Source organism: Oncorhynchus masou, chromosome 16 (assembly GCF_036934945.1).
Source record: "Oncorhynchus masou masou isolate Uvic2021 chromosome 16, UVic_Omas_1.1, whole genome shotgun sequence".
NCBI classification, from domain to species: domain Eukaryota; kingdom Metazoa; phylum Chordata; class Actinopteri; order Salmoniformes; family Salmonidae; genus Oncorhynchus; species Oncorhynchus masou.
In genome coordinates, this window is record NC_088227.1 from 21,180,980 (window position 1) to 21,253,068 (window position 72,089).

General features: G+C 40.9%; 1 protein-coding gene across 1 annotated transcript; it reads right to left on the reverse strand.

The window, feature by feature from the left end:
* Positions 1-6,523: 6,523 nt before the first annotated feature.
* LOC135557656 (opsin-5-like) lies at positions 6,524-54,306 on the reverse strand. The gene is made up of 7 exons (XM_064991143.1): positions 54,070-54,306; positions 43,756-43,910; positions 15,964-16,083; positions 14,443-14,613; positions 12,168-12,502; positions 11,229-11,473; positions 6,524-10,728 (listed from the first exon to the last, which is right to left on the reverse strand). Exons 2-7 carry the CDS (start codon positions 43,886-43,888, stop codon positions 10,662-10,664), a joined length of 1,071 nt encoding a protein of 356 aa, XP_064847215.1. The 5' UTR covers positions 43,889-43,910; positions 54,070-54,306; the 3' UTR covers positions 6,524-10,661.
* Between the last annotated feature and the right edge of the window lie 17,783 nt (positions 54,307-72,089).

Genomic DNA, 72,089 nt, shown 5'->3' on the forward strand with positions numbered 1-72,089 from the left:
CAGCCCTAAGCACACAGTCAAGACAAAGCAAGAGTGCATATATATTACTCTTACAGAATTTCCACGTGGGCAAGGATATTGGAAATTTAATCAAAGCCCACTAGATAATAAATTGTTTAGAACTCGGATGGAAGAATTTATAACTGACTTTTTTCAGACATAACATAGGTACAGCAGATCCCCATATTGTATGGGACACTTTTAAGTGTGCACCAAATTCATTTTCAATCTTCAATATAGAAATGTTACCAAAAAAAAGTATTACAACTTGTTACAAATGGTGGAGTCATGCATGATTCTCCAAATGATATTTTGAAGGAGGAAGTAAAGAACTTTAAGAATATGTTTTCATTTCAGTCTCCTCTGTCTCCACTAACTCAAACTAATTGTATGGATTTTTTTCCTAATAATAATGTAAAATCAACATCTGTACAGAAAGACTAATGCGGAGGCCAAATTACAGAGGAGGAACTGCTTGATATAATTGGGGCCTTTAAGGATTGGAAAACTCCAGGGCTGGATGGCATACCAGTGGAAGTATACACATTTTTTTATATACTCAAAGGACCATTATTAGCATGTTTTAACTACTCCTATATAAATGGTAGATTATCAGACACACAACAAGAAGGTCTGATATCATTATTACTGAAACAGGACCCAGGTGGTATTTATAAAGATCCAGTCCATTTAAGAAATTGGAGACCTCTTACACTTCAGTATTGTGATGCAAAAATCCTAGCAAAATGCTTGGCGCATAGAATTAAAAAAGTATTGTCAGATATTATTCATCCTAATCAGACAGTATTTTTTTACATGGACGATACATTGGAGATAATATAAGACAAGTACTGGAAACAATAGAATACTATGAAATATCGGGGACACCAGGCCTGGTTTTCATAGCTGATTTTGAAAAGGCTTTTGATAAAGTACAACTGGAGTTTATATATAAATGCCTAGAATATTTCAATTTTGGGGAATCTCTTATAAAATAGGTTAAAGTTATGTATAGTAACCCTAGGTGTAAAATAGTAAATAATGGCTACATCTCAGAAAGTTTAAAACTATCTAGAGGAGTAAAACAAGGTTGTCCACTACCGGCATATCTATTTATTATTGCCATCGAAATGTTAGTTGTTAAGATTAGATCAAACAATAATATTAAGGGATTAGAAATCTGTGGCTTAAAAACTAAGTTGTCATGATGATTCATGTTTTCTTTTAAAACCACAATTAGAGTCTCTCCACGGCCTCATAGAGGATCTAGATACTTTTGCTATCCTCTCTGGATTAAAACCAAAAACTAAATGTACTATATTGCGTATTGGATCACTAAAAAAAATTCACATTTTACATTATCATGTAGTTTACAAATGAAATGGTCTGACGGAGATGTGGACATACTCAGTATACAAATCCCAAAAGAAAGAAATGATCTCACTCCAATACATTTTTATAGAAAGTTAGCAAGAATAGATAAGATCTTGCTACCATGGAAAGGAAAATACCTGTAATATTTGTGGAAAATTCACCCTGATTAACTCTTTCCTCATAACACAGTTTACAGATTTGCTTATGGTTTTGCCTACACCTAATGATCTGCTTTATAAATGATAAAGAACATAAAATCTTCAATTTTATTTGGAACGGCAAGCCAGATAAAATTAAAAGGGCCTATTTATATAACAAAAATGAATTTGGAGGGCAGAAAGGATTAAATATTAAAGCATTAGACCTCTCACTAAAGGCATCAGTCATACAAAAGTTATACTTAAAACCTGTTAAGGCTCGGGACAATACTGCCCCCTTTGGATGAATTGCGTGCCCATAGTAAACTGAAAAGAATCTGTCCAAAATTGCTAATATATGCATATAATAATTATTATTGGATAGAAAACACTCTAAAGCTTCTAAAACGGTTTGAATTATGTCTGTAAGTATAGCAGAACTCACAGGGCAGGCAATCTCCCAAACTTGTTTTGGCATCCAGAAAGTTGGGGCAACTTTGACGTCATCGCCCCCACCCTTCCCAACCAGCTATGGATCTGGAAACACTTTCTATGTCTTCCGCGAGATGTCCTCTATCAGTAGAGCGTTTAATTGCGCAAATCCCGCGAGCTTTGACCCTTTGGCAGGCAAAATAGTGGGTGTCGCGAGAAAATACATGCGCGTTCGAGCACGAATTGTACACAGTCATCCCTCCGTTCCATAAGGTCTTAGAAGAATTTCTTTTGTCCGGTTGAATCGCCAATTGTTTTGTACGTTTATAACATCCTAAAGCTTGATTCTGCACTTAGTTTGACCAGTTTAGTCGACGTATAATATGTAATTTTGAAGTTTTGATGCGCAACTGTTCGGGACCAGAAGTCATTTTGGATGCATTTCAGCTGACACGGGTAGCCTATGCTACTATAACTACCAACGAACTGAAACAAAACGATGTATTGGGTAAGTATGACTCCTTCCACTACATTCTGATCGAAGACCATCAAAGGTAAGGGAATATTTATGTTGTAATTTTGTATTTCTGTTGATTCCAACATAGCGGAGAAATATTGCTTACGTCTGAGCGCCGCCTCAGATTATTGAATAGTGAACGATTTCTGATTTCTGTTAAAAAGAAATGTGACAAAGCGGTTGCATTAAGAAGCAGTGTATCTTTCGAATTATATGTAGAACATGTATATTTAGTAAAATTTTATGATGTGTATTGCTGTTATCTGGCGTTATCTGGCAGAGCTATCTATAATTTCTCCGGACATTTTTGAGGATTTTCTGAACATGGCGTCAATGTAAACAGAGATTTATGGATATAAATTGCATATTATTGAAAAAAACATAAATGTACTGTGTAACAAGTCCTATTACTGTCATCTGATGAAGATTTTCAAAAGGTTAGTGAATTATTTTTCTTTTAATCCTGCGTTTGTGATTGCATCTTTTGTTTGACAAAAGGGCTACATATCGTCTGTGTCTTTGTGGTGGTTTGACATACATATGTGCTATGTTTTCGCCGTAAAACATTTTAGAAATCTGACTCGCTGGGTAGATGAACAAGGTGTTTATCTTTCATTTGAGCTATTGGACTTGTTAATGTGTGGAGGTTAAATATTTCTAAGAATATTTTTGCATTCTGTGCGCCACCTTTTGAGTTGTGCGGGGGGGGGGGGGTGCCCTTGGGGAACGTGTAGCGTGAACACGTTAAATCCAAACTGGTTCTCTAGTAAATTGGTATGAATGTCTCATCCTATGTTCAAGAAGGGCCTTTTCCCCTTTATTCAGATTACACCAACCCACTTTCGGTTGTTTGAAAAGGAAATAATCTCCAAAATATATATTTTTTAAACAAGCCTGAGAAAGTTGGTTGCAATTTCAGTTTAATCCACCTGAAAATACAGAACAAATAATACAACAAATATTGTGGTTAAATTCAAATATAAATTTTGTGAATGATATCATAAATAGGACTGGTGAAGTTATGTCACACATGCAGCTAACACAGACATATGGAAATGTCTGCTCTACCCAAAATTACAACCAATTAATTGCAGCATTACCACAAAAATGGTAGAGGCAAGTAGAAGGAGAAAAAAGTAAGGAACTTGTATGTCGGCCCTGTATTAAAGAGCATAACTGGGTAAAGAAAAGTGTGATAAATAAAAACATATAATAATTTCATTTAAGGACCAAAAAACTGACAGCTGTGCCATATAAATTGCAAAATAGTTGGGAAGAGATTTTCGATGTACCCATTCCATGGCACATGGTTTATGATACAATGATATAATTTATGATATAATTGATACGCAGAACAAAGCCGGAATCAAAACTTTGAATGTTTCAATTTAAATTATTATACAACATTCTTGCAACTAATAAATAGAATGTTATATATATGTGGGATACAATCTTCCCAGCTCTGCAGATTCTGCTGTGAGGAGGCAGAGTCATTAGATCATTTATTTTGGTATTGTCCATATGTAGCTCGTTTTTGGTCACAGGTCCAGGAATGGCTGAAGAATTGCAACATTTGCCTAAAACTAACGCTGCAGATAGCAATACTGGGTGATTTGAAAAGCCATAGTCAATCAATCAATAATATAATAATTATTTTAGCAAAAGTTCTTATTTGTTATTTACAATCTGTAGAAACTATGATAATAGAAAGGTTCAGTACTTTTGTGAAGCATCACAGCACAGTTGAAAAATATATGGCAAATAGAAATCGAAAATGGATGATGTTGAGAGATAGATGGGAAGGGTTGAATGGAGCTGAAGGGTGGGACTAATAACAAGATAAACCATGTAACACATACGGGGTCTGTAAAATGTATATAGGTTCAGAACTTTTTGTGAAATAGCATAGTTACAAATAGAAATCAAACTGGATGGACATCAGTAATAGAGGAAGGACTAAAAACAAACAAAAAATAACTATTGTAAAATAGACTGTGTCTGTAAAATGTGTATAAGATGTATAAATTGAAGGTAGAAGCCAAAGTGTTTATTAGTTTACTCCAATTGGGGGAAGGGTGGTAGGGTTTGAGGGGAATAATAATAAAGGTAAATTATTTTAAATGTATGTATATCTATGTAGGTATGTGTATGTATATATGTGTATATGTATGCATACGTGTATGTATGTGGATATATATATTTACCCAAAAAATATATGGGGGATTGGAAATGATGTAGACAATTACATTGATGGAAGCAACATTCTTTCCGCAATATTAAGCTGATCCATAAAAAGAAGCCACTGCTCCAAAACCGCCATAAAAAAAGCCAGACTATGGTTTGCAACTGCACATGGGGACAGAGATTGTAATTTTGGAGAAATGTACTCTGGTCTGATGAAACAAAAATAGAACTGTTTGGCCATAATGACCATTGTTAAGTTGGGAGCCGAAGAACGCCATCCCAACCATGAAGCACGGGGTGGCAGCATCATGTTGTGGGGATGCTTTGCTGCAGGAGTGACTGGTGCACTTCACAAAATAGATGGCTTCATGAGGGAGTAAAATTATGTGGATATATTGAAGCAAAACCTCAAGACATCAGTCAGGAAGTTAAAGCGTTGTCGCAAAATGATCTTCCAAATGGACAATGACCCCAAGCATGCTTCGAAAGTTGTGGCAAAATGGCTTAAGGACAACAAAGTCAAGGTATTGGAGTGGACATCATAACACCCTGACCTCAATCCTATAGAAAATGTGTGGGCAGAACTTTAAAAGCATGTGCGAGCAAGGAGGCCTACAAACCTGACTCAGTTACACCAGCTCTGTCAGGATGGGCCAATGGGCCAAAATTCTCCCAACTTATTGTGGGAAGCTTGTGTGAAGGCTACCTGAAACGTTTGACCCAAGTTAAACAATTGAAAGGCAATACTACCAAATACTAATTGAGTGTATGTAATCTTCTGACCCACTGGGAATGTGATGAAATAAATCATTCTCTCTACTATTATTCTGACATTTCACATTCTTAAAATAAAGTGGTGATAGTAACTGACCTAAGACAGGGAATTTTTACTAGGATTAAATGTCAGGAATTGTGAAAAACTGATTTTTAAATGTATTTGGCTAAGGTGTAAGTGTCTGAATGTCCTTGAGTGGCTCAGCCAGAGCCCAGACATGAATCCGATCGAACATCTCTGGAGATACCTGAAAGTAGCTGTGCAGTGACGCTCCCCATCCAACCTGACAGAGCTTGAGAGGATTGGCAGAGAAAAATAAGAGAAACTCACCAAATACAGGTGTGCCAAGCTTGTAGCATCATACCCAACAAGATACAAGTCTGAAAACCCTGCCAAAGGTGTTTCAACAAAGTACTGAGTAAAGGGCCTGAATACTTAAGTAAATGTGATATTTCAGTTATTTTTTAAATACTTTTGCAAAAATGTCTAAAAACATGTTTTTGCTTTGTCATTATGGGGTATTGTGTGGAGATCGATGAGGGGGAAAAAACGATTTAATCCATTTTAAAATTAGGCTGTAACGTAACAAAATGTGAAAAAAAGGCAAGGGGTCTGAATACTTACCAAATGCACTGTAAGCATGCAGTTACAATTGAGGAAAATCTGCAATCTTGGTACTGGATATACATTTCTACAGCAAGATGAGCCTTTGCCAAATTAAATAAAATGGTTTGCTGTTAAGTGCCATTGTCAGCAACTAAATACAGCAATATAATGTTTAGGCCATGCTTGCTCAAAGGCATGGAAATGTTCAGTTAAAATTCTGTAGAAAATATTAAAATATATATTTGCTTCACATGAATATTATATAGATATCTTACATTTTAGGATCAATTTATTGTCGGGTATTGTGCATGTAAGTCATGATGATTGAATCAGACTTTCGAGTAGAAGTGTTATGTGACTCTGAGTTAAGTGTTAGGTGACTAAATTAAGTGTGTATCAACATGGGAGTCAGACTATTTGTGTATCATTCTATTCTCTCCTCATGAGGGTGTTGGATGCCTCATGAGGATGCCCTGTCAAACATAAATAAAACGTATATATCATCTAAATATATGTGCATAACTGCACCTTTTATTGCACGTATCATTATTCAACACAACAGATTTGCAATGGCTATGGAATGCTGTACTTTTTCTTTACAAAATAAAGGGACAAAGACAAATTCCTCCAAAGAATGTGGAATGAAGTATAAGGTGTGACATGTGGTACTTGAAAGCAAACTACAGGTAGTATAAATGAATACAGTTACTGTATGCTTTTAGGAAATACATATTATAATAAGCAATGTGACATAATCCTCCTGGACCACAGTACTTGCTTCTTCAGATGATGTTCTTCATGATAAAACATTAAAACAAAACACTTTCAGTGATTTAGTTTGGAAAATGCAATGAATGACAAGATGTAGGATCTTAATTTGATCACACTGCTGCAGGAAATTAAAAAAGGCATCTGAAGTTTGTAATTTCCACTTTGAAATTTCAGACTTGATGTTCCCCCAAATTTAAAAAAAATAAATATAATCCACAAAATAATTTAAATGTTCTCCTGTAGAATAATTACTTTCCTGCTGCGGCAAACTGTCTCAAATTAAGATCCTACACCTGTAGAGCCGCCTTCTTTTCTGAGACACAATCAAACCCTGTTGAAGTACACTAGTGCATCATCCTTAAACCCCTTTAAGAAACCCAACAGTGGCAGATAACGTGGTGAGATTAATACTGTGATGTGGAGACATACAGACAGCCCACCAAGGAAAAAGATTAGACCTTGTCTTAACCTATACCTGAGATCAAATAAAGACACCATATTAGCTATCTCCTTCCTCTTTCATAATTTTGTACATAAGCAAGATGTGATGACAGGTAAGCATTACAGTTGGCTACTACCTATTTGACATCAATATTAACCTCTTAGTTGACATACATTTTGTACAGATGCAAATCTCAAAAATTTAGAAAAAATGCATAACATTATAGAACATTTTGATATCAATAAGCTCTCCTAATACTGTCATTCACAACTTTGCACAATAAAATAAACAAATAAAACCAAATGATTAGCAAGGCAATGAACGAGTACATACTGAAAATCATACAAACAACAAAAACACAGATCCAGTAAGACACTGAGAAAGGAGATATTGCTTAAGTGATAAGGCCCTTGAAGCCGGTGTCTGGAGAATATATTGGCATGGGTGTTGTAAGTTGATGGCCGGCAAACCGTGCCAATATATCCTCCAATCACTGGCTTCAAGGGCATTATCACTTTTATACAACGAGTAACCAACATATTCAAATAATGATTGACATATTTTCATTAAAAACATTATTTTGATGAATTTATTCATACTATTTCATCCTTCCACAAGATATAGTGCCGACACAAATCTAGAGTTGCTACCCAAGCCATCTGTTCATTCGTGCTATCGGTTCAGTTGACAGAGACGCGACCAATTCGATCAGTCTTTTTGTTCTGTATCTATGGATGCGACCCAGTCGTTTGTTTTAAATGTTCCATTGCCATACTGGCTGGCAACGTACTCATCCCTTGCTTTCTAGATATCCAACTATGGCTAACTTACAGTCATGTCAAACAGTGCAGCTAGAATAACAACAGTAGCTGCATTTGCCTTTTTTATGTTTTCTAGAGACATTTATTCGAATACATCCATAACAATGAGCTAATGAGGTGCAATTTCGCCTGGCATAGAAAATGTGCTCTCTCATCAGGAAACTGTTGTTCAGAGGAGCGAGCCAACAACACAGCTAACAGAATCACTTCAAACTGCAGCTAGAAAGACTGCAAATGTTTAGTTTGGCCTGTTTTCTATTGAAAGTTCTTTGTATATATCCATAAAAATTATGCCGACTCATGATTTCGATTGGCTGAGAAAAGTTGCCTGCCTGTCTTGTCCCAACTCCCGACATGTGCTGGAGATCGAATTTGAATATTGAAGCAATGTTGTAAATGTCGGAGAGACAGACAGCAACTAAATGTTAGTCTAAAAGAAATAGGAGATAATGTCTAGATGCTTTTTATAGTGGAGATCAAGTTTATAAATTGCCTGGCTGGGCTGATGAGACAGTGGATTGCACTGTCAGATGGAGTAAATAGGCATTTTAACGTCATAGATTTAGCCGGTGGTAACTTGTGGAATAGACGCAAACTGGAATGCGGTTTTCCAATCAGCATTCAGGATTAGACCCACCTGTTGTATGATTTTGAATAAATCCTGTCAAATAAAGATTGTTGATTGTTCTTGCCAATGTTAGGACCTTAGGCTGAGTGCAGGTGTGTTGATCCTTCTACCTTTCTATTGTTCTAAGGAGGTCAGCGAGACTAGGGCCTCTTTTGTTTTTTCAGTGTGTTGAATACAGACACCCTCAGTTAGAGTAAAGATGAAAGCTTTAAAAGACAATAATAGACAATATGACAGTTGTAATAATCAATAGGATAATTATTTGCACTGAATGTTTATGTATTTCTAAAGATTGTTTTCTTGCATATAACTCAAAGCCTGGACTCTATACACAAGCACACACAGTATAAATACTTTAAAAAAACAAACGTTACTGACTTTGAAAACTGACTTTGATCTTAATAGCAACTCAACTTACTTTAATTAATTGAATGACTTTAATTAATTTAGTAATTGAAAGGTATAAAAGCAAAAAACACATTTATGGTTGTCTTATTCCTTCTGATCATGTGGATTTTTACTAAATTGTGTTTTGTCAAATCAACATAAACTGAGTGTACACAGCATTAAGAACACCTGCTCTTTCCATGACAAAGACTGACCAGGTGAATCCAGGTGGAAGCTATGATCCCTTATAGCTGTCAACTGTTAAAACCACTTCAATCCCTGTAGATGAAGGCCAGGATCTAGGTTAAAGAAGGATTTTTAAGCCTTAAGACATGGATTGTGTATGTGTGCCATTTAGAGGGTGAAAGTGCAAGACAAAATATTGAAGTGCCTTTGAACAGGGTAGGGTAGTAGGTTCCAGGCGCACAGGTTTGTGTCAAGCATTGCATCGCTGCTTCATTTTTCACGCTCAACATTTTACGGTGCGTATCAAAAATGGTCCTCCACCCAAAGGACATCCAGCCAACTTGACTCAACGTTGGGAAGCAATGGAGTCAACGTGGGCCAGCATTCCTGTGGAACGCTTTTGACACCTTGTCGAAGCCAGCCCGGCAAATTGAGGCTGTTCTGAGGGTAAAAGGAAGGGTGCAACTCAATATTAGGAAGGTGTTCTTAATGTCTTGTATATGAGACGTAAAGGCTAACATCTGCGCATTCAGAATGGATAACGATGACAGGAGCATAGTGCTGTACCACATAGCCACTTAACAGACATTGTTGTGCTGTGACTTGATATTTGGTCCAATTAACTTGCGCTGGTGGCTACCTCGCAGTGGAGCGTGCAGTTTGTGCTGTCAATGACGTCTCTAAACATATATCCAGTGACACTAAGAATCATATGATGACTTTGACCGTTGATGAAAAGTGCTGCTATGGTCAAACCTGCCCGAAGCAGTGATTAACGCTTAACCCCAACATCAACACCACAGTCTCTCCAGCACTCTGTACAGATATGGTATCTTAATTTGATCACTTTGCTCCACAGAACATTTTTAAGAGTCCTAGTAGTAGCATAATGTCCCTGAAAACCTGCAGTTTCTCTTTCTATCACTAGATCTCACACCTAAACTGTAGCCTATCAGAACTATTTTCCTGTTAGAAATTATAACTTTTTTTGACAATAATCAAATAATCCTCCTCCTGCTGCAGGATTATTTTACTCCTGCAAAAAAACTGGTCAAATTAAGATCCAACATCTGTATATCATACCTCGTTCTTAACAACACTTTAGATCTTACAGGAGCACATAAAGGTTAAAGTTTAAATATGCATGTCACAGGTGTCACAATACACAATCTGTACAAAGTGTAAAAATACATCTTGACAACAGCCTTAAACTGCTGTAAACACAGAGGGACGTGAGGTAGGAGAGTACAGAGAGCTGTTTGAAGCAGGAACATAGATACAGCAAGGCTGGGTAGCGTACAGTAGGTTTGGGTGATGAGCGGTGGTCAATATCTTTGCAGATGATAGCAGGGTTGTGATTGGACAGGTGTCAAATCATAGGAGATTACCACTGTTTTTCTCTCACATTTCAATGTGAGCCTCATTACTGGACGGACTGACTTTAAGCGAGCCGGAAATTGTGTAAAACCTGTGGAAGATACAATGGGAGAAAAGTTTCATAAGTTAGAAATGTTGCATTGAAAACTATGCCGTTTTTAAGGTATAGCGGTGATATGACCTACATGCAGAAAGTAAACAGCATCGTGGGTCAATTTCCACAACAACTAAGAGCATTAAAGCATGAGGCTCAACTTCTCAGCTGTTTTGGTGCCCTGTCTACCAAGCTGTGAACAGCGTGAGGCGAATCCGTGCACATGAGCAGATATTATGTAAGACTGTGTGAGAGCAAAGTCTTGCATCTTGCTCATCTTAGTATCTGCGATGCTGCTCGTGGCAACGTCATTTAGCTGAGTCTACCTTCAACTCTAGATCTAGCAAGCTGTTTGGGAAAACATTGAAATATGATTGTTTTAACTCTTGCAAGCCATTAAACCAGGTAAATGTTAAACTAGGTCAGTACAGTTGGAACTGTAATCTAGGGGAATAGAAAGTAGAAGAGAAAGCCATGAAATGAATACTACTCCATACCTTGACTTTTTTAAATATGTGCGCTTCTTCAGAACTTGAAAACAGGAGGATTTAACGCAGGAGTGTTTCAGGTCGATGACCTGGTAGATGATGGGGTTGTACATAGCAGAGGACTTAGCCAGCAGAGTGGGGATCACAGAGACCGAGATAGGCACTGAGTCGGGCTCGCCAAACGCAGACACCACTGAGACCACTGCATAAGGGATCCACGCTATCAAGAAACCAGCGCAGATCAGCATCGCCACCTGGAGGACACAAGTAGAACCACATCACTGGTCAGTCTCACAATAGTTAAAGTATCTCTGAGGTGAGGTTCCGTGCACACACGCCCACACACACACACACAAGAGCTCTGCGAACCGACTCGATCCCGACGGGCCCTGACATTATACATCGGGTTAGGGCCGGGTAGGGCCTGTTTATTCCTCAATAACTAGGGTACAGGCAGGGTTTGGGTATCCATAAATTGATCACTAACATTTTGAAGCTGAGCAGTACAGTCATATCTAACTAAGATCATAACATTGTGTCAGAAGCTATTTTTCAAATATAAGACAGGAGATATTATTTCACAGAAAATATTAATGTTCCTTGAGTTTTGTCAGAGTTTAGAGTGACAAAGTTGCTAACAGCAAACTGCTCTCTCATGTCTCATAATTGAGAAGAGGAGCCCAAGTGGAGCCATTGCTATGGATACTCACAGACAGCATGCAGAGAGAGCAGCGCTCAGGAAGCGAGTGACAGACAGAGAGGAGCAGCTATTTGATTTACTAACGGATGATTTTATTTCTGATTTTGGGTTTCGGGCAGGGCCTTAAATTTGGCAGAAGCAATCGGGCCTGGGTAGGGTAGAGCCTGAACGTTGCAGGCATAGGTAGGGCTCAGGCTTAAATTTAATGTCTGTTCAGGGCTCTGACACACACACACACACACACACACCTTGGTCAGTTTCATCTCCAGATTATGGCTGTTCTTGTTCCTGGTGTCAAAGTGGGAGATTTCCTTGGCTGAGGACTTGACCTTGAAGATGATCATGACGTAGGAGAAAACGATGATGCCGGTGGGGAAGATAAGACAGAAGAAGAGGATTGCAATGACGAAGCTCTGGCCCGCCACGGAAGCCTGGGCCAGCCACCAGTCCAGAGTGCAGGAAGTGCCAAAGGGCTCGGGAGCATAGCTGCCCCAGCCCACCAGGGGCATGGTGGCCCAGAAGCCTGCATACAGCCACACAAACACCATACTCAGGAAAGCATGTTGCCTCTTTAGCCATGTTCCTGTGGGTACAATTATGGGCAGAATGATTGATAATGAATTGGTTCATCATAATAATAAAGTGTCCAGATATCACAGATCATAATTTCAATGAACTTATTAATGAAAAAGTGCTAATTATTCATTCTTATAAAGGTCTTGTGTTACTGTAAACAGGGGTGTCAAACATACGCCCCGGGTCCAATCCGGCTCCCGGGTGGTTTAAGTAAAACAAATACAACTTGTAAAGTTTTTTTATACTTTAAAATTACTAAATCAAAACTGTGTAGAAATGATAAGGGACCTACAGTACATTCAACGTTTCTTGACTGTGTCTAGCTCGCTAATAATCACTGAATTGAAAGCTAGACAGTCAGGAAGTATCTACAATTTTTTTTAAACAATTAGATGATACACTGTACCACCCAAACAGATCCACAGATGACACAATCTCTATTGCACTCCACACTGCCTTTTCCCACTATGTGAGAACGCTGTTAATTGACTACAACTCAGCGTTCAACACTATAGTGCCCTCCAAGCTAAGGACCTTGGGACTGAACACATCCCTCTGCAACTGGATCCTGGACTTTCTGACGGGATGGCCCCAGGTGGTGAGGGTAGGCAACAACACATTCGCAACGCTGACCCTTAACATGGGAGCCCTTCAGAGTTGCATGCTTAGATGCCTTCCTGTATTCCCTGTTAACTCGCTACTGCGTTGTAGAGCACAACTCCAACACCATCACTAAGACAGCCTATAAGGAGGAGGTCAGAGACCTGGCAGTGTGGTGCCAGGACAACAACCTCTCCCTCAATGTGAGCAAGACAAAGGAGTTGATTGTGGACTACAGGAAACGGAGGGCTGAGCATGCACCCATTCACATCGACAAGGCTGTAGTGGAGCAGGTCGAGAGCTTTAAGTCACGAGATCCTGAGTCACGAGATCCTGAGATCCATCGTCGTGCCATTCATCCGCCATCACGTCATATTTCAGCATGATAATGCTCAGACCCATGTCGCAAGGATCTGCACACAATTCATGGAAGCTGAAAATGTCCCAGATCTCCATGGCCTGCATACTCACCAGACATGTCCACCACTGAGCCTGTTTGGGATGCTCTGGATCGACATGCACAACATTGTGTTCCAGTTTCCGCCAATAACTAGCAACTTCGCACAGCCATTGAAGAGGAGTGGGACAACATTCCACAGGCCACAATCAACTCTATGCAATGAAGATGTGTCTCGCTGCATGAGGCAAATGGTCACACCAGATACTGACTGGTTTTCTGATCCACGACCCTAGCTATTTTTTTTAAGGTATCTGTGACCAACAGATGCATATCTGTGTTCTCAGTCATGTGAAATCCATAGATTAGGGCCTAATGAATTTAGTTCAATTGACTGATTTCCTTATATGAACTGTAACTAAATTGTTGCATGTGGCATGTTTATTTTTGTTCAGTGCAGTTAGGAAAAGAGTTAACAAATAGCTATCCAGACTATCTACATTGACCACACACATTTTGTTACCCATCACATACGCTGCTGCTACTCTTTAAGATCTGTCACTTTATTCCTAGTTTTTTTGTACATATCTACCTCAAACACCTCGTACCCCTGCACTTCGACTCGGTACTGGTACCCTGTGTACATTGCCATGTTATAATTACTCATTGTGTACTTATTATTACTTATTTTATTATATGATTTACTTTCCTATCATTCCTATATTTTCTTTCTCTCTGCATTATTGGGAAGGACCCGTAAGTCACTGTTAGTCATTTATTTGTTAGAGGATATTCTTTGCTAATTCTTTGATCGGCAAGGAAATAGAAGTGATCTTCAGTGCAGCCCTACGGACACCATTGAAGACCGAATGCGACCCGCGGGGGGGCAAAATGTAGTTTGACACCCCTGCTGTAAACCAAACACAAACTGAGAACATAGCCCACTGTACCGTATCTGAGGTGGCAGATCTTGAGGTATCTGTCTAGGCTGACTACGGTCATGGTGATGAGGCTGCCAACACCGAAGAAGAAGCCAGCCCAGCCATAGAAACGACAGCCCTCCCAGCCAAACAGCCAGCGGTGGGAGAAACTGGACGCCACAAAGAACGGCTTCCCTGTGACTTCAAAGACCAAACACACACAGTTGTTAACCACCTCAAATGATCCGTGTGTTCTGTAAAGACAAGAGAATATAGAGTATACATGTACAGTAACATAGTAATGCAGGCCTTAAAATGCATGAGAATTCCAATGAAAAACCATCCTCTTCATCCACTTCACATAACAGAAGTGCCGTTTCTTCAAAACCCACAACGATAAAAGATGCAGTAAAGTTACAATCCTGAGGCATAGCATGGGACAGAAGAGGTGATCATAAATAGTGTTTATATCGTGTGAGGAGAAAGTGGCATCCTCACCGGTCTGACGCCACAGAGTTTCAGAGAGTACAGTTATGACCCTGTCTCTATATGCATGTTGACGTACACACACTGCACTCTCCACCAACCCTCGGAGTTAATAAAAGACTCTTTCTCTCACTTTATGACTCCTACAGTATTACGGTAAAATGGCTACGAAATATTCTGGCCCTCTTTTCATTTGGACCTTCAACATCTGAGTGACATTCCCAAGATGCAGGCAAAGCTGGCAGACACAAATAGATCATGCTTGTTGTCTGCTGTGGACGTTGGCTCAAGTCCTAGAGAGCAATGCAGGCGTCTCATACAGAGAGACATAGTTGGCCCAGAGACCAAGAAATAAACAGATAAACAAGTGAGCATCTCGTGGTTGTATGAGACACAGAGAGAGCTGGCCAGAGATTGTTCTGAGACTGAGACATACTGTTGTGAATTGCGCTTCTGGCTGGGTCACAGGGACTCTTTGAGAAAGTAGAATATTCTCAGATAAAGGGGATTTTTAAAACATTTCTTAACTGAGATGACTGCTTACAGTGGAACTAAACCTCTTGTACATCAAAGGCCTGGTCTATCGATATATTGTGATCAACATGCCAGGTCGAGTCATATTTGAGGTGAGTTCATTTTACGTGATGCTGTTCCTCTGATATCCAAACGATGGCGATAAAGGACTAATTCCAGATTAAAACACAATTTAGCATATTTCAAGGTGAGTTACCAAATATGCCTAAAAAGTTATGACTTTAAAGCAACTCAGTGATTCTCTCTCTCTCTCTCTCTCTCTCTCTCTCTCTCTCTCTCTCTCTCTCTCTCTCTCTCTCTCTCTCTCTCTCGCTTTCTTGTCATTATATTCCACCACTTCATCTTCTTCCAACCATGACAACCATTGTACAGTACATGAGTAAATGTTAATGCAGCGCTACCATTGTTCATATACATGCTGTTCTGAATTGAAATACACAGACTACACAGGACTGATCCACCATACACTGTTCTGTACAGAAACACACTGTACATGGACACACTGTATGAAGAGACTGCGAAATGGTTTACCTGATATGCAAAAGTCAAATATGGCTAAGTTGACTGTCATGAGCTCAGGCGGCCTTAGCTTTGTCTTGCGTTTGATGGTCATGTATATAACATAGCCATTTCCTATGGCTGACATGATCCCTGCAGAGAAAACAGAGGACAAGAGGAAGACATGACAAGTTGTAAAATGCAACATGACAGGATGTACCTACATGTTAGTCCATTTACATACTTAGGCCTATGGCATAATTGGTTTAATTATAATGCTATAATATAATATTATTTTAAAGGGGCAATCTGCAGTTGCTACGTCCATTTTTTGACTTATAAATGAATGATATGTACATATTGATTTTTGAAGAATATAACTTATAAATGCCTCATGATCTTAGTTTAACTGTCGTACCCCATTAGAACCCAAAATATAAGCTATTTTATTTTACTCGCTAATATCCAATCTCTGGATAATAAAATTGATGAGCTCAAGGCGAGAGTTGCTTTTCAGAGAGACATCAGGGATTGTAACATACTCTGCTTCACGGAAACATGGCTCTCTTGAGATATACTGTCTGACTCTGTAAAGCCAGTTGGGATCTCTGTACATCGCGCTGACAGGAACAAACATCTCTCCGGGAAGTAGAAGGGTGGAGGTATATGTTTTATGATTAACGTCTTATGGTGTAACTATGATAACATACAGGAACTCAAGTCTTTCTGTTCAACTAACCTAGAATATCTCACAATCAAATGGCGACCGTACTATCTCCCAAGATCATTTTTGTCAATAATAGCCACAACAGGATACCACGGAGGTCCACAAAGGTCCACAAAGAACTTCACTGGACTTTATGCAAACTGAAAACTACATATCCTGAGGCTGCATTTACTGTAGCTGGGGATTTGAACAAAGCAAGGAAGAGGTTCCCGAAATTCTATCAACAATATTGATTGTTGTACTCGCGCTGCTAAAACCCTCAACCATTGCTATACTACCTTCCAGAATGCATATAAGGTCCTCCATTCGGCAAATCGGACCACAATGCCATCTTGCTCCTCCCCTCCTATAGGCAGAAACTCTAACAGGAAGCACCCGTGGTGAGGTCTATTCAACGCTGGTCTGACCAATCAGAATCCACGCATCAAGATTGTTTTGATCACGCGGACTGGAATATGTTCAGAGTAGCTTCAGAAAATAATTGACACATATACCGATACGGTGAATGAGTTTATCAGGATGTTCAACAGCATAGTGCCCTCAAAGCTCATCACTAAGCTACGGACCCTGGGACTAAACACCTCCCTCTGCAACTGGATCCTGGACTTACTGATGGGCCGCCCCCAGGTGGTAAGGGTAGGTAACTACACATTCTTGGTCCCCTTCTGTACTCCCTGTTCACTCATGACTGCATGGCCAGGCATGACTCCAACACCATCATTAAGTTTGCTGATGACACAACAGTGGTATGCCTGATCACCGACAACGATGAGACATATTACCTCAATTACCTTGACTAACTGGTGCCCCCGCACATTGACTCTGTACCGGTACCTTCTGTAAAAAGCCTTGCTATTGTTATTTTACTGCTGCTCTTGAATTATTTGTTACATTTATTTTTTACATTACACATATTTTTCTTAAAACAGCAGTGTTGGTTAAGGGCTTGTAAGTAAACATTTCACTTTAAGCTCTACACCTGTTGTGTTCGGCGCATGTGACAAATAAAAATTGATTTGATTTGATATGCATGCTTGGCAAAGTGTCACTCTTCCATAGAAACACTGTGCATGTATTGACTGCAATTCAATTAATCTGGTTTTGCTATCAATATTAACTGGTAGACAGTCATCTCCAAGAAGAATAAGGGAAGGATCTAGTGGTACAGTCATATTAGTGACCTGTGATAAGATCTGAATAATTCTTCCCAATAATTGCCTAGTTCAGGGCAGGACAAAAACATATGCAAAAGTGTGCCCACCCCCGTTTTACAAGACCCATACACATTCACAATGGTAATGGTCTCAGTATTAATAAAACGCTGAATGATCACAAACCTACCTCCTTTGTCTTTAATCTTAGATTGAAGCTGAAAGAGGCATTGCTTATTAATGAGAATGGCCAACCCTCTTGCCCGAGACGTGAAAGATGAATAGTACACTTGACCCACCCACTCTCTTTTCAGTTTATCATGCTCAGTCAGTCAGGCGTGTCTCCTGAAGAAGAGCTATATCAACCTTATGTTGCTTTAGATCATTCAGAATGCGTTTGCGCTTGACTGGGCATTTAGTACCCCTAATGTTAGTTATCATAAATGTATACATATTAGGTGTCGACATCTTTAAAGAAAATAAGAAATAGGGAAAGATATGCAAATAAAATGGTGTTGAGCATGTACAAATTTTACAAAATGAAAGTATAATATAGGCAACATCTCGTGGGCTAATACCCTGACCCTACCACAAACCCACCCATCCCCCTCCCCAACTGAGGGAGTTAAAAACCCATACCCCTAGTCACTAGTCTTTAAGCTAGATGTATCTGCTATGCATAGCATCGCCCGAATTAGGTAATTTCTAAATTATATGTACAAGTTAGCACATAAAAGTGCATTGACTATTCACTGTAATATGAAAATGTTGTCAGTCGAGTCACAAAATACAATTTCAATCAAAGCAGAAAACGTCATCAACAATAATGACAGGATTATTTAGCCCCACATGACCATGTCAACAAAAAAAACCTGGAAGAAACCCCAGAGGATTCATTCATGGTCACTAGCAACACCTACCTTCACACCCAAATGTCAACGAATCGTCATTCCCCAAGGCACACTGAAACCTGTGCCGCAAGGTGGCAAAAGTGTTGACCACAAACGCACCCAAGCACCACAGGAAAAAAGTTATCAAGCTACAATGAATAAATGAAAACCTTTACCAGATGATGACTATCATCCTTCAAATATGAAATAGAGATAATTAGTTAAACAATCACCATCATCCTGAGTCCACATTATGGCAAGAACAGCTCAAATAAGCAAAGAGAAACGACAGTCCATCATTACTTTAAGACATGAAGGTCAATTAATGTGGAAAATTTCAAGAACTTTTAAAGTTTCTTCAAGTGCAGTTGCAAAAACTATCAAGCGCTATGATGAAACTGGATCTCATGAGGATCGCCACAGTTAAGGAAGACCCAGAGCTGCTGCAGAGGATAAGTTCATTAGAGGTACCAGTCTTAGAAATCAGAAATTAACAGCACCTCAGAAATTGCAGCCCAAATAAACGCTTCACAGAGTTCAAGTGAGTTCAAGAAACAGACACATCAACTGTTCAGAGAAGACTGCGTGAATCAAGCCTTCATGGTCAAATTGCTGCAAAGAAACCACTACTAAAGGACACCAATAAGAAGAGACTTGCTTGGGCCACGAAACACGAGCAATGGACATTAGACGGTGGAAATCTGTCCTTTAGTCTGATGAGTTCAAATAAGAGATTTTTGGTTACAACCGCTGTGTCTTTGTGAGACGCAGAGTAGGTGAATGGATGATGTCTGCATGTGTGGTTCCCACCGAGAAGCATGGAGGAGGAGGTGTCATGGTGTGGGGGTGCTTTGCTGGTGACACTGTCAGTGATTCATTTAGAATTCAAGGCATACTTAACCAGCATTGCTACCACAGCATTCTGCAGTGTTACGCTATCCCATCTGGTTTGCGCTTAGTGGGACTATCATTTGTTTTTCGAACGGGACAATGACCCAAAACACACCTCCAGACTGTGTAAGGGCTATTTGACCAAGAAGGAGAGAGATGCATCAGATGAGAGAGTGCTGCATCAGATGACGTGGCCTCCACAATCACCCGACCTCAACCTAATTGAGATAGTTTGGATGAGTCGGACCGCACAGTGAAGGAAAATCAGCCAACAGCTGCTCAGCATATGTGGGAACTCCTTCAAGACAATTGGAAAAGCATTCCAGGTGAAGCTGGTTGAGAGAATGCCAAGTGTGCAAATCTGTCATCAAGGCAAAGGGTGGCTACTTTGAAGAATATAAAATCTAAAATATATTTAGATTTTTTTAACACTTGTTTGGTTACTACAAAATTCCATATGTGTTATTTTATTGTTTTGATGTCTTCACGATTCTTGTACAATGTAGAACATAGTAAAAATAAAGAAAAACCCTTGAATGAGTAGGTGTGTCCAAACCTTTGACTGTTACTGTACATATATACACATACACAATTTTAAAGCTATCATCTAGCTGGCAATTAGGCGGTCAGTCACATATTAGTGCCAGCTGGTGTGCAGCTTATCCCTGCCTCAGTATCACTAACGTTAGCATACATAAACAAACTAGCAAGCATTAGTAGCTAAAATTCCCTGAAGTAATATAAACAACATAGTTAGGCTTGAAACCCAGTCAAAAGCCACATAGCTATTTAACCCGACTGGACCTCTATGCGTAAAATAAAAGTATACAGAAAAAATGTAACAATCTGGCACAGTGTGGCTGTAGCTATAGTCACACCCTTGTACACTTAGCAAGCTGGCTTAATAACGCAGACAACATTAGCTATGATCCAACGTTACCTCGCCAGTCATTATCAAGCTAGCCATCTAGCCAGCCAACCCTGCCAGCCAGTCGATCATATGAGTAATTTCATGGTATCCTCATGTTTCACTAGAGATGGGCCACCCCCAGGTGGTAAGGGTAGATAACAACACTGTATACAAGTTCAAAAGACAGTTCCTTATGATGTAGTAGGAGTGAACAAATCAGGGAGTTCTTTCCTCATGTATGTTTCAGCTGCCTTCACAGTGTCAAATGTGCACTCATCATTCTTGGTTTCGATCCACAAAGTCACCGGGTAGCGCAGGCCATATGCCAAGCCAGCCTGCCGCAGAAGCCTCTTCAGTGGGGAGAAAGCCATCCTCCTCTTGTGTAGTATGGGAGAAATATCATAATTCTGGCATCTCTGTACTTGATCTCTCCCTTTGCTCGGACAGCAGTGAGGATGCGGACATCGCCCTGGTACCGTAGAAATATATTGACAAATGCCCTGGGTGCAACCTAGCCAGGCAGCCGCCTCCGTAGAGTGCGATGGGCCCTCTCGATTTCCAGTGGGTACGCGGAAGAGGGTAAATCCAGAATTTGGGGAATTAATTCCTGTAGAAAAGAGATGGTGTCTCTTCCCTCCACAGCCTCAAATTTGAGCGCTTTTGTACATTTTTGTAATAATCTAATTTCTCCTTGAGTTTAGAAATGGTGTCTCCTAACTTCTTGTACTTCTGGTCCACGTCCTCGCAGATGTCCAGGATGGGAGCCTGGTGACTTTCACCTTTGTGACTTCCTGGTCTTCGTGGACTTTATCGACCAGCACATCAATCATGATGTTGCGTTCAGAAAGTGTCTTCTTGGATTTTTGTTATACTCATATCCATCTCCATTCTGAACCATGCTGGTGCTTCTTCCGAGCTAGCATCCGTCGAGGCCGAAAAGGGCTGTAAGAGGGGGGCATTTTTCCATGCCTCGTCTGTGGCTTTGCAAAAATAGATGTTTTAACTTCCAACTCACGATTAATGAACAGGTAAACTGCGTCAAAATGCCTTAAAGGCTTTCTAAAGTTCGAGGACGCTAGGTTGGGCTCTTGTAGGAGCTTCGCCATTGCCGGAAGTCTGCACATACCACCTTAATAGGCTTTCCATTGATACTGATCAATAGTTAATTGTTATTCACAAGCATGTATTTATCTGTCAATACTGACGTCAGTGTGCTGCTAACAGTTTTGCTTCCTCTACGTCCTTGTCCCATAACTGGGTATTTTGGAGTAGGACGCTACAAGCTTGGCACACCTGTATTTGGGGAGTTTCTCCCATTCTTCTCTGCAGATCCTGTCAAGCGCTGTCAGGTTGGGTGGGGAGTGTCGCTGCACAGCTATTTTCAGGTCTCTCCAGAGATGTTTGATCGGGTTCCAGTCTGGGCTCTGGCTGGGCCTCTCAAGGACATTCAGAGACTTGTCCCGAAGCCACTCCTGCTTTGTCTTGGCTGTGTGCTTAGGGTCGTTGTCCTGTTGAAAGGTGACGCTTCGCCCCAGTCTGAGGTCCTGAGTGCTCTGGAACACGTTTTCATCAAGGATCTGTCTGTACTTTGCTCTATTCCTCTTTCCCTCGATCCTGACTAGTCTCCCAGTCCCTGCCGCTGAAAAACATCCCACAGCATGTTGCTGCCAAAACAATACTTCACCGTAGGGATGGTATTGGTCAGGTGATAAGCAGTGCCTAGTTTTCTCCAGACGTAACGCTTGGCATTCAGGCCAACGAGTTTAATCTTGGTTTCATCCGACCAGAGAATCGTGTTTCTCATGGTCTGAGAGTCCTTTAGGTGCCTTTTGGCAACCTCCAAGCAGGCTGTCATGTGCCTTTTACTGAGGAGTGGCTTCCGTCTGGTCACTCTACCATAAAGGCCTGATTGGTGGAGTGCTGCAGAGATGGTTGTCCTTCTGGAAAGTTCTCCCATCTCCACAGAGGAACTCTAGAGCTCTGCCAGAGTGACAATTGGGTTCTTAGTCACCTCCCTGACCAAGGCCCTTCTCCCCCGATTTCTCAATTTGGCAAGGCAGCCAGCTCTAAAAAGAGTCTTGGTGATTCCAAACTTCATCCATTTAAGAATGATGGAGGCCACTGCGTTCTTAGGAACCTTCAATGCTGCAGATATTCCTTCAATCTCATGGCTTGGTTTTTGCTTTGACATGCACTGTCAATTGTGGGACCTTATATAGACAGGCGTGTGCTTTTCCAAATCATGTCCAATCAATTGAATTTACCACAAGTGGACTCCAATGAAGTTGTAGAAACATCTCAAGGATGATCAATGGAAGCAGGATGCACCGGAGCTCAATTTTGAGTCTCATAGCAAAGGGTCTGAATACTTATGTGAATGCTGTTATGTACCTGTAGCACTAACAACTGTTTATCTTATTGTATAAAATAGATCCCACGGATTATAAACCATGATTTACTGTTGTGTGTACAAGTCCATTGAAACACCCATGAATAGAAGACAAAGAGACACGTCATGTTTGGGTAGACAGACACGATCCTCTGCTCTATTCTATGATATGTGATATGAGTGTATACACTGTAAAGCAGGGTTCCCCAAACTCCCCTGGGTGCATGTTTTGTTTTTGCCCTAGCACTACACAGCTGATTCAAATAATCACAGCTTGACGATGAGCTGGTTATTAGGGCAAAAACCACGTGTGCCTGGGGGGAGGCCCAGGACCGAGTATGGGAAACCCTGCTATAAAGTGAAGGCTCTCTAGTGCTCATTCTCTGGTGAGATTTTCCATTCACTCTGGACTTCATCAGCTGAATGACCCTGGTTTTACACACAAAGCAAGTTATTGAGAGAAATTTAGGAGGGGAAAAATGAATTATCTATTGCATTCCAATTCTATCATATGATAAACAGATTAGAGAAAAACTAAACAAATGGGTTACACAGTTTATTTTTTCAGTTATCGAGGGCACAGGATATGGACAGAACATCAGGGCGTAACCACATTTGATCTATTGAATTTAACTCTGTGTCTAGCTTAAGGGTTAAATGGAAAATTTTAGAATGGCTGCACACATTTGTTTGTGCCATGCAATATCAATGTGACCACGAGTTGTTTGACTTTTGTGATTCATTTATACCTAAGCAGAAAAGTAAAGAAAACAGGCAAAGAAACATGCAAGAGAACAGTACACTGTCCTTCTCTCAGCACATATAGAAGCTGCAGGCTGAAGTTATATCTCGACTTGGTTACTTCTATCGTAATCTCTCTTCTTTCACCCCAGCTGCCAAATTAACCCTGATTCAGATGACTATCCTACCCATGATAGTAGAGGTCGACCGATTAATCGGAATGGCCATTTAATTAGGGCCGATTTGACCGATTTTTTTGTATTTCTTATTTTTTATATTTTTTTATATACACCTTTATTTAACTAGGCAAGTCAGTTAAGAACACATTCTTATTTTCAATGACGGCCTAGGAACGGTGGGTTAACTGCCTCGTTCAGGGGCAGAACGACAAATTTTTACCTTGTCAGCTTGGGGGATTCAATCTGGCAACCTTACAGTTAACTTGTCCAACGCTCTAGCCACCTGCCTCTCATTGCACTCCACGAGGAGCCTGCCTGTTACGCGAATGCAGCAAGAAGCCCAGTAAGTTGCTAGCTAGCATTAAATTTATCTTATAAAAAACAATCAATCAATCATAATCACATAAACTAGTAATATCATCAACCATGTGTAGTTTATCTAGCATGTCCTGCATTGCATATAATCGATGCAACGCGGGGGGATGATTTAACAAAAGCGTATTCGCGAAAAAGGACTGTCGTTGCTCCAACGTATACCTAACCATAAACACCAATGCCTTTCTTAAAATCAATACACAGAAGTATATATTTTTAAACCTGCATATTTAGCAAAAAAAGATCCAGGTTAGCAGGCAATATTAACCAGGTGAAATTGTGTCACTTCTCTTGCGTTCATTGCACGCAGAGTCAGGGTATATGGGATAATAATAAACGTTTTGTTTTCGAAATGATAGTTTCTGGAATCGACCATATTAATGACTAAAGGCTCGTATTTCTATGTGTTATTATGTTATAATTAAGTCTATGATTTGATAGAGGAGTCTGACTGAGCGGTGGTAGGCAGCAGCAGGCTCGTAAGCATTCATTCAAACAGCACTTTCCTGCATTTGCCAGCAGCTCTTCGCTGTGCTTCAAGCATTGCGCTGTTTATGACTTGAAGCCTATCAACTCCCGAGATTAGGCTGGTGTAACCGATGTGAAGTGGCTAGCTAGTTAGCGGGGTGCGCACTAATAGCGTTTCAAACGTCACTCGCTCTGAGACTTGGAGTGGTTGTTCACCTTGCTCTGCATGGGTAACGCTGCTTCGAGGGTGGCTGTTGTCGCTGTGTTCCTGGTTCGAGTCCAGGTAGGAGCGAGGAGAGGGACGGAAGCTATACTGTTACACTGGCAATACTAAAGTGCCTATATGAACATCCAATAGTCAAAGGTATATGAAATACAAATCGTATAGTGAGAAATTGTCCTATAAATACTATATTAACTACAACCTTAAACCACTTATCTTGGAATATTGAAGTCTCATGTTAAAAGGAACCACCATCTTTCATATGTTCTCATGTTCTGAGCAAGGAACTTAAACGTTAACTTTTTTACATGGCACATATTGCACTTTTATATTAAGTTAAAATAAGTGTTAATTCAGTATTGTTGTAATTGTCATTAATAAAAACAAATAAAACAAATCGGCCGATTAATCGGGATCCGCTTTTTTTGGTCCTCCAATAATCGGTATCGGCATTGAAAAATCATAATCGGTCGACCTCTACATGATAGATTATGGAGACATAATTTATAGATCGGCAGGTAAGGGTGCTCTCGAGCGGCTAGGTGTTTCGGCCATCACTCCCTCCTATCTGAGATATCTACTGCAGCCCTCATACTCCACATACAACACCCGTTCTGCTCGTCACATTCTGTTCAAGGTCCCCAAAGCACACACATCCCTGGGACGTTCCTCTTTTCAGTTTGCTGCAGTTAGCGACTGAAACGAGCTACAACAAACACTCAAACTGGACAGTTTTATCTCAATCTCTTCATTCAAAGACTCAATCATGGACACTATTACTGACAGGTGTGGCTACTTTGCGTGATGTATTGTTGTCTCTACCTTCTTGCCCTTTGTGCTGTTGTCTGTGCCCAATAATGTTTGTACCATGTTTGTGCTGCTACCATGTTATGTTGCTACTATGTTGTTGTCATGTTGTGTTGCTACTATGTTGTTGTCATGTTATGTTGCTACTATGTTGTTGTCATGTTATGTTGCTGCTATGTTGTTGTCATGTTGTGTTGCTACTATGTTGTTGTCATGTTATGTTACTACTATGTTGTTGTCATGTTATGTTGCTGCTATGTTGTTGTCATGTTGTGTTGCTACCATGATGTGTTGTCATGTGTTGCTGCCTTGCCATGTTGTTGTCTTAGGTCTCTCTTTATGTAGTGTTGTGGTGTCTCTCTTGTCGTGTTTTGTCCTATAAGACCTCTTGCCTTTTGGTACGCCGTCATTGTAAATAAGAATTTGTTCTTAACTGACTTGCCCAGTTAAATAAAGGTTAAATGTAAAAAATTAAATAAATAATTAAATGAAGAACCAATACAACTTCACACGATACCATTTGGAGAACCTTTAGCAAACAAAGGAATGGTCTGAATGACCTGAACCTGTTTGGTGGGACTGAGGTCACCAAGAAATGCCAAACAGACCTGAAGTTTTATGTAATTTATATCCTGAATGTCCTTGAACACAGTAACTCATCACTTTAATGTCAAAGCATCTCCTGTCTCTCTGTAAGACACAATAGCGTGAATTGGATGTCCCTGTTCACTGCTGCCTGCCTCTGTCTCTTTTCCCATCACCACCTTCCAGACTCTGCTCAGTACACCTAAATACACACATCTGTGGAGGTTAGCAAGGGGCCTCAATGTGGAAGTTACCGCTGCCTGTTGTTTATTGTGTGCCAATTTCGGGTCAGAGACTTTAGGGGGCCTACCATCCTACCTTGCATCCATGCCATGGTGAGCAGGGGGCCTACCATTCTACCTTGCATCCATGCCATGGTGGGCAGGGGCCTACCATCCTACCTTACCTCCATGCCATGGTGAGCAGGGGGCCTACCATCCTACCTTGCATCCATGCCATGGTGAGCAGGGGGCCTACCATCCTACCTTACATCCATGCCATGGTGAGCAGGGGGCCTACCATCCTACCTTACATCCATGCCATGGTGAGCAGGGGGCCTACCATCCTACCTTACATCCATGCCATGGTGAGCAGGGGTCTACCATCCTACCTTACATCCATGCCATGGTGAGCAGGGGGCCTTCCATCCTACCTTGCATCCATGCCATGGTGAGCAGGGGGCCTACCATCCTACCTTGCATCCATGCCATGGTGAGCAGGGGGCCTACCATCCTACCTTGCATCCATGCCATGGTGAGCAGGGGGCCTACCATCCTACCTTGCATCCATGCCATGGTGAGCAGGGGGCCTACCATCCTACCTTGCATCCATGCCATGGTGAGCAGGGGGCCTACCATCCTACCTTACATCCATGCCATGGTGAGCAGGGGGCCTACCATCCTACCTTACATCCATGCCATGGTGAGCAGGGGGCCTACCATCCTACCTTACATCCATGCCATGGTGAGCAGGGGGCCTACCATCCTACCTTACATCCATGCCATGGTGAGCAGGGGGCCTACCATCCTACCTTAGTAATAAAGTTCTTATTGATTCAGGTGTTTGTCATGTTCCTGTGGACTGTGTTTGTATAGTCTTACAGTAAAATAAACCAACATGGAGTATTACCATATCAACAGAAACACACATTTGGGATCTCAATGGGGGAATTAAAGCAGATTTTGAAGTTGTGAAAACAACAGATTCCAGCTAAACCGAACCCATGAAAGCATTGTTTATAAACTCAGCGAAAAAGAAACATCCCTTTTTCAGGGCCCTGTCTTTCAAATATAATTCGTAAAAATCCAAATAACTTCACAGATCTTCATTGTAAAGGGTTTAAACACTGTTTCCCATGCTTGTTCAATGAACGATAGACAATCAATGAACATGCACCTGTGGAACACTAACAGCTTACAGATGGTGGGGAATTGAGGTCACAGTTATGAAAACATAGGACACTAAAGAAGCCTTTCTACTGACTTTGAAAAACACTAAAAGAAAGATGCCCAGGATCCCTGCTCATCTGCGTGAACGTGCCTTTGGCATGCTGCAAGGAAGCATGAGGACTGCAGATGTAGCCAGGGAAATAAATTGCAATGTCCGTATTGTGAGATGCCTAAGACAGCGCTACAGGGAGACAGGACAGACAGCTGATCGTCCTCGCAGTGGCAGACCACGTGTAACAACACCTGCACAGGATCGGTACATCCGAACATCACACCTGTGGGACAGGTACAGGATGGCAACAACAACTGCCTGAGTTACACCAGGAACGCACAATCCCTCCATCAGTTCCCAGATTGTCCGCAATAGAATGAGAGAGGCTGGACTGAGGGCTTGTAGGCCTGTCCTCACCAGACATCACCGGCAACAACGTCGCCTATGGGCACAAACGCACTGTCGCTGGACCAGACAGGACTGGCAAAAAGTGCTCTTCACTGACGAGTCAAGGTTTTGTCTCACCCGGGGTGATGGTCAAATTCACATTTATCGTCGAAGGAATGAGCGTTACACCGATGCCTGTACTCTGGTGCGGGATCGATTTGGAGGTAGAGGGTCCGTCATGGTCTGGGGCGGTGTGTCACATCATCGGACTGAGCTTGTTGTCACTGCAGGCAATCTCAATGCTATGCGTTACAGGGAAGACATCCTTCTCCCTCATGTGGTACCCTTCCTGCAGGCTCATCCCTCCAGCATGACAATGCCACCAGCCATACTGCTCGTTCTGTGCATGATTTCCTGCAAGACAGGAATGTCAGTGTTCTGCCATAGCCAGCGATGAGCCCAGATCTCAATCCCATTGAGCACGTCTGGGACCTGTTGGACTAGAGGGTGAGGGCTAGGGCCATTCCCCCAGAAATGTCCGGTAACTTGCAGGTGCCTTGGTGGAAGAGTGGGGTAACATCTCACTGCAAGAACTGGCAAATCTGGTGCAGTCCATGAGGAGGAGATGCACTGCAGTACTTAATACAGCTGGTGGCCACACCAGATACTGACTGCTACTTTTGATTTTGACCCTCCCCCCCTTTGTTCAGGGACACATTATTAAATTTCTGTTAGTCACATGTCTATGGACCTTGTTCAGTTTATGTCTCAGTTGTTGAATCTTGTTATGTTCATACAAATATTTACACATTAAGTTTGCTGAAAATTAACGCATTTGACATTGAGAGGACGTTTCTTTTGTTGCTGAGTTTATATGCTGAAAACCACACCAAAGATACGCGAATCGATCAAGTTAATCCTAAATGCCTTTGATTACCTATAGAGTGTGGTCGTTGAATAGGCAGACTCCACAGTATCCAAATATCCAACAGATGCGCCATTCAGAACAAATACACAGTAAGAGGATTAGTCCTATTTTCTTATGATCTCCTATTCCATAGAGATGCCTAACACACATTAAAATCAGTCAATCGTTTGGGGTAATTTATGGCATTGCTAGTGGTAGTACTGTTTCTAGCGGGAGAGACTGAGGTGTTTATAGTATGTTCTTGTGCAACTGGGCTTATTAGCTAGCATCATTAGCATAGTCAAAGTCAACCAACACAGCTGTAAAGAGAGTGCAGACCAGGGATGGGGATGGTACAGTCCCTCGGAGCAAGTAATGGAGTAGACAGGTGTAGGACTTATGGGTGTTAGGGAGTGGAGAGATGGAGGAAGGGAGTGGGAGAGAGACATGGGATTCATGGGACTCAGGAGCTCAGAGGGATAAGCCCCAAATGCCGTTCTCACTGAATAGCCGCATCAAAATGCATGAGACCCCGGCATGAAGCATCTTCACCATCCGTCGGTTCATTAGGTCAGGGCAGCAGTTATACAGGGCATTGTAGAGTTTGCAAATGGCTCAGCAAAGTATAAACAAAAAATGAGTCGGTATGAACATTTCTGTGAACACACACAAGGCAGTTGTTGTGGCAAGAGAAACAAAAAATGACAAGAGAAGATTTGTGACAGGTGTGCAGCCAGTAAGTAATCTGACATCCAGGAAAAGAAAACCCCGTTTCCCTACTGACTGCAAGTGATGTTTAATACGACGGTGAGCACATTAAAGAGACAGCGATTGCATAACTGTATCTATTCATAAATTCATCTATTGATTCCTGTATCTATTCAATCAATTTGAGTCATGGATACAAATCTACCTACTTTTCTAATGTTGCTACGGGCACAGCCAAAAAACACAAGTAATGGATTCGACTTCTGCTTTACTTCCGTACTTCAGCGCGCCGATGACAAACTTGCTGGAGTAAATTATTTGAAGGAGTCCATTTATAGAGTAAAAGATTCAAGTAAACAAGTATAAGTGTATAAGTGTAATTTTACATTTATTTTAGTCAAGTTAGCTAACGTTACCTTCTAGTAGTTCTGTTGTGATACAAAGAGATAGATAGAGGACTCATCTTTAGATCTTTGCTATTATAGCATCCGTGACAGCATGGACAGCACCATTGAGGCTACAACCCGAAGGAATCTCTACACAGTTGACTACTATGACTAATTTAAAATGGTGGAAACATGGTGGAAACCCTCAATGGCGCTGCCCATTGGCCACTTGAAGCCTCTATCATTCTCTATGGTTGTGCCAGCATTAAGGGCCTTCCACCAAGCCAATAACTATACTATAACGATTTGAAAAAACTATAACTATAAAACGATGGTGAGCGTCCACACTAGAGGAAAGTGTATCATTCTACAGTCCGACAACTGTCAATCAACTGATCATTGCATCCTACTGCATGCTGCCTATTAATATGGTGGTAACACAAGACCATTCAGTGATTTCAGGGTGTCATTGTCACAGTGACAACTGCAAATAATACTTAAATGTTCATGTAGACATAATGAAAATAATATATTAACTCATATTTAAATGTTGCAATTCAACAACAAACCCTGTTTAGCCTGCAGATATTTTACACCATGTCATTGCCTGGTTGCTCATGTGGTTTGCAAGTGATTTCCATTTTTCAAATGGTTGTCAATTCCTATGGGTCTTCTTTTTCACTGTGCTCATCTCTCTGTCTGCCCTGTTCAACTATTTACAATGCATCAGTGCAACAATGTTATCATAATCGGCCAAAAGTGATCACACCAATGCAATTTTTCTCCTCAACATTCCCAGACAGATAATATGGCCTATGCTGTAGGCCTGTTTTAAGCCTGCTTCTTTCCCCAGGGCTGTTATGACTACTGTAGAAATATGATCAAAATAAATGTCCTATAGCTTTCGCAGCCTAAAGCTTTACCTGGGATTTCAAGAGAAGAGGAATGGCCTAATGCTGAGAGCCTTGCGCAGCCTTTAGCCTATTGTGCACAGGAACTGCTGGAAGAGAGAGGCTAATGATGTTTAGCCAACGTAAGAAGCTAAATATTAGGGCTGTACAGAGCTGTAAAGTAGCCAATAAATATACTTTGAAGTACTACTTAAATCTGTACTTTACTTTACTATTCACATTTTTTTACAACTTTTAATTTACTCCACTACATTCCTAAAGAAAATATATACTTTTTACTCCCATACCTTTTCACTGACACCCAAAAGTATTCTTTACATTTTGAATATGGTCCAATTCACGCACCTATCAATATAATGCATTGTCATCCTCAGACTCACTAAACACAAGTGAGTGTGCCCCTTGCTGCCTGTACAAAAAAAGAAAATCTTGCTGTCTGGTTTGCGTAATATAAGGACTTTGATGTGTAGAATTTACTTTGACTTTTTACTTTTACTCAAGTATGACAATTGAGTACCTTTTTCACCACTGTACTTAAGAACATTTAAAACCAGATACTTTTAGAGACTTCTACGACTTTTAAGTAGTATTTTACTGGGTGACTTTCACTTTTACTTGAGTCATTTTCTATTACCTATTATTAGGTATCTTTACTTTAACTTAAATATAACATCTGAGTACTTTTTCCAACACTGGGGCTATAGACTAAATATTTACCTGTCAAAGTGCAAGAAAACAAAGTTAACAGACGATGAAATGGCAGATCTTTGCTTTACCCTAGACTGCGCTCTCGATCCAGTCAATTCACACAGCTTAAGGAAAAAAAGTTATCAGATAAGGAAATCATAGGTAGGCCTAGTCTACATTATGTGCACTGCCAAAGCTGCGATGAGTCCCTGGGCATGCAGCTTGAAAAGCTACCCCCTGGGCATGCAGCTTGAAAAGCTACCCTATTGATTATGTTTTTTTAGGGACAATAAATGTATCCTACCTAAGCTACAACAGCCAAATGTAATGTTAATATTGTTTTCAAGAGTACGAAACTGTAGTCTAGGCTGTCAACTGCAGTAAATAGCTTATCGCTCAAAACGCCTGGTATTTTGAATAGTGTGGATGGACCACCAGATGGCAGGCTGTTCCCACAGACAGTAGCCCAGCTCGGCATGTGAGTCCGGGTGATCAGAGGCAATTAAGCACAGCTGACGGTACTAATGAGCTATTCTCTTTCCCTTACAAGAGCGAGGAGGGGAGAAAGAAAAGAGTGTTTGCTTCTGCAAAGGAGAGGACGTACCTGTCGGAAAGGAAGAGAAGGAGACACACAACCTCTAGGGAATGTTCACCACGGATCTGGACAACCACTCGAAGGGAGCTCTCCACGGACGGATCGTGAAGGCGGTGACACACCTGTGATTTATGTTATAGTTTAAAGATACTCATCTTGTGTTCCTTGTTCTTGTGGAGATATGTTTTCCTTGGGATATCATCATCATTGAGAAGGGTAAAAAATACCTCAATAGAGGACTTTGTTCAATTAAGAACTTGCTCCTGACTCGCTTATTCCACCTTTCCACTTTAGAGTAACCTCCAAGTGCTTTGTCCGCTCACAATACATATTCATTTTGAAATGACTGCATCTAGCCTGCCTGATTGGAAAACCATTTGGATCAGTTGTGTGTGTGGGGGGGGGGGGGGTTTCCTCTGCAATTTTAGCCTACAAGGTCAAGGCACACTAGTAGACCAGTAACATGGTGTATTGCAGTGGTGTGTCTTTATGGATGCCAAGGAAAACTAGCAGTCTGTTCTGAGAAATGAAGGCTATTCCATACGAGAACCTGAAGACCTCGTATAACGCTGTCGTACTCCCTTCACAGAACAGTGCAAACGGTCTCTAACCAGAATAGAAAAAGGAGTGGGAGGCCCTGGTGCACAACTGAGCAAGCGGACAAGAACATTAGTGTCTAGTTTGAGAAAGAAGCCTCGCAACAGCAAAGAGGTGACTCCGGGATGTTGGCCTTCTAGGCAGAATTCCTCTGGCCAGTGTCTGTTCTTTTTCCCCATCTTAATCTTTTCTTTTATTGGTCAGTCTGAGATGTGGCTTTTCTTTGCAACTCTGCCTAGAAGGCCAGCATCTGGAGTTGCCTCTTCACTGTTGACGTTGATATTTTGCGGGTATTATTTAATGAAGTTGCCAGTTGAGAACTTGTGAGGCGTCTGTTTCTCAAACTAGATGCTCTAATGTACTTGTCCTCTTGCTCAGTTTGATCAATTTGATGTCACTTCAATAGACATTTCTTTTGCATTTCTTTCAAAAACAAGGACATTTCTAAGTGACCCCAAGCTTTTGAACGGTAGTGTAGAAAATGTTGAAATTGTGTTTGTTAAAAGTAGAGACTCAGAGCTACAAAATGGTACATCATACACTGTAGTTGCAGAACAATTAGTCATTCTGCTTTGAAAGTTCCTTGAATGTTTTGGTACATCTACTGGAGAGCTCTTTGTCTACACCTAGTCAGCATCATTCACAACCTTTTAAGCCTTAGCCCCACCCATCTCTTTAAGGATTCACATGTGTCAACCATGTGCTAAACACAGTAAGGTACAGAAGTATAGTAAATAACCAAATAATTCAAGACTAAAAGTGGTTTAAGTAGTGACCTACTATAAGGAAAAAAAGAATATGTTATCTAGTCCTTGGCCTATATCCTAATCTGAGATACTTTAGCAAGCTAATGTTCGCTAGACTGCAAATAATGCACTTAACTTGCAATGAAAACAACTTTCTGAGAAAACAACATAGAAAAATATATCTGAAACTGTAGCTAGATCCTTACCCGTAAAGATGGATGAACGCTTCATGGCAACGTATCTTTACGTTTGTTTTGTAACTAGCTACAGCTTATTTGGGCTGTTGTCAGTCACTCCTCTTTAACTCTCTGATAGAGTTCAGTGTGTCAAATCGGAGGGTCTGCTGTCCGGACCTCTGGCAGTCTCTATGGGGGTGCCACAGGGTTCAATTCTTGGACCGACTCTCTTCTCTGTATACATCAATGAGGTCGCTATTGCTGCTGGTGAGTCTCTGATCCACCTTTACGCAGACGACACCATTCTGTATACTTCTGGCCCTTCTTTGGACACTGTGTTAACAACCCTCCAGGCAAGCTTCAATGCCATACAACTCTCCTTCCGTGGCCTCCAATTGCTCTTAAATACAAGTAAAACTAAATGCATGCTCTTCAACCGATCGCTACCTGCACCTGCCCGCCTGTCCAACATCACTACTCTGGACGGCTCTGATTTAGAATACGTGGACAACTACAAATACTTAGGTGTCTGGTTAGACTAAACTCTCCTTCCAGGCCCATATCAAATATCTCCAATCCAAAGTTAAATCTAGAATTGGCTTCCTATTTTGCAACAAAGCATCCTTCACTCATGCTGCTAAACATACCCTTGTAAAACTGACCATCCTACCAATCCTCGACTTTGGCGATGTCATTTACAAAATATCCTCCAATACCCTACTCAACAAATTGGATGCAGTCTATCACAGTGCAATCCATTTTGTCACCAAAGCCCCATATACTACCCACCATTGCGACCTGTACGCTCTCGTTGGCTGGCCCTCGCTTCATACTCGTCGCCAAACCCACTGGCTCCATGTCATCTACCAGACCCTGCTAGGTAAAGTCCCCCCTTATCTCAGCTCGCTGGTCACCATAGCATATCCCACTTGTAACACACGCTCCAGCAGGTATATCTCTCTAGTCACCTCCAAAACCAATTATTTCTTTGGCCGCCTTTCCTTCCAGTTCTCTGCTGCCAATGACTGGAAAGAACTACAAAAAGCACTGAAACTGGAAACACTTATCTCCCTCACTAGCTTTAAGCACCAACTGTCAGAGCAGTTCACAGATTACTGCACCTGTACATAGCCCACCTATATGTTAGCCCAAACAACTACCTCTTTCCCTACTGTATTTAATTAATTACTTTATTTTGCTCCTTTGCACCCCATTATTTTTATTTCTACTTTGCACATTCTTCCATTGCAAATCTACCATTCCAGTGTTTTACTTGCTATATTGTATTTACTTTGCCACCATGGCCTTTTTTTGCCTTTACCTCCCTTATCTCACCTCATTTGCTCACATCGTATATAGACTTGTTTTATACTGTATTATTGACTGTATGTTTGTTTTACTCCATGTGTAACTCTGTGTCGTTGTATGTGTCAAACTGCTTTGCTTTATCTTGGCCAGGTCGCAATTGTAAATGAGAACTTGTTCTCAACTTGCCTACCTGGTTAAATAAAGGTGAAATAAAATAAAAAATAAAAAAAACTCCGGTTCACACTGACAGTGTGCAGAAAGTAGCCCATCACAACTTTTTCCCACTGATCTTTGTTCGATAGTGCCTGAAATTCTGGCCAGCAATGATTTAGAAAGCAGCAGCAACACTTTTGCAGTTCTCCTTGGCTAACGTTAGACCTTTGAAAAAAGCTGCGGTAGCAAGGATTATCTACACATACTGAGCACCTCTGATTCAGAAGGGTTGGGTTAAATGCGGAAGACACATTTCAGTTGAAGGCATTCAGTTGTACAACTGACTAGGTATCCACCATTCCCCTTTTTCATGTTATAGACAGAAGCGTGCTATATGGCAGACCAATCCAAACCCAGCCCATTCATTATCTCAGCTAATCATGATTAGCAGGAAGGTTCCTGTCTTTTCCGTGGCTAAACAAACTAGGCTCGTAATTTAACAACTTATTTGTATTTACAGATGGCTACACATTTGTTATTAAGGCACATGAAATGTTGATATCAAATAAATGTTAATGCCTCTCCTGTGAGGTGCGACATACGCCTAGTTTCTTGAAACGGGTCATCTATCTGATGCTGTCTGGTCATAAAGAGGACATTGTTGCTGCCCTTAGCATTGAATGCAAGAGTAGCCAGCGAGCATTTGGGGTCCCTTGATAAAAATAAATAATAATCTAGTGTTGAGCTAAACTGAGTGAGCACAACTGTGAATGGTCCTGGCACGCTAAAAAAAGTGTCAAGGGACGCCAGTTTGGATTTGGCTTCATTGCTCTCACATCGCATCAAGAGAATTACATAATTGACAGAAACAACTTGAAATGCTGCATCTCATTGTGTTTTTTTTTATTCCGGGGGCGAGCTAGCTAAATTCTTTTGTAAATTAGCCATGGATGGAGATAGGGATTTGGACTTTACTTAATTCTCCGTACTGGCCAATGATTACAACGTCGATTCTGTTCATTTACATTTAAGTCATTTAGCAGACGCTCTTATCCAGAGCGACTTACAAATTGGTGAATTCACCTTCTGACATCAGTGGAACAGCCACTTTACAATAGTGCATCTAAATCATTTAAGGGGGGGGGTGAGAAGGATTGCTTTATCCTATCCTAGGTATTCCTTGAAGAGGTGGGGTTTCAGGTGTCTCCGGAAGGTGGTGATTGACTCCAACCATAAATTAGTACATTGTGCCCCTGGACGAAGAGGATGTAAGTTCAATTTGTAGCTAGATGTAGAAGGCTAATGTTAACTAGCTAACGTTGCCCATGAAAGGAAGTTAGGCTAGCGGGCATACATTTTAGCCAGGTAGCGTAGGATAACAAAAAATAGAAGTGTGTACTGTATGACAGGGTCATAGACCGTTTCGTCAACATGAAACAGAGGAGGATGGCATTTGCAATTCTCTACAAGTAGGGTGAGTCAACATGTTTTTTCTACTTGCACGAATGTGCACGCACATACACACACACACACACACACACAAGTTGGCGCCGAAGAACATGGCTGACGTTTTACATTCTCCCAACCAATTGTGCTATTTTGTTATATTTTTTGCTTTTTGTGTAACTATTTTTTTAAACTTATTGTGTACATAATGTTTCTGCTACCATCTCTTATGACCGAAACTAACTTCTGGATATCAGAACAGCTCTTACTCACCGCGGACTGGAAGAAAAATGTTCCTTTAACGAGTCCGACGACAAGGATATCCTGCTTTCACTGGAACAGGCAAAGATCCCTGCCTTTTGCGTAAAGAAAAGACTCAGGAAACGGGGGCCGCAGATCGGGCAGCCTTCTGAGAACCCATAGACGAATGAGTAAACTCCCACTGCCATCCATTCTTCTTGCTAACGTGCAATCATTGGAAAAGAAAATTGATGACCTATGATTAAGATTATCCTACCAACGGGACATTAAAAACTGTAATATCTTATGTTTCACCGAGACGTTCCTGAACAACGATACAGACAATATAGAGCTAGGGGGATTTTCCATGCACCGGCAGAACAGAGATGCTACCTCTGGTAAGACGAGGGGTGGGGGTGTGTGTCTATTTGTCAATAATAGCTGGTGCGCGATGTCTAACATTAAAGAACTCTCAAGGTATTGCTCGCCTGAGGTAGAGTACATTGTGATAAGCAACAAAGAGTTCTCATCTATATTATTCGTAGCCGTCTATTTACTACCACAGAATGAAGCTGGCACCAAGACCGCTCTGAACCAACTCTATAAGGCCATAAGCAAAAAAGAAAATGCTCACCCAGAAGTGTCGCTTCTAGTGGCCGGGGACGTTATTGCAGGCAAACTTAAATCAGGCAAACCACATTTTTACCAGCATGTCACATGTGCAACCAGAGGGGAAAAGAAATCATAGACCATCTTTAATCCACACACAGAGATGCATACAAAGCTCTCCCCCGCCCTCCATTTGGCAAATCTGACCATAATTCTATCATCCTGATTCCTGTTTACAAGCAAAAACTAAAGCAGGAAGTACCAGTGACTCGCTCAATACGGAAGAGGTCAGATGATGCGGATGCTACACTACAGGACTGTTTTTCTAGCACAGATAGGAATATTCATCCAATGGCATTCAGGAGTATACCACCTCAGTCATTGGCTTCATCAATAAGTGCATCGACGACGTCGTCCCCACAGTGACTGTACATGCATATCCCAACCAGAAGCCATGGACTACATGCAACATCTGCATCGAGTTAAAGGCTAGAGCTGCCGCTTTCAAGGAGCGGGAGACTAATCTGGACGCTTATAAGAAATCCCGCTATGCCCTCAGACGGACCATCAAAAAGCAAATCGTCAATACAGGATTAAGATTGAATCCTACTACACCGGCTCTGACGCTCGTCAGATGTGGCAGGGCTTGAAAACTATTACGGACTACAAAGGGAAACCCAGACGCGAGCTGCCCAGTGACGCGAGCCTACCAGACGAGCTAAATGCTTTTTATGCTCGCTTCAAGGCAAGCAACACTGAAGCATGCACGAGAGCACCAGCTGTTCTGGATGACTGTGTGATAACACTCGGTAGTTGATGTGAACAAAACCTTTAAACAGGTCAACATTCACAAAGCCGCTGGCCCAGACGGATTACCAGGACGTGTACTCAACGTATGCACGTACCAACTGTCAAGTGTCTTCACTGACATTTTCAACCTCTCCCTGACCGAGTCTGTAATACCTACATGTTTCAAGCAGACCACAATAGTCCCTGTGCCCAAGGAAGCTAAGCTAACCTGCCTAAATGATTACCGTTATTGGAACACCAATGTGAGAATGCTGTTCATTGACTACAGCTCAGCGTTCAACACGATATTGCCCACGAAGCTCAACACTAAGTTAAGAATTAAGAACTCTGGGACTAATCACCTCCCTCTGCAACTGGATCCTGGACTTCCTGACGGGTCGCCCCCAGGTGGTAAGAGTGGGCCACAACATGTCTGCCATGCTGATCCTTAACAGGAGTGTGTAATTAGTCCCCTCCTGTACTCCTTCTTCCTCAATGTGAGCAAGACAAAGGAGCTGATTGTGAACAACAGAAAAAGGCGGGCCGAACAGGCCCCCACTAACATTGACAGGGCTGTAGTGGAGCGGGTCGAGAGTTTCAAGTTCCTTGGTGTCCACATCACCAACCAACTATCATGGTCCAAACATACCAAGACAGTCGTGAAGAGGGCATGACGAAACCTTTCCCCTCTCAGGAGACTGAAAAGATTTGGCATGGGTTCTCAGATCCTCAAACGGTTCTACAGCTGCAGCATCAAGAGCATCTTGACTGGTTGCATCACCGCCTGGTATGGCAACTGCTCGGCATCTGACAATAAGGCACTACAGAGGGTAGTGCGAACGGCCCAGTACATCACTGGGGCCAAGATTCCTGCCATCCAGAACCTATATAATAGGCGGTGTCAGAGGAAAGCCCATAAAATTGTCAGACTCCAGTCACCCTAGTCATAGACTGTTTTTTTCTGTTACCACACGGCAAGCGGTACCGAAGCGCCAAGTCTAGGACCAAAAGGCTCCTCAGCAGCTTCTACCCCAAAGCCATAAGACTGCTGAACAATTAATAAAATCGCCTCCGGACAATTTACATTGACCCACCCTCCTCCCTTTTGTACACTGCTGCTACTCGCTATTTATTATCTATGCATTGTCACTTCACCCCCACCTACATGTACAAATTACCTCAACTAACCTGTACCCCTGCACACTGACTCTGTACCAGTGTCCTCTGTATATAGCCTCATAATTGTTATTCTTATTGTGTTACTTTTTATTATTATTTTTTACTTTAGTCTAATTGGTAAATATTTTCTTAACTATTCTTGAACTGCACTGTTGGTTAAGGGCTTGTAAGTAAGCATTTCATGGTAATGTCTACACTTGTTGTATTAGGTGCATGTGACAGTATTATTTGATTTAACACACACACACACACACACGCACACGCACACGCACACGCACACACACACACACACACGCACACACACGCGCACACACACGCACACACACGCGCACACACACACACACACGGATAAACCAGAACCATGGAATGCCACAACATATTTAGCTTACGTTAATTGGACTAAATTGTTTTTTGTATGTTTTAGTTGTCACAGTATTAGACTAAGCATAGGTCATTTGATTGTTGAAATGACAGCTCCTGTTCTCTTTGCGACTTGCGGTAACTAATTGTGGTTCTAAATCAATAGTTGTTTAGTTGTCAGAAAATGTCATAAACATTATTTTGCTTAACAATGCTGCAGGTCATGTAACCGTTATGTTACATGCAATATGCTTTCTCGACTTCACAAGACAGAGGTTGATCTCCGGTTTTGTGATGAAACGAAGGTGTGGTTGAACTTATTCTGCCACTGTGTCTTCTTATTGTCTTGGCCTTGGCCGTCATTGTAAATAAGAATTTGTTCTTAACTGACTTGCCTAGTTAAATAAAAGTTATATATGTATATGTGTGTACATGGATATTTTTTCCCCAGTGATTTTACCAATGCACCGCTACTGGTATTTTGACAGGATGTATTAGCTAACAGAATAATGCTATTGCAGGGATTTCTAGTGGCGCGCATATGAGTTATGATAATGCACAAGCAGAAAGGAAGTTGTCTCCATAGTTTCCTCATTTGGCTTCCGTGCAAAAGTAAGGTGGATGCAGCAGAAAACCCAAACAGTAAAAAGATGAATTCATATTTTTCCATCCAGTAGCTAAAGCTATGTCTACATTAAATGCATTTTCAAAGTAGGATGTATTCAGCTTTGATGTTGAGCAAACATCCCACCATATTACAGTACCTTCCTCTCCTTAATCAATCGGTTGATAATCGATCTAAGCACATCCTTCGAATACATTTTATATCATAACATTCAAATTCCTAAGGTTTCATTTAAGTGTTATGTACTTGAATGACCACAATAATGTATGTTGATTATCATTGGTTGATAGAAGAACATTCTTGATTGATGGATGGATCAAACAACCTGGTGGTCATATAGCATGATTTCCCACAATGAAAGCTCATCAGAGCTGTTGACCAATCAGGATGCCAGAACAGTATCCACAGAGAGCTTCTGAACAGCTTCTAACAGGAGTCTCCTATGCCCTGTGCAGTCTGGCTTCTGAACAGCCTCTAACAGGAGTCTCCCATGCTCCGTGCAGTCTGGTTTCTGAACAGCCTCTAACAGGAGTCTCCTATGCCCTGTGCAGTCTGGCTTCTGAACAGTCTCTAACAGGAGTCTCATATGCCCTGTGCAGTCTGGTTTCTGAACAGCCTCTAACAGGAGTCTCCTATGCCCTGTGCAGTCTGGCTTCTGAACAGCCTCTAACAGCAGTCCCCTATGCCCCGTACAGTCTGGCAGACCAAGTAGTGGCCTTTTACAACTCAGTAGCCCATAGTCAACATGTCTGGAGGCTGTCATAGATCAGTTTGTGTACAGTATGTCCTGTAACTGTGTTAATTAGCATGAACATTCAAACCTTTCTTGATGTGATCGGAAATTATAATCAATTTAACCTGTTAATAGACTAACCACTAACATCTGTCAGGATTTGGCCAGGGTTGTTCCGGGTTTTGGTCACTAGATGCCCCCATTGTGCTTTTTGACCTTATGTTTTTTCCCTTGTTCCCCATTATTATTTGCACCTGTGCCTCGTTTCCCCTGATTGTATTTAAACCCTTAGTTTCCCTCAGTTCTGTGCTCTGTGTTTGTATGTTAGCACCCAGCCCTAGTGTTCTGTGTATTCTTGTCGTTTCCGGTGGATGCTCTTGTGGAATTCTGTTTTTGTTTTGAGTATCTCTTGAGGCTTTTTTGTGCTATACCTACCACCTTTTGGATTTGCCATTTTGTATTGAAGGACTTCTCCTTTTTTTACTTTATTAAATACACCGTCTTAAGTACTGCTGTGTCTGCCTCATCTTCTGGGTTCTGCTGACTATTCGTGGCTCAGTTGGTTAAGTGACTGTTTCTCACTCCGGAGACCCAGGTTCGTAACCGGGTCCTGACAACATCACCATTTGTGTGATCCATTGCTGTCAACATTTCATTTTAATCGTTTTAGTTGGCTTCGAAGAGGGCAACCTAGCCAACCTAGACAACTTAGCCAACAAAATAACCTGTAATTACCACTGTACCCTTTAGAAGAGAAACACACAGTGGTTTCCAGTGTGGAGTCTGTCTGTATATAAGGAGACGGGCATCTCTTTCTAACTGCATATTGTTAACTGCTGATACACAGCCACCTCTTGAGTGTTCTTTTAAAGTGCCTTTCATGTCAATGTGCCACATAGCTGATAATAGCAGGTTATACAGTATATGTATGTCTACTTTGTCCACTTTCTCTGTAACCCGTTCCTGTAGGTTCATGCTCTACAACATCCGCAGAGTACGACCCTGCCTCACACAGGAAGCGGCGCAGGTCCTAATCCAGGCACTTGTCATCTCCCGTCTGGATTACTGCAACTCGCTGTTGGCTGGGCTCCCTGCCTGTGCCATTAAACCCCTACAACTCATCCAGAACGCCGCAGCCCGTCTGGTGTTCAACCTTCCCAAGTTCTCTCACGTCACCCCGCTCCTCCGCTCTCTCCACTGGCTTCCAGTTGAAGCTCGCATCCGCTACAAGACCATGGTGCTTTCCTACGGAGCTGTGAGGGGAACGGCACCGCAGTACCTCCAGGCTCTGATCAGGCCCTACACCCAAACAAGGGCACTGCGTTCATCCACCTCTGGCCTGCTCGCCTCCCTACCACTGAGGAAGTACAGTTCCCGCTCAGCCCAGTCAAAACTGTTCGCTGCTCTGGCCCCCCAATGGTGGAACAAACTCCCTCACGACGCCAGGACAGCGGAGTCAATCACCACCTTCCGGAGACACCTGAAACCCCACCTCTTCAAGGAATACCTAGGATAGGATAAAGTAATCCTTCTCACCCCCCTTAAATGATTTAGATGCACTATTGTAAAGTGGCTGTTCCACTGGATGTCGTAAGGTGAATTCACCAATTTGTAAGTCGCTCTGGATAAGAGCGTCTGCCAAATGACTTAAATGTATGTAAATGTAACGTAGGCAACAGCTACAGTACTCTTCATGTTGTCCACGTAACATCTCCCTTTGGTCCACACAAAAATTGATAGAGGAGGAGAGGTGTACGTTTATAAATTAAACTTTATATTGTCTTTGAGTGATGGAAAAGTGTGTGGAATCATTACAACCAGATTATTGCTATCAATTGAAGCAAAGCTGAAAAGCTACTGAATATAGGATCTTCTACATTAGAAAAGAAATTAACCTTTTCAAGTACATTTTGAATCTACAATGTCTTACAGACATAGACAGTGCTTGACTTGGACTGAAATAGGTGCCGGTACTCATTTTGAGTGCCGGTACTGTTTATATCTAGGTGCAGGAGCTCCAGAATATTTTATCCTATATTTTATAGGAGGAAGAGGAGCTTAAGCAGTATTCAGCTCTGGTGAGCTCCTGCCCAAGTCAAGCACTGGATGTAGGATCTTAATTTGAGCCAGTCTCTTAGCAGGAAAATTTGAATTATTATGTGGATTACAATGAATGGACATTTTTGTAGCAGTTGATACATTTTTCATAAAGGAAAATCAAGTGGAAAATGTAAAACTTTCGAACCCCTTTTAAACCTCAAATACACTACACGTTTAAAATGGAAATGTGTCCTGCAACAGGGTGATCAAATTAAGATCCTACATCGGCACACAATGGAAAACCTTGATGAATCACAATTGATTGCAAACATAATCGAATCAGAATGGCTCTCCTTGAGGTGAAGACTGGTTAGGCTATGTCTCAAGGAAGATGAGGATATCAGTGAGTCTATTGATGAGTCTACGTCCCTATGCAGTCTACATTCCTGTACTTTATTGACACTTACCTATGATGCAAATGTAGAAAGCAGCCACGATGTCGGCCTCCTTGGACAGCTTGGAGGCGAAAGGGTCGCCCGCCAGTAGGTAATGGGGGACATAATCGGGGCGAGCTGAGGTGTCATTTCCTATCAGAGCCATGATTAGGAGTGTCAGCAGCTTCCTGGGGAGCCAAAAGAAACAGCAGTAACACACCTGATTTACTAACTCGCATTCTATTACTGCATTTGTCTTGAATTATCAGTCTGTACCTCCATGATGTTCAGTGCTGTATATTGCCTCGAATGGAAGACAGCGATAAGAGAGAGAATTGACTCAAACACTTGGCCATGAAGAATAAATCCCAGATTAGTCCCCATGGGGTTCATTCTAGTTTCCTGCTTCCTGTCCTTGACTCTCTCTCCCTTCACACACTGCACCATCTCACCTAGCGTGACCACATGTCCCGCATTTGATCAACAAATTCAAACAACAACAAAAAAGGTTGATTTGTTCCATATTTCAGTCTGACATTCCAGCAAAGAGGAAAGGGCAAAATCTGTCCAAAATAAGCCCAATGCATTTTCACTGTCTTATTTTGGACTTAAGCTTGTCGACTGCCTTCCCGCCTTTGGGATAATAACTCCCATTGTTAGGGCGGAAACATGAGCATCTCGTCATCTTGTCTTTGTTTGCAGTCGCGTCACTGTCAAATCCTTTTGGTCTCAATTCCAGCTAAACTTGGAGAGAGGACAGTTAACTACCTACAAAGAGCTGCTTCTGATGATCTACAAAGTAAGTAAATAGCCATATTAGACTGAAAGATATAACAATTTTGTCAAACTTGTGAGGAGCTCCATGCTTATTAGTTGCTCATTCAACATATTTTCTGCTACTTCTCTCAATTTGATTTTCAATGTCTCCCTTCCTAACTTTTTTACATTCCTTGAGACCAACCAGAAATGTTTCCTTGGCCAACTATTCCCAAATTTTCAGTTTCTCCATGACCAAATTTTGCATGAGGTAAACGATTAACCTATAGGCACACATAAATTAGCTCCTTCAGTGAATTGGAAGGGAGATTTATGTGGGTGTGTGTTGGCGATGACTGGAAATAACTACTAGATTTATCGTGAGAAGAAGCACATAACTTTACAGAGAGACCAATGGTACCATTTCAATGTTCTTTAGTGTTTCAGTCACACAAATACTCACAAACCAGACACAAGATCACACACACATGCATGCACACAAACACACTAATTTCTGAAAACAAAGAACCCCAATTTTCTAGTGGTCATACAGGAACTCACTGCTGGGACTCGTGAGTCATCCATTAAACAATCACACACACACACACACACACACACACAATGATACACACACGCAGAGATACAGATACACACACACAATCAAACACTATAATCCTTTTGTGGAGTCCCTTTCTGCTGGCCAGTAGGTCCTTCAGCAGGGAGGCACACTGTAGCCCTTAAGGCGTCCGCATGCTCTCCATCAAAACCAGTTATGACGACATTTTGGTCGTCGTTTTGGTCTTCCATAAGGGTTTTTCAGCGGTTTGTGCGCACAAAAAGTGTTCTGGGGGCAACCCAAAGTTCGGTAGTGTAAGTCTAAGCCCCTTCGTCAGTGATTGGGCAACAGTAGGGATTCTTCAATTAAATGTTGTCATTCAATGAGAGGTGCCTCGTTTTCATGCACATTTTTTCACTTGAGAAATACTTCACCAAACATCTTAATCACCTGCAAAAACATAACTCAAGAAATCTGTAATACATTTTATCTCTGAATTTCAATCAGATTTAAGTCAGGACTGAGACTTGACCATTCAGGAATCCTCAATACCTATTGGAAAGCCATTCTGGTGTGTCTTAAAAATCTGTTTAATTGACCCGGTGAAAAATAAAACTATCACAGGGTTAGATATTTAGAAGACCGAGGCAGGGTTTCCTCAAACTTTTTATCTGAGCTTTGTTACTTCCATATTTATATCCTGACAAACTCCCCAGATCCTGACAGTGACAAACATATACCCATAACATGATGCTGCCACCACAATACAGGGTTATGTAAATCGGTAGGATTTTTATTTTATTTTAAGGCAGCAAAATATGATGAAGTGTGTAGACTTTGACTAGGCACTGTATGTGTGGACTGGGGAGTTTGTTTGTGGCCAGAATCGGTGCAGTGAATCCTATGGCAACACCTCCAACCTCTGAAGGTGTGGCTCCGCTAAGAGAACGAGCAGCTAGCCAGGCAAGTCTGAGTGTAATGAATACAATGGGAGACAGAGTTCTGCTTTCAAGCGCAGTGCGCAGCAGGTGTTTATAAGCAAAGGACCACAGGAAAAGGCAGGTAGCTGGGTCCAGGGACTGGCAGAAGGTCATGCACAGGGACTCCAAAACGGTAACAGTACAGGCAGGGAATAGGCAAAAAGGCATTGTTCGTGAGGATGGCCAAAAACTATGATACTAATACGAAAATGACCAGAGCTTTGAGAAGTACTTGTAACAAAACAAACAATACCCCACAGTGATGGGGTGCAAAGAACTGAGCTTAATAGTGTGTGTAAATGACATACAGGTGTGTGAACAAGTGATCAGAATTCAGACGATTGGGATCTGGAGAGTGAGCTGCATTCATGGGATCTATGTGTTTGAGAGCGTGAGCTGGAAAGTGTGCTGGAAAGTGAGCTGCGTTCAGGGGATCTACGTGTTTGAGAGTGTGAGTTTGAAGCAGACATAACACTGAGTGGCACTTCTACCTTCAAAATCTACTTCACCTCAGAAAGCATACCTCCATTTACAAGTCAGACAAGTCAGACATGAAAAAATGTCAACTTTTTCTTTAACTCTGAAGGCCTGGTGCAAGCCAATCTTTCCCTCGTTGTGTTGAAACTATATTACACACCCCACAATAGTTTGTTCTTTTTCAAAGCCCTTCAACAAAGTGTAAAATCTGAAACAGAATAAAAATAAGTCTGCAATTTTCTCTCAAAAAAATGAGGAGAATATATTTGTTTCTATGCTCTAGGTTTCCAGTAGCACAGTTTCGATACAGTTACAGCCTAAGCCTAGGTACCAGGCTCTCCATGTAAAACAAGACCAAATGTTCGTCCGAGTACTAAAACTAACAGACGTTTGTGACATCAGGTGCTGTAGGTGTCCGAGGAGGGCAGGCAGTGTGCAAATGCATTCCAGATTCAAGTCAGCCACAGTAGCCACAGCACCTGCCTAAAGTTATTTGCTATATTTAATTTCAGGAGCACCTTTAGGGGTTACTTCCAGTAGCAGATTGTCATGACTTTCTCCAACCACAAAAGTCTGCCTACCGTCTGCCAATCAAGAGTGAAACACTGGCAGGTCCTACAACTTGAGTATTTATGACAAGGGACACCACAAAACACCACACAATATAATGAATTACAAAGGAATGTGTACAAAGGGTGTGTAGACTTTCACTAGGAACTGTATGTGTGGACTGGGGAGTTTGATATACAGTACCACACATACAGTATATTATGTACAATATAGTACTTCTTGGAAAATGTAGGTTTATTTGAATAATTGATGAGCAGTCCATGCCAGGGCAGAAGAGTCTGACTCTGAATAGCAGAACGTCTACTATAGTTCGCAATGTTAAGGAAGAAATTCCAATGAACATATTCAAAGGAGAAAACATAAAGATAAAAAACTGTACATGACAGAATCGAACAGAATCGAGCAAAATCCCCCAAAATAGTGGCACATTCACTATGACAGCAAATGCATAATTCTCCATGGGAATAATAACGATATAAGTAAGTAAATATAGGACAGAACTTTAGGCAGGTGCTCCCACCCTGCCGGCTACTGTGGCTGACTTGAATCTGGAATGCATTTGCTTGCTTTAATAGGCTACGGTAAATTCATGAATAATTATATAAGATTAAATGCGGAGCTTACAGATTAAGACCATGTTAGTCAAATGTGCGTTGTGGATGTATTATTTTTCTCTAATTGGCTGCCTGCACTATACATCTCTTGACCTGAAATTACAGGTGATTGTTGGTATTCAACAAAATAATCAGGACTGTATGCTTGACGTTTAATCAAACCCAGTGAATTGCATGATGAAGTATTGAATTTGATGTACTTTGAGAATTCTGTCATACATCAGAATTCTCAAAGTACATCCGAGACACACCATTTAAGTAGCCATCTGTCTTATGTATGTACCCATACCAAACATGACATATCGTACTAAATGGAGTGTCTTGGTTTTACTTACAGAATAATACGAAATATTCTGAGACCAGGTAGCTGTCTATGGGGACAAACATCTATAGCCATCCACAGCATGCATAGTGTTGACAACTTTGACTGCTAAACTACTGCAGATTGGAGCTGTTATATCGAGGTCATAGATATAATGTGGGGGGGCAAGTTGCCACATGGATTATGGATTTCGATGCAAGATTTTTCAGAAGGAATGTGCACTGAGGACACCATAGCAGCAGAAACCCAATCAACTTGATATTGTGATCTAACGACGTCTCGTCTAATGATCCTCTGTGGAGATGGATTATCATCGATTATCTACAATTTGGTCTTTCGACAAGAACAACAAGAGGAGAAACGTACCTGATGGGGCTCCATTTGAATGAGGAAGACTTCAGAACATGAAGTTTCTGAATGTTTACTGTGACTGTTGCAGCAATCTGAAAGTACAATGACTACACATCCACCTTCCTTTTGGTGCTTTTGCAGGTGTAAATAAAGGGCAGAACTAAACACAGGGGATACAGAGGAGGCTGGTGAGGGGAGGATGGCTCATAATAATGGATGGAATGGAGTAAATGGAATTGTATCAAACACATGGAAAACCAGCTGTTTGATGTGTTTGATACCATTCCCTTTATTCTGTTCCAGCCATTACTATGAGCCCGTACTCTACATTTAAAGTGCCATCAGCCACAAGAGTGAGAAATGTGTGTGATATGCAAATAGGATATTTGATTCATGTTCATCGGAAATTAAATGTTGTGCAGTGACAAATGTAATTTTCTTGTGTTTTTAAATATATTTCCACACTATGAGGTAGGAATAATACTGTGACCTCATGAAAATGTTTTATTTTTATGCCCTTTCTGTGTAATAGCTGTTTGAAAAGACCATGTGAAATTTCAGCCTGTTTTGGTGGGATGGACCTTCGGCCTGCCTGGTGACATCATTGGGCGGTAAAATAAGTTAATAGACCAATAAGAAAGAGTTCCAAACCACTCTGCTAATAATAACTAGGGGTCGACCGATTATGATTTTTCAACGCCAATACCGATTATTGGAGGACCAAAAAAATCCGATAACAATTATCGGCCGTTTAAAAAATAATAATAATAATAATAATTTGTAATAATGACAATTACAACAATACTGAATGAACACTTATTTTAACTTAATATAATACATCAATAAAAATCAATTTAGCCTCAAATAAATAATGAAACATGTTCCATTTGGTTTAAATAATGCAAAAACAAAGTGTTGGAGAAGTAAAAGTGCAATATGTGCCATGTAAAAAAGCTAACGTTTGAGTTCCTTGCTCAGAACATGAGAACATATGAAAGTTGGTGGTTCATTTTAACATGAGAATTCAATATTCCAAGGTAAGAGGTTTTAGGTTGTAGTTAATATAGTATTTATAGGACTATTTCTCTCTATACCATTTGTATTTCATATACCTTTGACTATTGGATGTTCTTATAGGCACTATAGTATTGCCAGTGTAACAGTATAGCTTCCGTCCCTCTCCTCACCCCTACCTGGGCTCGAACCAGGAACACATTGTCAACTGCCACACTCGAAGCAGCGTTATCCATCGCTCCACAAAAGCCGCGGCCCTTGCAGAGCAAGGGGAATAACTACTCCAAGTCTCAGAGCGAGTGACGTTTGAAACGCTATTAGCGCACACCCAGCTAACTAACTAGCCATTTCACATCGGTTACACCAGCATTAGGCTGATAGGCTTGAAGTCATAAACAGCGCTGTGTTTGCGAAGAGCTGCTGGCAAAACGCACGAAAGTGCTGTTTGAATGAATGCTTATGAGCCTGCTGCTGCCTACCATCGCTCAGTCAGACTGCTCTATCAAATCATAGACTTAATTATAACATAATAACACACAGAAATACGAGCCTTAGGTCATTAATATGTTTGAATCCAGAAACTATCATTTCGAAAACAAAACGTTTATTATTTCAGTGAAATACAGAACCATTCTGTATTTTATCTAATGGGTGACATCCCTAAGTCTAAATATTCTCGTTACATTGCACAACCTTCAATGTTATGTTATAATTACGTAACATTCTGGCAAATTAGTTCGCAATGAGCCAGGCTGCCCAAACTGTTGCATATACCCTGACTCTGCGTGCAATGAAGGCAAGAGAAATGACACAATTTCACCTGGTTAATATTGCCTGCTAACCTGGATTTCTTTTAGCTAAGTATGCAGGTTTAAAAATATATACTTCTGTGTATTGATTTTAAGAAAGGCATTGGTGTTTATGGTTAGGTTCAGTTGTCCAACGATTGTGCTTTTTTCACAAATGAGCTTTTGTTAAATCATCCCCCAGCGTTGCATCGATTATATGCAACGCAAGACACGCTAGATAAACTAGTAATATCATCAACCAGTTATAACTAGTGATTATGATTGATTGTTTTTTTAATGCTAGCTAGCAACTTACCTTGGCTTGTACTGCATTCGCGGAACAGGCAGGCTCCTCGTGGAGTGCAATGAAAGGCAGGTGGTTAGATTGTTGGACTAGTTAACTGTAAGGTTGCAAGATTGAATCCCCCGAGCTGACAAGGTAAAAATCTGTCATTCTGCCCCTGAACAAGGCAGTTAACCCACCGTTCCTTGGCCGTCATTGAAAATAAGAATGTGTTCTTAACTGACTTGCCAAGTTAAATAAAGGTATAAAAAAAGTAATAATAAAAAAATACCGATTCCGAATGTTATGAAAACTTGAAATCGGCCCTAATTAATCGCCCATTCCGATTAATCGGTCGACCTCTAATAACAACTAGTTTTCAGTTTTACCCTCAACATTAAGACCACTCCCAGAAAGTCCTAGTGAAAATTTGTGTTTGAGAAATTTCTCTTTGCTAAGAAGTAATTTGTTTTTCTTTTTGACCATTTTATTGGAAGACAATCACGATAAGGATGTTCTTATGTAAATTAAATGTAATGTATTTAATTGTTACCCAGAAGTGATTTGATATTGAGATAAAAACAACCTTTAAAATATGTAAAGATAATATATCCACATCTCACTATTGTTACAAACAATGCAACTTCCATGGACGAGATATTTCCTGAAAATAACTGCACCTCAGATTGCAGCCTAAATAAATGCTTCAGAGTTCAAGTAAGAGACACATCCCAACATCAATTGTTTAGAGGAGACTGTGTGAATCAGGCATTCACGCTGCAAAGAAATCACTACTAAAAGGACACCAATAATAAGAAGAGACTTGCTTGGGCCAAGAAACATGAGCAATGGACATTAGACAAGTGGAAATCAGTCCTTTGGTCTGATGAGTCCAAATTTGAGATTTTTGGTTCATGTCTTTGTGAGACACAGAGTGGGTGAACGGATGATCTCTGCATTTGTGGTTCCCACCGTGAAGCATGGGGGAGGTATCATGGTGTGCTTTGCTGGTGACGCTGTCAGTTATTTATTTTGAATTCAAAGCACACTTAACCAGCATGGCTACCACAGCATTCTGCAGCGATACAACATCTCATCTGGTTTGCGCTTAGTGGGACAATAATTTGTTTTTCAACAGGAAAATGACCCAACACACCTCCAGGCTGTGTAAGGGCTATTTGACCAAGAAGGAGCGTGATGGAGTGCTGCATCAGTTGACCTGGCCTCCACAATCACCAGACCTCAACCCAATTGAGATGGTTTGGGATGAGTTGGAATGCAGAGTGAAGGAAAAGCAGCCAACAAGTGGTCAGCATATGTGGAACTCCTTCAAGACTGTTGGAAAAGCATTCCAGGTGAAGCTGGTTGAGAGAATGCCAAGAGTGTGCAAAGCTGTCATCAAGGCAAAGGGTGGCTACTTTGAAGAATATGTAACACTTTTTGGTTATTATATGATTCCATATGTTATTTCATTGCTTTGATAACTTCACTATTATTTTACAATCTAGAAAATAGTAAAAATAAAGAAAAAACCCTTGAATGAGTAGGTGTATCCAAACTTTTGACTGATCCTGTATATACAGTGCTGTTTTGATTATCTCCAAATATGATGCTGCAGTTCTTGCCTTGCACATTTGGTGTCTTGTCCGCATTTTCCATACTTGATGCACATGTGCTTCTCAAGGCTGCAGAATGGAGAAGGTTATTTTCACCGTTTCTGGGTTTCTTTCCGTGTTCGACCAAAGCACACATGGCTACCGGGACCTCCATGCTAGAAATACTGCATGGAGACATCGCCAATACGATTGGATTACATGGTCAGTTGATTGTTAAATAATTAGCTGGAAACTGGAAGCTATGTGCTGGTAATTTCTTAGCTAAACTATCTAGCAAAGTGTTTAGCTTTGTAGTTAGACAGCGAGCTAACTTGACTGTTTTATGAACTTCCGTTTGTACCACTGCACGGTAAAGCGACGCACAAATTGAAAATATTGAACGCATGCGGTACACAGAACGAACCACGGCCTAGTGCGGCATCCCCAGCACAGTTTTGTGGACTGCTCCATTGACAAGAAATGACTTCCATCTGAACACATATTTTGACACGTCTGTTGGACATGAGGCTTTCTTGTACACCAACTGTGTCAAACTATGCGTTCTGGTGGAAGTTAATTTAAATGGGAGGCAATCCGCACCGCTGCGACTCATCTGCTGGAATATGTTGTACACCACACGTGGCATGTGTTGGATTTTGCCAACTTGTGCCTTTGCCGCGTGTTATCAGAAACGGACGTAGATAGACAACCGAAGAAGGTGCTAATGTGTAGGGTGAATCTTTTTGTTGTGATGCTGCACATGGATTTTCAGGTGTACCAACTTTTCTTTCTACAAAAAGACACATCAATTAATTTGAGTGTAGAATGTCATTACACTTTTTGGAGTTTTGTAACAGATGTCTCTTTCCATTCAACAAATGGCAGGTGCACAGTGCACTGTATGGATGCTGGAGTTATTTTGGAGTGGCGGAACATGCGCAGGTAACCTACTTGTTGAAGTGATTTGTTTGACAAATCAGATAAACATAACTGGTCGTGTTCATGCCACGTTAAAAGGTAAACCTTTTTTTACCGTTAAATTACATATTTACTATTAGGTCCATAAATTGTTTTCGTGGACACATAGGAGGTCCCGTGAAAAAATAGAGACCCCTGAATGTCACTGTATAATTTGTACTCTGCTTATTTTGAATGCACTATACCCCCAGCGTGTAATGCAAAATAAGCATATGTGGACTCATAAATGCTGTTAGTTGTATAATTGATTATATTAAGTTTTGGTTGAACTTATTATAAATCCATTACAGAAAGTTCTAAATATATTAATGAGTAGTTTATGAATAGGCTATTAAACGCCATAACCCCATCGACTTTACAAGAACAATAAACTGTTATAAGTCAGTGGTATCCATTATCAGCCGTACTCCTCTATACATGCTTTCATTAACATATGCATGATTACATAAATCACAACCCACTGGGCACAGTTCAATGTCAAGTTTTGATTTGCATTTGGTTGAGTTTTCAACTAACGTGTATTCAAGTGAAATAAACAAAACATATCACCATGTCATTGAATTTAGGTTCAAAGTTGGGTAAAAAAAAAATAGACCATACGCACTTAAGATGATGACCTTTTAGTAAATCCAATCAGTTCTCCACGTTGGTCATCACATTGATTGTTTTGGTTGAAATCACGTGAAATAACATTGAGTCGAGTCGACCCGTTTTTGCCCAGTGGGGAGGGATTATACTGGTACTATAGTAGCCTATACAATGCATTGTTGGCTCTCATATGACTGATTTACCAAAAATATCTGCAGAAGTGATAATGATGTAGCCTATAATAAAGACTAAATCGACGCAACACATTCCCGCTTCTTGAAAGCGCATTGAGCGAGGTTTGTATACTGTCCAACATTTTTACGAGAAACAAACTGAATAGCCTACATTGCACATTCGTGTCAATATTTTTTCAACTTGTTTTGAAAATAAATCTAAGTCTTCCATAAAGACTCCCAATAATGATAATATAGAATAATAATAACAATGTGAGTGAGTCTTAGTAGAAATTACTTGCCTTTACAAGTCTTCAGTCATCCCTGGTAGTTCCGTTCACTTTCCGCCAAAATAATACTATCCAACTGCCTCCTTCCGCAAAATTCTAAATAAAGAACCGACAATCAACTGGAGCAAATACTTTGTAAGTGTTCTTGTGATGGTACACCCGTTGGATAGAGATTGCACTCCGTGTAACAGCCTGTTTTCTTCACAGCCTGTTTTCTTCGTCCTGGTGGGGGATTCTCAGTAGAGCGCTTTGGTGATGCGCGGCGCCTACAAACTACCGCTGCGAGTAAATCAACCACAGCTGAATCATTGCGTTCAGTCATCTACAATAGTGTCATGTGTTGACTTCATTACGGAATTAAACACATACCATCTAGAGTGTAAAAACAGGAAACCTCGCAGCCTCATCTTTGGATGCAACTGAAATCCATAACCACAACGGGATAAAATATGATGTCATCAGGCTTATTCTCCATATAATCAAAAGTGAATCAGGTTGCAGTCGAAGAGTTTGATTCTCGTTCGTGAGTGGAGTATCCAAACTATGCCGCATACTTGAATTCACACTGGAGCCTATTCATTGTATAATGGATTGAGCACCACCCATCTTAATCAGGCAATGCAATGTAAAACAGACAGCAGGCTACATGAAGCTGCCAGATGTGGAGGGGTACGTGCCATAGGTGCTCATATAGGATATTGCTAGGAAGCTGTAGAAATAGGGATGCATGGAGCTCACTTGACCCATTTCTTACATTTAGTAAACAATCATCATATCAACCAAGTTATACTTTAGATGTTGCACTAAACTCTAGGGAGCCGAGTCTGAAAACATAACCCTTGCATCAAGTAAACAAAAGCACATTTATTCAAACTGCCTAGAGCTATCATGGTCTGAGAAGTCACATCTAGGCCTACAACTTGTGGCTTCTGCAAACTGCACTCTGCTCAACAACAAAAAAGTCATGCATGCAGAAAAAACCATTTCTATTGAATGCTTAGCAGATAAGGCTAATGAAATGAAAAAGAGAGAGAGCCTTCCTTAATCCCCTTTTGTGATGTGACTGAATAAGTCATTTTCACAATGCTGTATCACTCAGAATTACTCAACCCTCCTTATGGCATAGGCCTATGCAGCGCAAACTGTATGTCTCAATGTTTCCCCTTATTTGTCTGTTTGTGAATCAAGCCTGTGAACTCGTGCATCAAGCCTGTGAACTCATGAATGGTGAAATCTTAACATATCTCCAATGTCCTCTGGGTTATGTTTGTAGCACCACAGATGCTGCACGTCCTCTTCAGTGGATGAATATGTCTATCGCAAAGACCACATGGAGCAATAAATAGCACTCGATTTCACATGACCTTTTCAACTGTTGTCTTTCTCCTCTGAAAGAATGCTGTCCACTATGCAGTTAGTGAATGATATCCTGGCATGAAGCACAACAACCAAAGCGTTTCCATTGGTTTTACTGTCTGCACTTCCGTTAATATCCAAAGGATCAGTGGTGGGAAAAGTACTAAATTGTTACATTTGAATAAAAATAAAGATACCTTGTATAGAAAATTACTCAAGTAAAAGTGAAAGTCAGCCAGTACAATTCTACTTGAGTCTAAAAGTCTAAAAGTATTTGGGTGTGATAATACTTAAGTATAAAAAGTAAATGGAATTGCAAAAATGTACTTAAGTATCACAATTAGAATAAAAATGATTTCAAATTCCTTATATTAAGCAAACCAGGAACAATTTTCTTGTTTTTTTTTACGGATAGCCAGTGGCACACTCCAACACTCAGACATAATTTACAAACAAAGCATGTGTGTTTAGTGAGTCCGCCAGATCAGATGCAGTAGGGATGACCAGAGATGTTCTCTTGATACTTTAAGTATGTGAATTGGACCATTTTCTGTCAAAATGTAACAAGTACTTTTGGGTGTCATGGAAAATGTATGGAGTAAAGAGTTCATTATTTTCTTTAGGAATGTAGTGAAGTAAAAGTTGCCAAAAATATCAATAGTAAAGTACAGATACCTGAAAAATCTACTTAAGTAGTACTTTAAAGTATTTTTACTTATGTACGTTACACCACTGAAAAGGATAGACCCTATAATGTAAATCAAGTCTGCTTCTCAACACAGATCTAATAAAATGTTATTGGTCGCCTACGCATTTAGCACATGTTATTGTGGGTGTAGCAAAATGCTTATGTTCCTAGCTCCAACAGTGCAGTAACACCTAACAATACAAAATAATACATGCAAAATCTAAAAAGAAAGGAATTAAGAAATATAGAACAAGCAATGTCAGAGTCCAGAATATAAATATACTGTATGATGATATACTGTATGGACAGTATATGAATAGAACTGCTGTGTACAGCAGTAGTTATATAGGCTGAGCCATGAATACAGTAAACATCAGTCTTGTTTCGTCCCTCTCCTCGCTCCAACCTGGGTTTGAACCAGGGACCCTCTGCACACATCCACTATCGTCATCTCCAAAGCATCGATACCTATTGCCCCATAAAAATCACGGTCCTTGAAAAAAAAAGAACTACTTCAAGGTCTCAGAGCAAGTGATGTCACCAATTGAAATGCTACTAGCGCACACCGCTAACTACTACCATTTCACACTGGTTACATGAACATTTTGTGAGATCATTTTCTTTACACAGCGTCTTCAGAAAGTATCCACACCTCTTTACTTTTTCCACATTTTGTTGTTACAGCCTGAATTTATAATTGATTACAGTTAGATATTTTTGTCACTGGCCTACCCACAATACCCCGTAATGTCAAAGGGCAATTATGTTTTCAATTATTTATTTATTTTTACAAATTATAAATGTTTTAAGTCAAATATTCAACCCCTTTGTTGTGGCAAGCCTCCATGAGTTCAGGAGTAAACATTTGCTTAACTCTGTCACATAAGTGGCATGGACTCGCTCTGTGTGCAATAATAGTTTTTAACATGATTTTTAAATGATACCTCATCTCTCCATCTGTTTGGCAGGCCAGACAAGTAGCCAATATGCTATGATAATCTACTGCCCAAACCTCATTCCTACAAAACAGTTTGCGTGAGGTTAATGTAAAAAAATAAAAATAAATCTGAGCAGTAGATCTCCGCTTGCTTTTTGACTGTGAAAGGGATCTTGACTCATAAATGGTTGGTGACCACTGCTTTAAAGTATTGTGTGTAAATGGGTGGGAAAAAATCTATTCAATCCATTTTGAATTAAGGCTGTAACACAACAAAATGTGGAATAAGTCAAGAGGTATGAATACTGTCGGAAGGCACTGTAGATCCAGGAGCATAAGGCTGGCCATCCTACTTTATTTCAAAGGTGTCACGTAATTTACCCAACACTCCAAAGGTTACCAAATGTTGTATACATTATTTTAAAACAGAGACTGTGTAAAAAGTAATTATGAAAATTCAATTCCAAAGACAAATTATTATTGCACCCTCAATCACACACTCCCTGATAATGAATCAATTGAGTGTATACACCACTCTCACTCTGTGGGTGGTACAAAGCAGTATAGAGCACATTCCATTCTGTAGGAGAATAATTCATCCTGTTTGAATAGGTTGACAATGGATTTGATTAGGGTGATGAATAAGAAAAGTAATGTTACCCAAAAAGTATTGTCGAGAATACAATTGGAGAGTGAGAGAGAAAGAGAGTGAAATTTAGATTTATTACAGCCTTACGATGGTCATAGATTAGAATGTGCAGGCCCCAGATTAACTATAATGTCTTGTCATTACCCTGATCTTTTCATCCTGGAAAGCTACAATATAACTACTGTACTACCTCCAAATTAATATAAAATATCGACTACCACAAAATCACTATGCCAGGACGCAGGAGAAGCTCAGCCGAACTGACTTTTTATTACGTACGAGAATTTTTGGGAAGCTGTGGTTAAGCATACCTAGCAAAACAACAATGATCAAATGCTTAAATACATTTGCATGATTGTCCGATCATTTCTTGCTTTTGTACCTGGATTGCATATCATAGATTCACTTTTGCAGACTTTAAATACAATTGTCATGAATGATTCCAAATTCTGTGTAAAGTGTGTGTTTTTTCACAGAATATCAACTCTTTGTTTTATCAGAAGAGAATGGTTGCAATGTGGAAATAAGGAAAGGTGAATACAATGGAAGAACACAACTGATATGAATGTATAGACCTACATCCACACCAAAGCAAAGCTCGACACTCTTGGAAAAAAGGTGCTATCTAGAACCTAAAAAGGTTATTTGGCTGTCCCAATAGGGGAACCCTTTGAATAACTCATTTTGGAGTTAACCCTTTCCACAGTGGGTTCTACCTGGAGAAAACAATGGTTCTACCTGGAACCAAAAACGGTGCTCCTATGGGGACAGCCACCCCTTTTGAACCTTTTTTCTAAGAGTGTATAATGGAAGGTCACAATGTTGAAGATGATGACTTAAGAGTACCCCAAAGTTAGATAGAAGTAACTCAACTTCATTCTATACATGACCTCAATATTGTAAAAAAGCATAACAATTAGACAGTCCCCATTGGCTAGAGCTTTCCAAATATTCTACATGGTATGACACTGACTGGATTATTTAGAATTTTGTGCATTAGTATTTACTGATTCCCAGAAAGAGTGATCACAATGGCACACATTTCTCTTAATTAAAACAATGTGCTAATATTCTGTGAACAAAACATTATATTCACTGATGACATTTGTATTTAATGTTTTGCAAAAGGTGATCTAAGATTTGCAAGTTGGGTACTAAGGCAAGAAAATGATCAGAAGTTCTGTAAATGTTTGAGCATTTGATAATTGCTGTTCTACCATATTTACAGTACCTACTCATTCAAGGGTGTTTCTTATATTTGAGATTCCTCAAAGTTGCCACCCTTTGCCTTGATGACACTCTTGGCATTTTCTCAACCAGCTTCACCTGGAATACTTTTCCAACTGTCTTGAAGGAGTTCCCACATATGCTGAGCACTTGTGGCTGCTTTTCCTCACTCATCCCAAACCATCGCAATTGGGTTGAGGTTGGGTGATTGTGGAGGCCAGGTCATCTGATGCAGCACTCTATCACTCTCCTTGGTCAAATAGCGCTTACACAGCCTGGAGGTGTGTTGCATCATTGTCCTGTTGTAAATCACATGATAGTCTCACTAAGCGTAAACCAGATGGGATGGCGTATCGCTGCAGAATGTTGGAGCCATGCTGGTTAAGTGTCCCTTGAATTCTAAATAAATCACTGACAGTGTCACCAGCAAAGCACCATCACACCTCTTCTGCCATGCTTCACGGTGGGAACCACACATCCTGAGAACATCAGTTCACCTACTCTGCCTCTCCCAAAGACACGGTTATTGGAACCAAAAATCTCAAATTTGAACTCATCAGACCAAAATACAGATTTCCACCGGTCTAATGTCCATTGCTCGTGTTTCTTGGCCAAAGCAAGTCTCTTCTTTGTAGTGGTTTCTTTGCAGCAACTCGACCATGAAGGCCTGATTCACGCAGTCTCCTCTGAACAGTTGATGTTGAGATGTGTTAACTGTAGGTCTTCCATTCCTTTGGTGGTCCTCACTTAGACCATTCTTCAGGAAGCCATGCAAGGCCACAATACAGCTCCTTAAGCTGAAATCATTTTTTAAAAGTCAAATGTTCCTGCAGAATTCACTTTGTTTGATTTAATTTAAGAATCATTAGGGGTGCCAATGAATTTGACTTTATCTTTTTGAGAATTTCATTTTTTACATGTTAAACAAAATCTCTTACTATGAAAAATTGTATTAGTATAAATTATATAATTGTCAAAACATTTTGAGCATGCGATATAGCTTGGTATTTGTGTAATGTATTTTTTGCTCATCTTTATTAAGGGCGCCAATAATTTTGGAGGTGACTATACATTGAATACATGGAATTGGATTGTGATGATACCAGTGAATGAATTCTGCACAAAATGTGATTATTTTTCATGTTCCTTTCCAACAGAAATAATGTTTTATTTGATGTGTATGAAATTGTTTAGTGAAATGGGCAGTAAAAGGTGAGTAATTGGCCATAATTCTGCACTTTTTGTTAGTTGTATTTCAAATTTTTATCAACATGATGTATTATAGTGACTGCAAAGGAAATCAATCAATCTACTGGGAGATTTTGTCAGCTTAGACTCGAGATGTACAGTATGTTTGTGTTAATCTTCTTGCAGACAGTCAGGTTTGTTTGATGAATGTATTTGCAATGTTGGAGGTATAGTTCAGTTTTGATGAATGTATTTATGTTTTGAGGCAACTACAATTTTAAAATGTATTTACTGTTTTGCAAAAGCCACAGAGTTCTGTCTTGTGAACACTGTTTTTGAAAATAGACAACATTGTTCTAAAAATAGCTTGTAAACTATTGAGAAAACTGTAAAGTCAAATAGCTCATCCTTTTTACTTGACGTTTGGGTTGTTCCGCCGATTCGGTGGAGTGTAATTTAGTCCCGAAAAAAACATTTGATTTCACTTTTTAACATTCGATCATATAGAGAACATGTTCAACTTAATAAAAAGATGTATTCCCATCTCGAGGTTCAATAAAAATACTATAGTAAGTGCCTATTATAAGTGCCAAATAAAGTAACAGCGTTGATTGTAACAGTGTTGACAATTTAATCTTCAATCAGTCATAAATCCCCTCGTGACAAAGGTAATGGAATTTTGTGTGCATCAGGGAGCGGGAATTGAATGCAAGCTTCACAAAAAATGGAAATGAACATTTCTAGGCTGTCTATCTATGGGTAAAAGGGTTGACGTATTATGCTTGACCCGCTTAGTTTCCCACCACAAAACACCAGACATTTTTCAAAAATAGTAAAACCCAGCTCACCTGCTTTAAAAACGATGACTTGACTATTAGATGTTCAATGTTTCCTTGAAAAAATATTTTTAAAGGAATAATTTCATCATATAATCTTAAATGGGGACAGATGTAAATGAATAATAATCTTCGGAAATGACTTTGTCAAAGCAACAAAATAACTAAGGCTTTGCAATGATTGGTTAAACTTGGAGAAATGTAAGTGGGTTGAAATCTTTCCAGAAGTGACACAGGGTTGATGAAGGGACATGTAAAAATGGACTTTAGCAAGCCTTTATTCATATTAAATATCTGATTTATGGAATGTTCCATATGGTCTACATTAATTAAAGGGCACTTCATTTAATATAACAGGCTTTTAAAATCCAATATTGGTGCACATTTTCGACTTACAATTTGATTTGATTAATTTTTATATTTTATTTGTCACATGCGCCGAATACAACAGGTGTAGTCCTTACAGTGAAATACTTAATTACAAGCCCTTAACCAACAATGCAGTTTTAAGAAGAAAAAAAAAGTGTTAAAGTATTTTCTAAAGTAAACTGAAGAAAAAAATATATATATAAAAAATTTGGGGGAATAATTAAGGAGCAACAATAAAATAACAGTAGCAAGGCTATATACAGGGGGTACTGGTACAGAGTCAATGTGCGGGGGCACCGGTTAGTCGAGGTAATATGTAGGTAGAGGTAAAGTGACTATGCATGGCTAATAAACAGAAACTAGTAGCAGTAGTTTAAAAATAGGGGTGGTGGGGGGACAATGCAAGTAGTCTGGGTAGCCATTTGAAAAGCTGTTCAGGAGTCTTATGGCTTGTGGGTAGAAGCTGTTAAGAAGCCTTTTGGACCTATACTTGGTGCACTGGTACCGCTTGCTGTGCCGTAGCAGAGTCTATGACTAAGGTGGCTAGAGTCTTTGGCAATTTTTTGGGCCTTCCTCTGACACTGCCTAGTATAGAGGTCCTGGATGGCAGGAAGCTTGGCCCCAGTGATGTACTGGGCCGTATGTTCTACCCTCTGTAGTGCCTTGCGGTCAGCGGCCGAGCAGTTGCCATACCAATCCGTGTTGATGCAATCAGTCTTATGCTGCAGCCGTAGAACTTTTTGAGGATCTGAGGACCCATGCCAAATCTTTTCAGTCTCCTAAGGGGGAATAGGTGTTGTCGTGCCCTCTTCACGACTGTCTTGGTGTGTTTGGACCATGATAGTTTGTTGGTTATGCCTATTGACATCAACAGTTATGCATATGCATTCTAATTATATGTCAGGACATACTCCAGACAAGTACCCTGACACCCAGGGCATGCAATACTCCAGTGATCAATATCAGCATCCTCTCAGCATGGTGGTTCTGGGCTGATTACAACTCCTACCAAAGTATTGATGTCATAGACAGCCAAATCCAGCTCTCATTCTGCCTCTCATCCCCTGAAAGAATATCTGCAATACAGATGGACCTGTGTCAAGACAACTCCCGATGAGATCTATTTAGTGGCAAAAATACCTATCTGAAATCAATCTTGACCTACGTACAGTATAATGAACTAAAGGGTAAAAAAAACAAAAAAAACACCCATCACAAAAGTTTGGATTCACTGGTGAAAAAAAGTTGAATCAATCGTTTATCCATTGGAGACACATCTGAATGTGGTGTTTGCAAAGAGTCACAATCAGCACTCTGAAAGTTGGACCAAAATGGCTGGACAGCAGGTGTTGACTTTTCTTTCTTACCACACTGTTTTGATTCTGTCCTGAAGTGTGTCAGTAGCACTTTGGAACTAGCACCTCTAATGAAAACCATGACCAGGTCTGAGTGTGTCATGGTGGTGTGAAGCTTAGATCTTGGCCAGTCGAAACCGATATAAATGCTGTTCATCTTTTGATGATTGATTGTTTACAGAAATAGTTATTGGCTTTACTCTTTATTTTGGTCTCACAAGACGTGTTGAATGTAACTTCATACGGATGGAAAAGAACATGTGTTTGACACCTTTTGTTCCAAGCTAGGAGTCAAGTCAAGCCAGTAAGACTACGTTTACACAGACAGACCAATTCTGATATTTTTTTCCACTAATTGGTCTTTTGACAAATCAGATCAGCTCCTTTGCCAATATTTGAGCAACATTGGGTTGTCTGTGTTAACGCAGCCTGAGTCACTGCACTGTATGTGATATAGGCCTTATGTAGTTACTGTATATGAAGTTCTTCCCTGACTCTCCGTAAGATTTCCCCATACGCTGTATGTTCCAGAATCCTCTGTTAGCTGTGACTCACTACTTCATTCTGACCGAATGGTTAAAATGTTGTTATGATAGGCACACATAGGAGGAGCATAGCCTATATTATACAACAACATTGAGAACATCTGTTCTTCCCATGACAGACTGACCAAGTGAATCAGGTGAAAGCTACAGTCCCTTATTGATGTCACTCGTTAAATCCACTTCAATGAATGTTGAAGATGAAGGTGAAGAAGGATTTTAAGCCTTGAGACAATTGAGACTTGGATTGTGTATGTGTACCATTCAGAGGGTGAATGGGCAAGACCAAACATTTCAAAGGATTTAATCCTGGAGAAATCTGGGCTTGTTTTTGTCATTTCTAGGACAGTGAGATGTGTTTCACATATTTGGCTAGTAGGAAAGCAGGTCATGGCTTCATGGCCTGAATGATACACCCTATGACGGCTTCCCATGTATTGGGGGGGTGGGGGGATCTAAAAATACATGTAGTCCTGCTTTGTGGCGTTTCGCAAAGTCTCTATGTAATACTGATCGCGCTATACGTATTTGTGTGTAGAGATATGGTTGTTCTTCTTTCATACATCCATTGGACATCTTTCAGCGATGTTCCTATCAGCTGATTAATTGAAAAGTATACAAGCAGACTCATTTTTCCAGTCTCTGAAAGACTACATCTTGTGTTGGGTGGTGCTTCGTGCTCTGGCCCCCATACCTCCCACAAGGCAGGCTCTTTTTTTGTTGAAGGAGGCGGACAACAATTTTTCGTGCAAAACCGAATGGACTGACCATGCGTAATGGCTTCAAGTAATTCCTCTCATCAACACAAATGTGACGATGAAGCATTTGTTAGCTACATGGTGACATTCAACCATCTATGTTTCAACTGGAATATAGCAAAGAGAATTTGAAACAAAGAGTTGGATTTAGTGAACGTTAGAAGCTCAGCTACAGCCGATGCCAGCACCAAGACAGCTATGCACCATATTTGTCATCTGCCAAGTAAGTTATTTTTTCTGCAAGCCACCTAGCTAGCTAACTTGAGTTTATCTACTAAACTCCATATTGTGTATTGCTGGCTAACACACACTCTACTGTGTTACAGTGGCATGAAATCAAATAATATTTCTGTTTGCTAAGTTGGCTAGCTAAACAACTACTGGGAGCCATATCTATGACTAAAAATAGATGTTTTACAATCAGATATCTTTTGTGTCTCGATTGCTAATCTCTTCTCTGTTTAGTCGTAGATATGGCTAGCTACTAAACAGCCATCAACAACATTACAACCAGCCACCTAAAGCTAAGTTTACCACCAAACGTTAGTACATGACTGTAGTTAGCTAGCTGGTTAGCCTGGCGCCTGCTAACATGTTATGCACCATGCCTCACATTTGTAACTTGTTAGCAAACGTGTAACATTAGCAATTGTAAATAATATTACTAGCTAGCTATGTAACAATTGAGGGTTGACATTGGTTATGATTATGACCTTGGATGCATTTCAATCTCACATAATTACAGGAATGACGCAAGATAGGATTTCAAACCGATGTAAATAAGTATTGTATATCCAGTAAGCAAACAGTGAGGAGAAACAATAATTCAACAATTTACTGTTGTGAATCTGAAATTTAAACTGTTGTAAAAATGAAACTGGTTTTACAATAAAACTATTTGGCTAAGCATGCCTGATAGACATGGCTGTAGGTTAAGGTGACCAGATTTCTGAAATTAAAACTGGGGACATTTCCAGTTCGGCGATCAATATGTCATTAAAATATCCAATGCTATTATCTATGAAATAAAAAAGGGGGACAATTCCGGTTTCATGTATTTAGTCTAACAGGCCCACTGTGATAGAGAAAACAACTATATTACAGAAACACTACAGACAAGACAGAACTGTCCGATCTGAACAGCCATTCAGTGGTCCTGGTCGTCTGGGTAGAATAAGAGCAGAAGAGAACATTAGCAAAATTGAAAAAACAGACAATAGTATATGTGATATATATGTGTGAAATACTGGTACCTACATTGTATACTTATACGAACCTAATCTGTATATTTCTCAGAAGAATGTATCTTCTTCAGGATTGCTCTTGTTTTTGGCCAGCTTCTCCATGAACTCCTGGCAAGGGAGGTTGAAGTTTGTCTTCACAATAAGCATGGCCTTGATGGTAGGTACAGTGAACCTATTTCTTGCTGCTGTCCATAGATCATTCATTTGGGAGAACACTCTCTCGACTGGTGCATTACTTCCAGGTAAGCACATGACAACAGACGCTAATCTAGCCAGGTTATTTTGTGGGATGTCGTTCTCTTTGAAGTGGGTAACCACCATGCTTTGTCTCTGACTAAGCGGTGTCTCAGATGTTTTCCATTCTTCAATGAATCCCCCCTTTAGGAACTCTTGCAGGCCAGTCACCTCGTCAAACAATGCATCCTCATTGATGGTCACATTGGGGCATTTGTCCTGCAGTGTGCCTGCTGCCTTCTGGAGCTCTTCACACTGAGGTTGCCTTTTTAAAGGAGACCATGTAAATCTTTTAGATTATCTGTGTGCTTTCCCCATGCTTGCAAGTAGTTCACAGCCGTAGTGAAGAATGATTGGGATGCTTTGAGAAAGCTCTCTTTAGACATTGCTCCATTTTCCTCTAGCTCTCTCAGAAGTCCTCTAACCAAAACTGGAATGAAGTTGTCATCATGTCATGTAGTCAATTTAGCCTCAATGTTTCTCAGAATTGCAGCGGACTCCACAGCACAGCGGTCCTGGCCTTCAAGCATCTTGATCGTGTCACTGAATACAGTCAAGTTTCCATGGACAAAGGCCAGCCAAAGTTCAGTCAGTGGATCTTCGAACATTGTTCGCAGGACAACAGGGCATTTGTCTTCAGAAATAAAAAAGTATTTCAATGGCACATACATTTTCAGCACTCTTTCTAGAGCAGGGAGCATGGACAGCCAGCGAACATAGCTGTGTCCTAAAATGTTATGCTACTCCTGGCCAACAAAATCACCAAAGCTCTTCAGTCTTTCTACTCTGACGGTGAAAATATGAAAATGTCTTTGTGTGCAGGTACTCAACATCAAGGGGAATCATATCCAAAGCCGTTCTGGCCATGTTATGAATGATGTGGGCAGGACAAACTAAGCCAATCACCTCCCGCTGCAGAACATTTTTAACTTTGGTATGGACATTGACCCTCCCCAGCCTATTCAGTCCACCAAAGTTGGTATTTGTGTTGTCGGCAGAGAATACCACGACTTTGTTTTCCAGGTTACCACCAGGACCTCAGCTGCAATTTCCTCTGCTGTTTCTCCTTTCAATTCAACAAAATCAGGCAGTTTTGTTTCCACAGATGTGCTGCCATCATATATCTTACAATATCTGACTAGTATTGGCAGCAGCTTTACATGTCCATGATTGGACGTATCAATGGACAGGGACACAAATTCAACCTGGTCTAGGTCCTGTGTTACCAAAGTAGTTGCCCATGGTGCTAACACATGAAGCCATAGTGAGTAACATTTTGTCCTAGCACATGTACACTTTGGCTCATAAAGCTTCCGTGTGAGGATACTTCCGGCGCCGACAGAGATGGCCGCCTCGCTTCGCGTTCCTAGGAAACTATGCAGTTTTTTGTTTTTTTTTACGTGTTATTTCTTACATTAGTACCCCAGGTCATCTTAGGTTTCATTACATACAGTCGAGAAGAACTACTGAATATAAGATCAGCGTCAACTCGCCATCAGTACGACCAAGAACATGACTTTCGCGAAGCGGATCCTGTGTTCTGCCTTTCAACCAGAACAACGGAATGGATCCCAGCCGGCGTCCGAAAAAAACGACTTCATAAAAGAGGGAAACGAGGCGGTCTTCTGGTCAGACTACGGAGACGGGCACATCGTGCCCCACTTCCTAGCATTCTTCTCGCCAATGTCCAGTCTCTTGACAACAAGGTTGATGAAATCCGAGCAAGGGTAGCATTCCAGAGGGACATCAGAGACTGTAACGTTCTTTGCTTCACGGAAACATGGCTCACTGGAGAGACGCTCTCGGATGCGGTGCAGCCAGCGGGTTTCTCCACACATTGCGCCGACAGAAACAAACACCTTTCTGGTAAGAAGAGTGGTGGGGGCGTATACCTTATGGCTAACGAGACGTGGTGTGATCACAGAAACATACAGGAACTCAAATCCTTCTGTTCACCTGATTTAGAATTCCTCACAATCAAATGTAGACCGCATTATCTACCAAGAGAATTCTCTTCGATTATAATCACAGCCGTATATATTCCCCCCCAAGCAGACACATCGATGGCTCTGAACGAACTTTATTTGACTCTTTGCAAACTGGAATCCACACATCCTGAGGCTGCATTCATTGTTGCTGGGGATTTTAACAAGGCTAATCTGAAACAAGACTCCCTAAAATGTATCAGCATATCGATTGCGCCACCAGGGCTGGCAAAACCTTGGATCACTGTTATTCTAACTTCCGCGACGCATATAAGGCCCTGCCCCGCCCCCCTTTCGGAAAAGCTGACCACGACTCCATTTTGCTGATCCCTGCCTACAGACAAAAACTAAAACAAGAAACTCCCATGCTGAGGTCTGTCCAACGCTGATCCGACCAAGCTGATTCCACACTCCAAGACTGCTTCCATCACGTGGACTGGGACATGTTTCGTATCGCGTCAGGCAACAACATTGACGAATACGCTGATTTGGTGTGCGAGTTCATTAGAACGTGCGTTGAAGGTGTCGTTCCCATAGCAACGATTAAAACATTCCCTAACCAGAAACCGTGGATTGATGGCAGCATTTGCGTGAAACTGAAAGTGCGAACCGCTGCTTTTAATCAGAGCAAGGTGACTGGTAACATGACTGAATACAAACAGTGCAGCTATTTCCTCCGTAAGGCTATCAGACAAGCTAAGCGTCAGTATAGAGACAAAGTAGAATCTCAATTCAACGGCTCAGACACAAGAGGTATGTGGCAGGGTCTACAGTCAATCATGGACTACAAGAAGAAATCCAGCCCAGTCATGGACCAGGATGTCTTGCTCCCAGGCAGACTAAATAACTTTTTTGCCCGCTTTGAGGACAATGCAGTGCCACTGACACGGCCTGCAACGGAAACATGCGGTCATTCCTTCACTGCAGCCGAGGTGAGTAAAACATTTAAACGTGTTAACCCTCGCAAGGCTGCAGGCCCAGACGGCATCCCCAGCCGCACCCTCAGAGCATGCGCAGACCAGCTGGCTGGTGTGTTTACGGACATATTCAATCAATCCCTATACCAGTCTGCTGTTCCCACATGCTTCAAGAGGGCCACCATTGTTCCTGTTCCCAAGAATGCTAAGGTAACTGAGCTAAACGACTACCACCCCGTAGCACTCACTTCCGTCATCATGAAGTGCTTTGAGAGACTAGTCAAGGACCATATCACCTCCACCCTACCTGACACCCTAGACCCACTCCAATTTGCTTACCGCCCAAATAGGTCCACAGACGACGCAATCTCAACCACACTGCACACTGCCCTAACCCATCTGGACAAGAGGAATACCTATGTGAGAATGCTGTTCATCGACTACAGCTCGGCATTTAACACCATAGTACCCTCCAAGCTCGTCATCAAGCTCGAGACCCTGGGTCTCGACCCCGCCCTGTGCAACTGGGTACTGGACTTCCTGACAGGCCGCCCCCAGGTGGTGAGGGTAGGCAACAACATCTCCACCGCGCTGATCCTCAACACTGGGGCCCCACAAGGGTGCGTTCTGAGCCCTCTCCTGTACTCCCTGTTCACCCACGACTGCGCGGCAACGCACGCCTCCAACTCAATCATCAAGTTTGCGGACGACACAACAGTGGTAGGCTTGATTACCAACAACGACAGGACGGCCTACAGGGAGGAGGTGAGGGCCCTCGGAGTGTGGTGTCAGGACAATAACCTCACACTCAACGTCAACAAAACTAAGGAGATGATTGTGGACTTCAGGAAACAGCAGAGGGAACACCCCCCTATCCACATCGATGGAACAGTAGTGGAAAGGGTAGTAAGTTTTAAGTTCCTCGGCATACACATCACAGACAAACTAAATTGGTCCACTCACACAGACAGCATTGTGAAGAAGGCGCATCAGCGCCTCTTCAACCCCAGGAGGCTGAAGAAATTCGGCTTGTCACCAAAAACACTCACAAACTTCTACAGATGCACAATCGAGAGCATCCTGGCGGGCTGTATTACTGCCTGGTACGGCAACTGCTGCACCATCACTCATTCATATCTTTATGTACATATTCTTTATCCCCTTACACTGTGTATAAGATATTAGTTTTGGAATTGTTAGTTAGATTACTTGTTGGTTATTACTGCATTGTCGGAACTGGAAGCACAAGCATTTCGCTACACTCGCATTAACATCTGCTAACCATGTGTATGTGACAAATAAAATTTGATTTAATTTGAGTTGTGCTGTGCAGTCCATAGATCTGTAACTATGATTGTGTCACATAGTGTGGTATGCAAAGACACCCTCCTGCACAGCTAAATCATATTCTTCTTGGGAAGGCTCTACCTTCTTGAAGAATGTGGTGACAGAGGGCATACCAACACGGGCAATCAGAGAGGCTTTATGCTTTTTGGTCTGTTGATGTCCTACCACTGCCGTTCTTCCCCCGCTGCCAATTGAAAGAGAGGAATTACAAAGGGTGCAGTTAACCATTCTATCGTCTTGACCTGAGCCTATAAATGGAAATTCTCTCATCATGTTGTCATTAAAATGGCATTTCCGTTTCTTGGAAAGAGCCATTGTACCTCCTCTGTCTGCTCTTCTTCAATCTCCTTGTGTCACTATTCTTACTCTCAATTATTTTTCTTCTCCTCCAATCTTTCTCCACTCGTCTTCCTGCTCTTTCTTCCTTTCCTTCTCTTTACCTTTCCACCTCACTCTTCCACACTCTCCTCACTTCACTCTTTTTACTCCCTTCATTTTTCCTTCTCCTTCCTCTCCAATCTTTAAGAATAAATAGTACACTATTAGATAAAATACTTTGGTTAACAGATTCCCATTGCTTGCCTCATTTTTGTATTTTATCTCAAAAACATTGTTTGGAATAACAAATTTGCAGACTCTGCAATCATATCTTTACCTTTCCTCCTCTCTCTTTCACTCTCCTTCCTATCCAGTCTTCTTCCTCTCCACTCTAACAGAAAACATTATGCTAATGTTATCCATGAAAATTCCTAAATATATTTTCAAACTACTTAAAATGCCAAAACATTAAAATTGTAATCTACAAATAAATATTCTCAGAATTATACATTACTTTAATATAATCATATTTTCTAAATAGCCCGTCCACTGCATGTTTACATGTGAACGTTTTTTTAACCGAGCTACCATGTAAGTAGCTAGCTAACCTAGCTAGCTAACGTTAACTTAGTTGACATAGCTAGTCGACACAGGCCACCAAAAACAGTGACGTCTGGTCACCCTACTGTAGGTAGATACTGTCTTTCAACCTACCTAGGCTCATTTGTACGGTCTGGTCACTGTGCAAAGGTTGAGAGTTATAGCATATTGTTGTAAATGTAATCTCTGTGCCTGTGCACATGTACTGTCGGTTGTTAGACTCTGAACCATGAGGAAACATTATGCTGAAATACTGAAATTCCCACGAAAGAACGTGGATTCTTAAAGTTTTCTGAACATTTGAGAACATTATATTAAATAGAACCATGCAGTATGCTGCAGTACTGAAATAGCTACAATCCATGCTTCATCTAGATATGTTAGTGCCACTGAATGAATTTAAAATATTGATGTGACTATTACAGAGGAGTTGAAATTATTTTTTTAGGCTGGATCATGTTGTATTGTTGTATGTAATTCTGTAATGTATTGATTGTTGCTGCCTTCTTGGCCAGATCTCCCTTGAAGAAGAGACTGGGTCTCAATGGGCTTTTCCTCGTTAAATAAAGAAATTAAAAAAAATAAACATCCCCCTGGATTTTCTTTCACAATTGAACTCAACTTGAAGCTTTTCCGACCTTTTCTAAGTACTACAGAAGAAACAATGACAGATTTTTTTTATTTTCTTTCGATAGTTCTGGGTTTAGGCCTCTATACTCTTGAAAAAAAAGTGCAATCTAGAACCTGAAAATGTTTTTGGCCAAGCCTCATAGGAGAAGAACCCTTTGAAGAAACTCTTTTTGGTTACATGTAGAACCAAAAATATTGTACTTCTCCTCCTAAAGCTGTTTACCCAGCAGCCTCTGAGTTTTCACTGATGCTGCTTCAGTGGGTAGAGAAGAACAGACACAGCTCTCTCCACAGTGAGTCTGACATTCAAAGCCCCTTAATATCAAATCCATGCTTTACCTGTAACAGGGCTCCTAGCTAAAATTCTCCACTGCTATGGAGAGAAAGAATCAAGAGTCTCCTCAAACTACTCCATGGGCTGGCTAAAGTCTGACTTATCTGCTGCTGTAAGACCAGATGAGATTGGCAAATTGCACACGGTTGCACCCTTAAGGGGCAAAAGAAACACGTGTGTGTGTGTGTGTGTGTGTGCACGGTGGGGGGAGGGGGAGTATAAGAGAAGGTTATGTTCGAGATGTATTTATCACATACATATAGGGAATTGCAGGTTTCTCTCACAGCAGGAGGAACTTTGGCAGGTTCATGAGTAGAGGAGATGAAAGGTGATATGGAAACGATAGTTAGTCTGTAATAGATTATAGAGCCTATTAGGAACCCTGGTGCATGCAATATATCATTCATCATCGGTTTGGTTGCTGGCTGCTCTCACCAGCGATGTCTTGCTAATTAAAATAGAAAACTGAAGGGCAAAGAGAGCGGGAGGAACGAAGAATGTATATCACCATCTATTAA

Coding starts and splice junctions, on each gene's coding strand:
- LOC135557656 (XM_064991143.1), bottom strand. CDS start 43,888: ATGGCTCTGATAGGAAATGACACCTCAGCTCGCCCCGATTATGTCCCC. Junction 16,084..43,755: donor TTTCTACATTTGCATCATAG/GTAAGTGTCAAT, acceptor TTTTCTCTGCAG/GGATCATGTCAGCCATAGGA. Junction 12,503..14,442: donor GATCTGCCACCTCAGATACG/GTACAGTGGGCT, acceptor TTGTACCCACAG/GAACATGGCTAAAGAGGCAA.